This window comes from Myotis myotis, unplaced genomic scaffold (genome assembly GCF_014108235.1).
Source record: "Myotis myotis isolate mMyoMyo1 unplaced genomic scaffold, mMyoMyo1.p scaffold_m19_p_2, whole genome shotgun sequence".
Taxonomy (NCBI): Eukaryota; Metazoa; Chordata; class Mammalia; order Chiroptera; family Vespertilionidae; genus Myotis; species Myotis myotis.
The window spans coordinates 142,013,984-142,086,072 of record NW_023416324.1 but is presented as its reverse complement, the minus strand read 5'-3'; positions in this window follow the sequence as shown (position 1 = coordinate 142,086,072).

Here is a 72,089-nt window from a genome sequence, read left to right as displayed (position 1 = left end):
CTTCCCACGTTCACTGTAACATAACATGGCTCGTCTGACTCATAGAAACATAATCTTCCACTTTTCTCTGGTAAAACTCTCATCCCTTTGGTCCTCTCCTATTATTTCCTGACGCTGTTCTCCACTGATCACCTTGCACACGCTCTAGTCCCTTTCAGTGTTTTCCCGTGGAATGCATTACTTCCACTGCTGATCACATTGGAGATGATGCAGAAGTGTTTGAGTTGTTGCACTGAGCAGCCTGCTGTTGACTAATGGACAGAACCACTCAGCTCAAATCCTGGTTCTGTCTACATCCCCACCCCCTTGTGTGCTATTCAATAGTCCCTCCCTACCAGCACCAGTTAGCCCATCTTTACAAGAGATGGAGGATAAATTGTCCGAAGAAGAGGCCTTCCATGCTTTCCGGCCTTGAGTTAGGGCCACTGCCTTATGTCTGTGCTGTAAAGTTTCTTCTTTTAAACTCAACTTTGCAGATAAATTAAATAAAAATAATACAGATGTGGTCCATGTTTGTTATCTGTATATTTATCTGTCCATTAAACAAACAATAAGAGTCTTCTATGTGACATGTTCAGTGAACACACACAGCCCTCTCTTCATGAAAAGTGTAAAGTGGTTCCCATGAAAATATTAAGTGCACAGAAATATGCATTGTGTCAATATGTGTCATGGGTGACTGGCTTTGCAAAAGAAAAGGTTATTTTTAAATGGAACACAGACTGCTCTCTCCTTTCTACCTGGACATACAATTACGTTATATTTATCAATTTCCCTTGAAGGCAGGTCACACCATGAGATTACGCTCATACAATGAAAAAATAATGTAAATTACATGTGCCACTATCAGGCATCACCATACACACCTTCGATGTGCCCCTCCATGATCTTCCGTTTCCGTGCTGACTGGGACACAGGCATATTAAGGGCCCCAAGATAGGAAGCATTTTGTTGTAATTGATGGAATCCTAGGAAAGAAAGTTTCAAACATAAGAAAACTAGAATGTGTTTGAGGGCTGTGGGAGCATGTAGAGTGAGAGTACATCTATGTGTGATATTTCAGAATTCTGTGTGTAGTATGCTTCTACTGAGGTATTTACATGGTATAACTATGTGTGAGGTATGCTTTATTTGAGGTGTTTATGTGGTTTAATTATGAGGATATAGCATTGTATGTATGTTTGTGTGGAGTTGTGTGCATGTTCTGGGATATATTCTAAGAGTGTTTTTGATATTGGTAAAAGGGAATGGTAAAAGTTTTGGTGGCTGAAGTGGCTTCTGGATTATAAATATAACACATCAAAGTTCATTTCTTTTTTATTTTTTTTATATTTTATTGATTTTTTACAGAGAGGAAGGGAGAGAGATAGAGAGTTATAAACATCGATGAGAGAGAAACATCGATCAGCTGCCTCCTGCACATCTCCCACTGGGGATATGCCCGCAACCCAGGTACATGCCCTTGACCCGAATCGAACCTGGGACCTTTCAGTCCGCAGGCCGACGCTCTATCCACTGAGCCAAACCGGTCTCGGCAAATTTCATTTCTTTTAAGGCATATGAGTTGTCAAGTGTTTGGCCTAGAAAGATGGAATTAAATCAGAGTATCTGTGTGATTGCATGTAAATTATGTATAGATTTAGTGTGTTATTGGGTGACTGTGAAGGAATGAAGGTAAGAGTGTACCTAGGTAATGCTACTAGAAAATCAGAAGACAGGTGTGGAATGAAGGCCTGTGTAGTGAGAGAAAAGGTTAAGAGGAGAAATGGGGACTTACCTGGTATGAAGGAGTACAGATGTGTGAGTGTGTGAGTGTGTGAGGAGGATATCAGTTTGTGCTCAGCTGAGGGGCAGGTTCTGAGTAAACTTGCAAACACATATCAGCACTGTCCAGTACCTCAGCCACAGCGGTCCCAGTGCTGTTACGCTGGGAATGTGTGCTGAGCGGCCTTGCCCTGCCCTTGAAGGCACACTGCCTACTTGTCCCTCTGCAGAAGCCTGAGCACTAGTCTGTGTGCCCTGAATCCCTTTCCTGTTTTTGCTGGGAAAGTGAAATTAGAAGAGAGTGGGCTGAGCAGCTCAGCTGCATCTCCTGACCAAGCTCAGATCCCGCCTTTGTATATTCCTTACCGTCCTCATCATGGTGGGCCAGCTTGTACGGTGAAGACACACAGCTGAAATATTCAGAGGAGGATGTATTTTCTCCTGCTGCCTGACTACAGCCTGGGGCCTCCACAAATGACTGAGGCACAGCCTGTCGAATCTTGTAGTGTCCTGGACAATGGGATAAAAAAGAACATTGAGATGGGGCATTTTGGGGGGTCTGTGTCATTTCAAACCTAATGTCGGGTGGACATTATATGTCAGGCATTATCACTTCACATGACATTACTCTCACAGAATTTAAGGACACTTTCCCATTTAAAATTCTATTTATTCCAAACTACAAGTAAACACATTAAATGGTGAGTGTGGCAGATGTCAGTGGGAGTGGTTGTCTTGTATGTGATTTTTTTAGAGTTCTATATAAATTATCAAAAACTTAGAACCACGCTTGAATTCAGGAACTACAACACGGATATCAACTCTATTTTCTCATCAAAAATTGTACCTATTGGGGATATATGGTACAAGTTTTAAGAAGCATTCTGCATGCATATGTATCTATTCTTATTGATATCTAATTTGAGTTATAGAGATGTAAAAAGATACATTTTTATTGCTAATAAATTAAGTGCTAATTGTTATGCCACTGTTCCTTTTTCATTTTTAACAAAGCTCAATGCTCATTATTTAACTGTTTAAAATTATCATCATGTCTTATGAATGTGTCTGATAAATATATTATTTCCATTTTTAGCATATGATATGTGAGTGTAATATGCTTGGTATTTAAGTTCATAATTTGTTGTTTAAAACGGGGTTAAGATTGAATAATGTGTTATTGATTTGTTGCTTGCAAATCTCAATGTGGGATGAGTTTTGTGTGAATGAGGATAGTATGTATACTTTGTGTCTGTGTGTTAGTTCACCACATGTTTATATATATAGATTGCTTTTACTATCATTATAGATTTTTCTGCATGTTGAATATGTCATGTAGTTTAGGTATGGTATGTTATTACTGAGAATATTCTCTGTGAGATTGGTGGAATGAGTGTATTTGCAAAATGCGAGGAAATGATTTAAAGATGTGATACTGTGAAAATCAAGATGTATAAGATAAGAATACCTGGGCTTTGAAAAAGAGAGTGAGGAGAAGTGTGTGTAAATAAGCTGTGCACTAATATGAGATTGCATTAGAATGTAAAGTGTGAAAAATTGAGTTCTGAAGGGATTAAAACTGAATATGGAAACTCAGGCCTAGCAGTCTAACTCTTAAGGAATCACCAAACAGAAATGTGTCCATATTGAAAAAAACAACACATGTAATAGAACATCAGCTTTTTAAGTAATCCCAGACTCATAGGAACCAAAATGCTCAGAAAAGTATAATCAATAATGAAATTATATACATGCAGTGGTGTATAGAATGAGCAAACGAACATCACATGCAATGTGAATAAATCACACGAATATAATGATGAGAGAAAGTAATCAGACACAAAGTATATATTGTGCCCTTCTGTTTAATGAAATTTAAAAACAAATGCTTGTCTAGTGTGTTAGGAGTCAGAGAAATTATAACTCATTGTATGGTACAGACAATAAGAGGTCATGGAGAATGTAGATGCACATGGAAAACTATGAGGTAATGAATGAAGGGGAGAGTGGGTACAATGCAACTGATAAGGGATGACTGCGAGAGTAAAACATTGCCTGTGGAAATATACGGATGTGCTGTGATCTTCAACTGGGTGTCTCTGTGCTCTACCTTAAGTGCAGGTCCTGAGGATCCTACCACTTGTGTCTGTTTTAAGTTATCAGTGCTTCCCACGTTCACTATAACATAACATGGCTCGTCTGACTCATAGAAACATAATTTTCCACTTTTCTCTGATAAAACTCTCATCCCTTTGGTCCTCTCCTATTATTTCCTGACGCTGTTCTCCACTGATCACCTTGCACACGCTCTAGTCCCTTTCAGTGTTTTCCCGTGGAATGCATTACTTCCACTGCTGATCACATTGGAGATGATGCAGAAGTGTTTGAGTTTTTGTACTGAGCAGCCTGCTGTTGACTAATGGGCAGAACCACTCAGCTCAACTCTCGGTTCTGTCTACATCCCCACCCCCTTGTGTGCTATTCAATAGTCCCTCCCTACCAGCACCAGTTAGCCTGTCATTACAAGAGATGGAGGATATATTATCCGAAAAAAAGGCCTTCCATGATTTCTGTCCTTGTGTTAGGGCCACTGCCTTATGTCTGTGCTGCAAAGTTTCTTCTTTTAAACTCAACTTTGCAGATAAATTAAATAAAAATAATATACATGTGGTCCATGTTTGTTATCTGTGTATTTATCTGTAAATTAAACAAACAATAAGAGTCTGCTATGTGACATGTTCAGTGAACACATACAGCCCTCTCTTCATGAAAAGTGTAAAATGCTTCCCATGAAAACATTAAGTGCACAGAAATATGCATTGTGTCAATATGTGTCATGGGTGACTGGCTTTGCAAAAGAAAAGGTTATTTTTAAATGGAACACAGACTGCTCTCTCCTTTCTACCTGGACATACAATTACGTTATATTTATCAATTTCCCTTGAAGGCAGGTCACACCATGAGATTACGCTCATACAATGAAAAAATAATGTAAATTACATGTGCCACTATCAGGCATCACCATACACACCTTCGATGTGCCCCTCCATGATCTTCCGTTTCCGTGCTGACTGGGACACAGGCATATTAAGGGCCCCAAGATAGGAAGCATTTTGTTGTAATTGATGGAATCCTAGGAAAGAAAGTTTCAAACATAAGAAAACTAGAATGTGTTTGAGGGCTGTGGGACCATGTAGAGAGAGAGTACATCTATGTGTGATATTTCAGAATTCTGGTTGTGGTATGCTTCTACTGAGGTATTTACATGGTATAACTAAGTGTGAGGTATGCTTTATTTGAGGTATTTACGATGTTTAATTATGAGGTTATAGCATTGTATGTATGTTTGTGTGGAATGGTGTGGATGTTCTGGGATATATTCTATGAGTGTTTTTGATATTTGTAAAAGGGAATGGTAAAAGTTTTCGTGGCTGAAGTGGCTTATGGATTTTAAAGATAACAGACCAAAGTTAATTTCTTTTAAGGCATATGAGTTGTCATGTGTTTGGCCTAGAATGAGGGATTTAAATCAGAGTATCTGTGTGACTGCATGTAAATAATGTATAGATTTAGCGTGTAACTGGGTGACTGTGAAGGAATGAAGGTAAGAGTGTACCTAGGTAATGCTACTAGAAAATGGGATGACAGGTGAGGAATGAAGGCCTGTGTAGTGAGAGCAAAGGTTAAGAGGAGAAACGGGGACTTACCTGGTATGAAGGAGTACAGATGTGTGAGTGTGTGAGGAGGATGTCAGTTTGTGCTCAGCTGAGGGGCAGGTTCTGAGTAAACTTGCAAACACATATCAGCACTGTCCACTACCTCAGCCACAGCGGTCCCAGTGCTGTTACGCTGGGAATGTGTGCTGAGCGGCCTTGCCCTGTCCTTGAAGGCACACTGCCTACTTGTCCCTCTGCAGAAGCCTTAGTACTAGTCTGTGTGCCCTGAATCCCTTTCCTGTTTTTGCTGGGAAAGTGAAATTAGAAGAGACTGTGCTGAGCAGCTCAGCTGCATCTCCTGACCAAGCTCAGATCCCGCCTTTGTATATTCCTTACCATCCTCATCATGGTGGCCAAGCTTGTAAGGTGAAGACACACAGCTGAAATATTCAGAGGAGGATGTATTTTCTCCTGCTGCCTGACTACAGCCTGGGGCCTCCACAAATGATTGAGGCACAGCCTGTCGAATCTTGTAGTGTCCTGGACAATGGGATAAAAAAGAACATTGAGATGGGTCATTTTTGGGGGTCTGTGGCAATTGAAAAACTACTTGTTGAGTGAACATTACATGTCAGGCATTATTACCACGCATGATAATGGTTTTCATAAAAATTAAGATTTCTTTCCCATTTAAAATCCCATTTGCTCTAGTCTCTAAGTACATACTTATTAAAACTGTGTTTGGTGGATGTCAGTGGGATTGAGTATCTTGTATGTGATATTTCTGGTGATATGTATGGACCATCATATACTTAGAAGTATTCCTGAAACATACGCCCTTTCCACCATGCTCTTCTTTTTCCTAATGGACTGGTATGCTGATATCCTGGGGTTCTTTTTGAAAGCTGCATGTGAATGATAACAAAATTCATATCAGCTCAGGCCCAGGAATTCTCTCATGGAAGAGACATGCCCTAGTGGCCTGCATAAACTGTATATGCTAATTTGTCATATAAGCAAGTAGATCCTTTTGTTTATTAGTCACTGAAGACTAATCTACCCTAATGAAGTAGAAATACGTGTTTTTGAGAGGCAAAAAAAATACTGGACCTGGAACATAATTAGTGGGCAATTATGTCAGGTTAATATCTATTTTTCCCTGGATTATTTATTTTCTATATGTGTGTAATGTTCTTTATGAGTGTACATGTGAATAGGTTTTTATTGTATTTTTTCCACGTCTCATAGTTAACATTGATAACATCTATAATATGCACTATTGTTTTTTGAAAGTGAAATGAACACAGCCTTTTCCAAAGGTTCATTGGAGGATGCAGAAATCCCAAACAAGTTAGAAATATCAGTCCTCTTTAGGAATGTGAGCTACCACTGGAACTTTGGGGTTGGCTCCAATCTGTCTTCCTCCCAACAACTGAGCAAGTCTCTTCCTCATAGTAGTTGCTTGTTTACTTTCCATTTCAATAGTAACCAAGCTATTTCAGTTTTCCATTTTTCCATAAAGAGCCAAAATATCTCCTTAATTAAACTTGTTAAAAGGTGTGTGTGTGTGTGTGTGTCCCATTTTTTTCTTATCTTTCACGTAGGAGAACCACATTTACATCTTCATAGCCTAACAACACAATTCATCTTTACCCCTGGGTAAATAAATTCTTTCTGACATTATACTCTAATCTCTACACAACCAGTTTCAAGTGTTCAAAGTTCTTTCCCCTTCCCTCCCCTTCCCTCCTTTTTCTCCCTTACTCTTCTTCTCCTCTACCCTCCCCCACCTCTCTCTTTCTCTGGTTCTCACTCTTTCTCCCACTCTACATCCCTGCCTTCATCTCTCCTCCTTTCCCTTTCTTCCTATCCCTCTGTCACTCTCTCCCCACGTATCTCTCTCTTTCTTTACCTCTCTCCCTCCCTTCCTCATTACAACTAGGAAATCTCTCTCTTTAGAAAACAGTACCTGGTTATCCTATGCCACAAGGATGTGCTTAACACATACCTCTTGAAATCCTTGCAGTTTTGATGAAATACTCACTTTCCAGATGTTTCTTTGTTTCTTTATGCTTCATGGTTCAACTCTGTAAAGAGTCGCTCAAATCAGGCACCTTTCTCCCCCAAGCTCTACTCTCAGAATGTAAGTTGATGATGATAAAGAATTAAATTATAACAAGCCAAATTAATATAAACAAATTACAGTTAATAACAAGTCAATTGAGAGACCTTCTCCCTCAGCAAATCACTACTCTGACCAGTGCCTAGGACACCACCAGGACAGTTAGGATGCAAGTCATCGCTATGGCGTCAGCAGTGTTCCATGACCTGTGCATGACATCACTGCACTCCAGGCTCCAGCTAGTATTCACAGGACTGCAGGACTTCCACACCCATGGACCAGAGTGATTTCTTTTATCCAAAGGAAACTCTACCATGAACTTGAACTTCTTTTAATCATTTACTCCATATCAAAACCAGAGGATAGGCGAGTTGAATTCAGCAAAGGCAATTATTTTGTAGGGTAATCACATGAATAAATGTCTTCAATGGTGAGGCTAAGCAGTACATGAGAAAACTAGGCTTGGAACCATGCTTGTCTCACAAAAATAGTATTGCTATTTATATCCTATGGGCAGTACTATTTAACTCATGTACAAGCATAATTATATGTGAGGTTTTATTGGTCTATATGTGAGGATTTGAAAATATCTCATAATTCCTTACAATTCTAACATGTATCGAATATCCCCCACTATTAGGAATAATCTCATATATACTTACAACAAGCCATTGTGTCTTTTGCTACTCTTTTCCTTATCATTTCCCCAGAAGCTTGGGAAAAAAGGAAGCCTCTGGCTCTTGTCAAGAATCCTTTTCTTGTCAAGTCCAAAGGTCTCATTCACCAGGCCTCATTTAGGCCCCAGGCTATATCTTCTGGCAACAGCTCAGCACTATACAGGGTTTGAACTCTATATAGTTGCTCCATTCCACATCCCACCCACCAGAGAATATGCCTCCTCCATTCAGAGCAATATGTATTTATTTCCAAACTTAGCAGTTACATTAGAACCAGGATATTACTTAGCCTTCTTCAGTCTTCTTTACCTTCAGTAGGCCCTGCCTTTGGGGGTAAAGAACTCTTACCCCACTTAACCATGGGCAGTATTTTCCAGTGCTTGAAATCATACCAACACATTCTTAGTCTAATGCATAAAGTCAATTTTGTGTTCACAAATGCTCATAATAATGGTGTCAATATTTGTGGATCCCTAATGCTACTGCATTAGTTTCCACTATTTTGACCAGGATGGTGTTTTGCCTCACTAACTTTCAACTATGAATTTTGAAGCATGAAAAAGAGAAAGTTTTGCACCTAGGATACAAATCCATCTGTATTCCTGGTTTGTACCCCTGGCTGAGAATGAATCAAATGTCAAGAATTTACACTAGAAAAAATCACTTTGGTGGTCAGTATGTTATGTACACATCTGTGGCTAATCAATGCTATTGTCCTCAGCTCCATTAATTTTTAATACACTAAGATTAATCACTGAGTATTCCTCTATAATAAATAATCAATAAAATTAAGATAATTTTCAAAATAGGGGTCAAGCTTAATGAAGAAGGCATAAAAACGATGATTTTGACTTGAGTCTCAAGATTTACTGGGAAATGTGGGGAAATCATGAAATATTTGATTTACAGCAGACATGCTAAAAGCTTTGAATATTTGGAAAATACAATGTGAAGACAATTTAACCATTTAACATCTAAATATGGGTCAAATTCTGACCTCCCAAAAGACACTAGTCAAGAAATAACAAATGTTTGAGATAAATGTAAGCTTTTCAAAATAAGAGGTAATAGAATAAAAAAGATATTAATTTAACCCCCCCCAATAGTGAAAGATTAACTAGTTAAAATAGTTGTCAAACATTAAACTTAACTACTTTAATTTTACCCTCCTGAGACTGAACATCAAACCCACCATATTGAAACCAGCTTTATTTGAGACACAGAAATTTAGCATTTTAAAAATTACCAGATTAATGTATTCCTAAATACCAATGAGAGAAATGTACTAACAAGAAAATTAGTCACAAATAAAGCAGCACTGATTTTAAAACTAAATATATTATTCAAACTAAATTAGTCTGCAATGGGTTCATTCCTCTGCAAAGGAAGACATTTGTGAAATAGTAAGAACTTTAGTTTTACAGATATTTCAGTTTAAAAGAAATCAGATTGATTTGCATTGGTAACCTCCATTTTCAGGATATTAACCTGAAAACGATATGTACTAATGGCCCATATTTTAGTCACAGAAGTACAAAAAATTTCCTTAAAAAATTAAACTTGGTAAATATTTATAGACTCTTATCTAGGATTCAAAGGATGTAAAAATTCATATATATGTACATATAAAAATTAACTTGTGGTTTGTAATTTCATATGATAGAGGTTTATTTATTTAATTATTTTAAATATGTTTTATTGATTTAAGAGAGAGAGAGAGAGAGAGAGAGAGAGAGAGAGAGAGAGACATTTATTTGAGAGAGAAAAATCCATTGGCTGCCTCCTGCATTACCCCATTGGGAATCAAGCCTGCAACCAAGTCACTTGCCTTGGCTTTGAATTGAACAAACACATTTTGGGTTCATGGGAGGACATCCAACCGAGACATGTCCACCAGGGCATATGTAGATATTTATTTTTTTTTAAATCTATTAAACTTAATGGTACAACTAAAGGATAAAATGCCATTTTTCACCAGCATTGAAAAAAATGATTAAGCCCTGGCAGGTTTTTCTCAGTGGTTGGAGCATTGGCCCCTGGACCAAAGGGTCAGGTTCTAGACTAGGGCATGTACCTTGATTGCAGGCTCAATCCAGGGCCCCAGTAAGCATGTATGCCGGAGACAGCAAATCAATGTGCCTCTCTCAGATTGATGCTTCTCTCTTTCTCCCATTTCACTCTCTCTCTAAAAATAAAAAAATAAAATAAAATAAATGGAAAAAATATCATCAAGTGAGTATTTAAAAAGATAAACTGTTAAAAACATGTGAACATTTTGGGTTTTATTCAACATACAAGCTAAATATTTAGCTGCCACACATTCATTACTGCTGGCAGAAGATACAAGTTCTCTGAGACGGGGACAAAGGATGTTATTTCTTGTGTCCCAGAAGCCTGAAGGATCATGATATTCATGTTTGCTCAAATGCAGATATTACACTTGCTGGAGGTTTGCATTACAGCTGAGTCAGCCCCTGAATCCCAGGTCCTTTTGTTAGTCATACAGCAGTTCATTGGAGATGATAAGGTTCTTGGTACACACACAGTACACTCAGAGCTCACTGTGGGCCAAGCTCTCAATAAATGGTTTTCATCTATTATCTGATGAAATGTTAAAAATAAGATTAAAAATAAGAGCTATTGATATTTCCAGAGGAGATGATAGAACTTAGGCAAATGGGGCTTACCTACCTTAAGCCCACAAACAAGGAATCCTAGGTCCCTGGTTCTAGAGCTCATGGTGGTAATCACGCTGCTGAAGCCCCTTTTCCAGGATAAAGTTACTGCTAATCGGGGTACTCTGAGAGACAATTGGTCAAATTTCTTCTGAAGAGCCCTAACAATATAAATAATGATTACATGTGACCCCTCCAATTGGGATTACATGAGATTGACAAATTTGGCTCTTTTATTTAATTATAATGAGAATTATGTACAAAGATAGATTATACACATTGCAATGAAAGAATATGTAATATTTCCAAGACTTTTGTATGACAGTGGTTGGTTCTTGGACTAGCATCATCACCAGGCAAGTTGTTAGCAAATTTCAGGCAACACCACCCCCAAGGAATCACAAACTCTGAAAATGTGTACAAGCCAAGTGTTTTAACAAGCCCTCCTGCTGATTGTGATACATGCTCAAGTTTAAGAATGACTTCTGGGGAAGATTTTTGCTGGCTTCCAAATCAGGGAAACAAAAAGCAGTTTGAAACGGGGAGGGGATATATTATGAAAATGGCTTGAAACAATGTATAATGAGCAGTTGCTATAAGTTCTCTTCCAACTACTTAAAAAATATTCTGATACCTACACATTTTCCTTTACTGGAGATTTAAAGACTCTTCTCATTTTTTTTTTCTCTGAAGAATTTAAACCGCACGAAAGAAATTTTCTACAAATGTGAATTAAAAATGGTCTTTAAATTGAAACAAGCAATTTCTCACTTACCCCACAGTGAGGACCACTAGTCAACAAATCCTGCTAATAGTCACAGAGATTCTAAATGCCTTTTTATGCTTTACTCTACAGTTTTGCACAAGCCAAACTATAAATTAAAGTTAAATAATAAAGACATTCATTTTCAGACACGCAAAGCCTCAAGTAAACTCTTTCTCAGAAAACTCCAGGAGGTTTTACTCCAATAAAACAAGGGAGTAGACCACAGGAAGAGGAAGACCTGTAATCCATTGAGTAGACCTTCTAATAAGAGTAGAAAAAATATATTCCATAAGTATATTGGTGCAGAAGACTTAGCAAATAAATATTACAGATTATTTCTCTAAGAGGGACCACTATAGCTGAAAAGTCTCCAAGGAAAAAAGGGAACTGATAGGTTATCTAATGTAATTTGAAAGTGGCATTCAAATAATTTTTATATTACTGTTGAATAATTGGACATCAAACTAGAAATGGGGGTGGGAATGGTTCCAGACACCACCTTTCTTTTCACAGTCAGAAGTTTTCTGGGCATCTTTCTCAGTTCTGGTGCTCTGGGATGGCCATCCCAGACTGGGTTTAGACTTGGTTGTTCTCAGTGGGAACGGCCCACAGCTGAAATATCCCCCAGAACATCAGCTGCTGCCTAGGGATCCCAGCAAGCTCTTCTGCACCTCTGTCCTACCAGTCTCTATGAGGTCTCCACTTTCCATGCTTGGTTTCCAGGTTCTCTCCAGCTAGTCTTCAGTTGATTACTCAGCATAATTTTTTCTATATTTTAGTTGTAATTCCAGTTTTGTCCTGGGAAAGTGTCAATGTAGCTTCCACTTACTCCTCCACCATTTTGGAACTTGATGTTTGTCTGTTGACTATGATTATGATTTTATATTTCCAAAGAGAGTGTTTTGATTTCACAAAGTGGACTTTATGAATCTTTCATATGCTGTTCCTAGATTTATATCATACTTTGATTTCTGTGGTTAAAAGTCAAATTATCTATATTCTTTTTGGGCTACCATTTTTTTAATTCCTTTAATTTTTGTTAATTTTCTAAATTCTTTATTGTTGAAAAAATATTTGCCTGTTAAAGCAAGTGATGGTCTGGGGTATTGATCCAATTTTATTTTTTATTCTCCAAATACTTTTCTTTCAGTTTCCCTAATATCATTTACTTAAATGTTCATCATTTACTTAGTAATTGCTCAAGTCCCCACCATTGGTTTAACATTTTTATCATAGACTAAATTTTATATGCCTTTAGGTCTAATTCTAGGTTTTCCTTAGCCCATCGTAGCTTGCTTTCTTGATCTCTACATCTCCTTAAATGCTGTACGGCTGTCTTGAAGATAAAAGCTGCGTAGTAGACTTTAGTGCTTCATAGGATTATATTCCTTCTACTGTTGTTGTCCCCCCTGCCCCCCAGGGGAATCTTAGCTCTTCTTCCTGTTACTTTTCCATGTGTAGTTTAGAATCAACTTGTCCTTCACAGAACAAAAATTAAAATTTTTTTTTTGGTATTCAAATTGGATTGCCTTATATTTTATCTTACAATTTAGAGAACTGATATTTTTTATGATACTGTAGTCATTAGCATATAGTATTTTTCCACTAGTTAAATCTACTTTTGAGACTGTCTTAACATTATATACTGAAAGAATATATTTTTCTTGTCAGTCTTAGATTTAGACATTATTGTAAATGGACTTTTCCTATTATATCTTCTAGTGGGTATATTTTAGGTTTAGATGTGAAGGCAATTGATTATTATTTTTAAAGCTGTGATGATAGCAATACCACATGTTCAAAAATAGTTGAGATTTTATTTCATTCATTTTAAATCTTTAAAATGTTCATCCTGTACTACCAGATATTTTTCCTTAAAGAAATAATCAGGTACCTGGAAACATGTTGATTCTTTTGGTCTAGCCTTTAAACTTTGTTGGTGGGATCAAAGCTAGATTTATTCTAGGGTTCTATGGTTAAATTATTCCTTTCCCCCTATTTAGATAAGACAATTCTAGTATTTTCATCAATGTCCACTGGTTTATGAGGTTTTCCTCCTGGCTATTAGATACAGGCATTTTTCATGCAAAGTGACCATGGCAACAGAGAGGGGAGAACTTATTCATGAACTCAACAACATGGATTACTGCACTTCTCAACAAGGTTGATTGTTTTAGTACACTGCTAAATGCCCATCCTATGTAGAGTGGAGACTAGCAATGCTAAAATAATTTTATTTTGCAGTGGGGAAACTGTTCTTGTAACTGTTATCAGGTTGATTTTATTGGACCAGGCACTGTTTCCTCTAGTCTTTCCAGGGTTTCATATTTTCCCTAGTCTTGATTATTTGTCATATGTATTCCTTTATTAGTACTCAACTAAATATTTAAGTGCGACTCTCTCAGATCTCTAGGCAACACTCTGGGTAACTCTCTTATTTTTGCTATGCCTTACAAGTTCTTTGTTTATTGGATGTCTTGGGCTCCCAGCTCTGTCTCCACAACTTAGGAAATCCAGGAAGCTCTACCTGTGTGTTGCCCATGATATTTCCTCTATGTTGTAGGATGGAGCAGTAGTAGAACTTTAGGTTTTCTCTCTAGAATGACCGTTTTTCACTGCCTGGTGCATTGTGTGCTATTATTTCATATATTTTGTCTGTAAAAATAAAATTGCATCATTATTGATGACACATTTTGCATAGATACAATAATTTATTATTTAATTTAGACACACAAATTGTTATTCTCTGACAATTTTGAAAGATTCATCTACATATCTCTTCCTCTGATTAATTTGTTACTAATCCTTTAATCTTGTAATATTTAAATCCATGACCATATGGAAAAATTATTAGCCACTGTCCACAAATGGATACTATACATCTATTTGGCCCTTTATATATTCATACTAAGTGACGATAAAATATATTGCTTTAAATTCTTACTGGGAGGATATTCTTTACCATTATATTTATTTATTTATTTATTTATTTATTTATTTATTTATTTATTTATTTAAATATACTTTATTGATTTTTTACAGAGAGGAAGGGAGAGAGATAGAGAGTTACAAACATCGATGAGAGAGAAACACCGATCAGCTGCCTCCTGCACATCTCCTACTGGGGATGTGCCCGCAACCCAGGTACATGCCCTTGACCAGAATCGAACCTGGGACCCTTAAGCCCGCAGGCCGACGCTCTATCAAACTGGTCTCGGCATATCATTATATTTAAGGACCATATCTGAAAGTGACTGTATTATTCTGACAATCTATTTCTTACTGGTACCGGAAGATTGGGCAAATCCATCTATGTCAGGCAAAATGATAGCCACCAAAGAAATCCACATGCTAATACCTGGATACTTGGAACATTATATTACGTTACATGGCCAGGGAGGCTTAAAGTGGAAGATAGAATTATGTTTGCTAATCAGCTGACCTTGAAGTGAATAGATTATCTTAGATTGTCCAAGTTGGCTCAATGTAATAATAACCATCCTTTTAAGAGAAAAAGTGAGGCAGGAAAGTCAGACAGTTTGAAGACACTATGTTGTTCTTCTGGCTTTGAAGATGGAGCAAGGGGTTGTGAACAAAGGAATTTAGGAGATCTCCAGCACCTGGAAAAGGCAAAATGACACATTCTTGCCTAGTTCATCCAGAAGGAATGCAGCCCTGCTGAACACCTTGATTTCTAGGCCAGTGATAACCATTTGGGACTTTTGAACTCCAGATCTGGAAAATAACAAATTTGAGTTGCTTTATACCACTAAGCAAATGGAAGCTAATATGCTATTTTTCCCTTTGCTAACTGAGGAAATGTTTTAAGGATGTGACGATGTGAAAATCAAGATGTATAAGAAAAAGAATACCTGGACTTTGAGAAAGAGAGTGAGGAGAAGTGTGTGTAAATAAGCTGTGCACTAATATGAGATTGCATTAGAATGTAAAGTATGAAAAATTGAGTTTTGAAGGGATTAAACTGAATATGGGAACTCAGCCTTTTGAAGATGTAATTCCATTGTTTTCTGGCTTTCATTGTTTCCTTAGAAGTTAAATGTAGTATGTATTATTGCAATTTTGCCTCATTAATTGTTTTTAAGATCCTCCTCCCTTTACTTAATTTCCAGGTTTTGATTATTTCAGTAATATAACTACATTGTAGTATCTGTGATTTGTCTTGCTTGAGGTTCACTAAGCTTCTTAATCTGTAAATTGTATCTTTTTAAACAAATTTAGAAATACTGGTCTTTCATAATTTATTTCATTTAATTGGTCTTTTTTTTCTGTTCATTTCTCATTCTCTTCTTCTTGCAACTTCAAATTCCTGTGTGCTAGACCGATATTGCTTTATTGCTTATTGAGACTTTACATTTTTAAAATTTTGTGTTTTTCAGATTACACTCAAATTCAGTGATCCTTTTGTCTGTTATATTCCATAGCATTATGATCCTTTTCAACAAATATATTTATATGATATACTTTTAGTAGTAAATTTTCCATTTTTGTAGCTTTAATACTTGCTACGATTTCTCTTTTATTCATTTCATTAAGTATATTTATGTTATACCCCTGAACATATTTATAACAGCTACTTAATAATCTATATCTATTAATTATATCTTACACATATTGATGTTACTTTCCATGGACTCCTTTATTTATTTATTTATTAATATATTTTATTGATTTTTTTACAGAGAGGAAGGGAGAGGGATAGAGAGCCAGAAACGTAGATGAGCGAGAAACATCGATCAGCTGCCTCCTGCACATCCCCCACTAAAGATGTGCCTGCAACCAATGTATCAAACCTGGGACCCTTCAGTCCACAGGCCAACGCCCTATCTACTGAGCCAAACCGGCCAAGGCTGGACTCCTTTATTAAGAAGAAAAGTTTCCTTGTACATTTTCCTGCTTCTTCTAAAATCTAGCGATTTTTCATTAAATGCTGAAAATCATGCCTGCTAGTCTGAACATCTGTTACCCTGCTTTAAAGAGGCTTCTGCTATTTCCCTTTGTTTTTTCCTGGCAGGCAGCTTTTAACATTAGTGCAGGTTGACCCAATTGAGGCATGTTTTAAGCATCATTAGGGTAGGTATTGAGTTGCATGTACTCTATAACTAGGTTATCCCTACTCGTAAATCTCTTCTGGTGTGTCAACTGAGTCCCCATGGTATCTAATGAGGTTTCTATGCTCTAATTAGCAATCCTATGTTTCCTATGCAACTTCTAAAATCTCTGTTCTGATCAGAGTTTTCATGTACCTTTTTCTTCCAGGCTTCCAGGAATCTTGCTCTGTTTAACTTTGTTTTAAGTTTTAAAAGACACAGACTTAAGAGGAGTCAATAAACTTATAGAGCTTCTCTTCATAGCTTCCTTCTTCTTCATAATCGGTTCAGAACTTTTAGCTGCTTGAGAAGCTCTGATCTGTGATCTGTACTCTGCTTGGCTCTGCATCCCCAAGCTAGCATCCAGAATGTGATCTTGTGCAGAAACCTGGCACACTCATGTACCCCTTTTTGCTTTTCTCTTCTTTTGATAATCACAGTTCTGCAGAGTCTATTACCCAATGTTTGAAAACACTCATCTCACATATTTCCACCAGTTTCATAGATTTTTATATATCAAGGACTAGATAAGTACCAGTTAGTCACAGCCCAAGGGATTGAATTTTGAGATTAGGAGAAACAGCATCAAATGTAACAGGGTGAAAAAAGAGATATAGGTATGGGTGCATTTAGGCTTATCATTTTTTATTGTAAGGTAAAACAATCGTATCACATGGATTCCAGTTTCTTAATAAAGTGTGAAAACTATTACTAAAGAAAGATTGTGTTTATGTTATAGATGAGAAAATCACAGTGAGGGGAGTTGGAGAGGCAGGGAGCAAGTTTTCTTTTTAAAATAGGAAAACATTTGCTCATTAAAACTCCTCTAAACCTGTCCTAACATTTAATTTTGAATGTTGTCTTTGTTATTTTAAAGTGGTTGTCTGCCTTATTATATAATCTATAATAATAAAAGCATAATATGCTAATTAGACCAGACAGCCAAATGACCTTCTGTACATCCTTCCGGATGACCTTCCAGACTAAGCCGGGGCTGTGAGGGCCAAGCTCCTTGCATGAATTTCGGCATCGGGCCTCTAGTGATATATAAGAATAAAGGATTAAAGAAATCAACTTTAAGCTGAAGAGTAGAACGTGGAGATCTCAAAGTTGTTGAAAATTTTCTAAATATTTCCTGAATATAATACTAGCAACATATTAAATCAAAATCCATTATCAACATATTGATCTTTAGAATAAATTGATTAAATGGAATTATAGCCTTAGATGCACATTTCATGACAAATAAGTGTAAATAATATTAAACACAGATCATATGACTGACTCTTTGTCCTATGAACATGTAAAGAAATATACAGACATATAGACGCACATACACAATTTAAACCATGGAGGTAATAGACATCGAATTGAATTCAATAACAGAAATCTAATTCAGTGATTTATGACTCTTAGGAATTTTGGAGCCACTTGAAAATATCTTGGACTTCAGAATGACATCTATACAATAACAGTTTTAGTAGTACATAGATAATTTCTGTGACCTCTATTACTACAATAATAGATAACAGGTATTATTCCATATGCTCTTTATATGTATAGTGAAGAACAAATGAGATATAATATGTTATTTGAAAGCATGATGTGAATTTAGGGAAATCATAGAAAAGACAATCTTATAGTGAATAACAGAATGTAATAAAACAGAAACATGCCATTTGTTGTTATTTTCCCACTGCTTTTTACCAGAGAATAACAAAACTCTGACTCACAAACAGAATAATTTATTGGTGACAGTGCTAACCATCATTTTTTTCTTCCCACCGGGTGCTGTTTCCATTTAATAAAAATGAAATAAAAAATTAAATTTAACAAATAAGAAAAGCAGTAAGCAGGGTTCAAAGTTCCACCCTACTTTACAAAACCCATTTATCCCAGTGAAAAGAACATGTTTTCAGACTTATTCACTTATTTAAAAATCAATTGACTATGTCTAAGACACTATATTTGACTATGTGAGTTAGTAGACAAAATATCTAAAGTTTACTCTCATAAAACTTAACCATTGATTATTATAATAGAAAATTAAACTAAAAATAACGATAAAGTGATATACATGAGGATCAAGGTAAATGAAGTATTACTCTCAGTTTCCACCCTCCCAATATCTGGACTCTAATTTTGCATCAAAATCACTCCTCTCATGTTCTTCTTTGCATTCATTCCATTTTTCTTAAGGGCCTTTCTATTGCCATATGTCCCTTCTCTGCTGCATTATGTGTTACTTTTTCCTCCCACTACTAAATTTTTCTAACAGTATGCACATGTGATCTTAATCCACATTCCCCTCTGTTATATCTTTCCCCTTTCTTTCAAAGAAAATCTAATAGAATAATTGTCTGCAGGAATAAATCTAAGCAGGCTCACATCATTAGCACTCCTTAGTCCACTCAAATTGTCCTTCATTTCTGTAATCCCACTGAGTGTTCTCTTCTCAAGTTTGTCATTGTCTGCCACATTCTTCTTAATTTCTGTGACCACTTGGTAGCATTCAAATAAGTGAGCACTGGTCAATGTCCTTTAGGACCTTGTTCCTATCTTATCCTCCAGATCCATCTACTATCACCTTTTTGCTTAACCTCTATGATCCAGCAGCCCTAGCCTCTTTCAGATTCTCCAACATCCCATTATAGGACCTTTGCTTAGGCAGTTTCTTCTGTGTAGACTTCTCATTCTTCTAAAATTCACATAGCAGACTCCTTTTAGTTTTTCAGTTTAAAATGAAAGGTTACCTCATTTAGATCTTTTCTAACTGCTTAAAATAAAATAGCCATGCAGGCAGTTTATTTCTATCAATCATTTTTAATTTCAATTTTTTCATAGCTTGCATGATTCTTAAAGGTTAACTTACTTCACTTATATATATTATTTACATCCAACATTAGAATATAAACTTCATGAAATCAACAGCCTTGCATGTTTTATTCACTGCTATCATCAGTACTAAAACCATGAGACAGATAATCAATGATTAACTTGCGTGTTTTAAAATAGTAAGTTAATAAATGAACAGGAGAACAAATAGGAGATGTACCTAACTCAGACTGAGGGATCAGGGAAAGGTTTCCTTCTATAGATGATGCTTGAACTGAGCTGTGAGGGTTAGCAAATGTTTGTCAGTAAAGAAGAGGATGGATGGGCTTTCCAATTTATAAACATCCATGTTGAGAGAAAACCAGGACATGGTACAGATGACATGGATATGATTTCCCATTCCTTATCTATGTTAAGTAAGTTTGATACATTTATTAAGTGTATCTCTGTACATTAGTATTCTCATTTATAAGTTGAAAAAATAATGTATCATAACATTATTTTGTAGAATTAGATGATAAGAATAAACTTATTATATTAATGTAGTTTAGTACATAATAATTCCCATATTGCAGGTGCACAATGTTTCTACTCTCGCTTTCGATGTTTTTTAGTAATATATTAGTTTTCTATGCTAAGTAACAAATTACCACACATTTAGCATCTGGAGACATCATGCATCTATTATCTCAGAGGTTGGGTAAGTCAGGAATCTGGGCAAGGCCTAAATGGATCCACTACAAGGTTGGAGCAAAAATGTTGGCAAGGGCTTCATACTCATTAGAGACTCAACTGGTAATACATCTACTTCCAAGCTCACTGAGGTGGGTGACTATTTATTTTCTTGTGGCTATATGATGGCTTCTTGCAGGCCATCAGGCCTGTCTTGGTTTTTAGGGACTATCATATTTTTTTGCCATATACAGGTTCTGTCACAACTCTGCCTCTTCAAAAACAGAGAGAGATAAAGAGGGTGAGCCTCCCAAGATAAGATATTACATAATGTAATACTAGGATTTATGTCCCATCACTTTGGCCAAGTTTGGTTGATTAGAAGCAGTTCATAGATTCCACCCACACTAAAAGGGAAGCAATTATACAAGAATGGAAACACCGGGAGGAGAGGACTGTGAGGGCCCCCTTAAAATCTGTCCACTATAAACCATGACAATAACAATCCCAGATCCTCAAACTAAACTATGAGTAACTCCCACTTTTTATGCTTCTTCCTCCTTAGAAAACAAAATCTAAACCAGGAAGTTTCCCCAATTTTCAAATATTTTAAGCTTCTGCCAAAAGTATTGTTTCCCAAACTTGTTTTTTGGGACCCTTGGCACAAATCCTTTAACTAAAAACTGCAACCTATTAAATAAATGCTGCCTTTTCCCATTGCCACTGACCTTTTTCAACTCATGGCTGATACTTTTAAGACAAAGGGTTATAATGTGCACTTCGTGTTTTTTGTTTATGTTTTTTTTTTTTTTAATGAAATTACTACCTCTGCTCCAATATTTTTAAGCTTCATTTTACTTCATATTTAATGAAAAATTTCATTCTCTTGATGTTTTTCATAGTACAGTCTTCCAAAGTGCTTTAATGGATCAGGGGTTTTCTCTTTAAAAATTATCCCGCTCTTTATGTGTATCATAATAGTTGGCTGTTATCTGGTTTGAATCTCCTTTAGCCTGTCACACACACACACAACATGAGTCTTGGGGTTTAGTGACTAATTTGTCAGAGTGACAAGTTCTTCATTTTTACATGACCCCTTGGCCACCCACACTGGAGGATCATTGCCTCTACTTCATTACATGTAAAATTTTCTCTACCCAGCTCTATTTCCTCCCATCTTTCTACCAAGAATCTCTCTAGTCCTCCAGGAAGGTTTACTTACTTTTATTTTTTATTTCTTTTCATTTATTTACAAGTGACACTAGATGGTATTATAGAAAATAAGCATATCAAAGTCAGGGAGAAGAAAAGGAACCTGCAAGGTTTTCTATCAAATCTGCTTTACTTAATACGTAGACATTGGTGTGAAGAGAAACAGTGGCCTTGGGAAAGGGGCAGGAGGTCACACATGTACAGACAAGGTCTATAGAAATTGGACTACATAACTGTATAATCATGGCTGCTATTTCATAAAACATTGCCCTGGACCTCATCTGAATACTACCAATCAACCTCCTTTTTTTAAAGATAGTTTTTATTCATAAACTTTAAAAAATAAATCAATTAGCCCATTGTCAGAAAGAAAAAAAAACACAAAGGAAAAGCAGGGTGGCAGATTAGGGGAAAAAAATGACATGGAAAAGTTAGAAGAAAATATGTTTAACCCTTGAATGGGAATTAGTTGGGTCTCATTTGATATAAATGGATAGATTACTTAAGGTGTTTTAAGCTTTTTTGTCTTATGACCCCATTTGTATAAATAGGAGCTTTGAAGGAAAAGAAATGCATTCGAAGGCTAGGAAGAGAGACTACCTAAAATGACTTGTAGCTATATTCTTGGAATGTTTTTGTAAAGTCATATATATTGCATTTAACAATATTTTTTCAATCTTTAAACTTTTAGAACATAGGTCCTACATAGTAATTTAAGAATTTGGGATTCCCTGAGAACTTGCATTAATTCCTAACCAGGAGTGATGTAACCACTGAATGTTTAGTAGCATTAGCTTTATCACTTTATTTAGGACTAAGTTGATAGAATTATTTTCCTTTATAACATATTCAGTTTTTCTCTGTAAGGTTAACTTTCTCTGTAAGGACTATATTAATAATGTCATAAAGTCAGCATATTAGAAGACTATCTTCACAGGATTATGGAATTAATCAGTTAATATTTACTGACTATTCTTAGATACAAGGCAATATATGTGGAGATTGTGGGTAAGTGAAGATGAGAAATTGGTTCAAAGAATAGAGACACGAATGAAATTTGAATTAGACAAAATGTAATTTGCAGTACCTTCTGTCATCAGAAATGAATGGTGATGGAAGCAGGTCTGCCCCAGCACACTCTGAAATGTATGGGTTCTTGATTTCAGCAGGAAAGACCTCACATTTCGAGTCTAGATTATTACATTAATTAAAGCTGGGGACAGTGGAACAAAGAAAGGCTTAAACTAGAAGAGGCAAGATTATAGCAGCAGGAATGAGCCTAGGCATAGCTGCTTTGGCCCTTTGGAAACATGAGGAAAAGTCAAACCTAAGCAAGGCTACCTTGGCCCTTAGGAGGAAAGACAGTCACAGAGACAGAAGAAATGGGCCAGCGGGGCTGCATAGACTCAGAAAACAAGTTACAAAGGCAAAAGGAGGGCCCTTGGAGACAGGTTCAAGAGATTAGCACAGGAAAAGCTGCCACTACCCACTACTCCCCTGGTTGCAAACCTCCTGGGAACCTTTACAGCTCAGGAGAAAGAAAGCAAAGATACATGCCTGAGGAAAGAAGAGAGGGAAAGGTGCAGGTGTACTCAGGAAGAACATACGATGGATCCTTTGTCTTTAGGGTTTTCATCTGTTTTCTAAAAGTGGGGGTTTTAGGGGAGGTCTCAGAGGAGGATTCCTGTAGAATACTCATCAGCTTTCCAGGTGTGTCCTTTCATATGCTGATTCATCAAAATGAGAGTATAGTGTCAGGGTTATTATCTGGTCAGTTTTACCTTCAAAGAATGTCACCAAAGACAAAGATAGACTGTGACCCCAGTGCGTTTTCCCCCTGCACAAGTCTGGAATGTGCAAACCAGTGGTTCTCAACCTTGGCTGCACATTAGAATCACCTGGGAATCTTTTAAAAATCCTGATTTCTGGGCCTCATCCTCCAGAAATTCTGTTTCTTTGTTCCTGATGTTGTGGCCCCACCCCATAACAAAGAAACAAAATTTCTGGAGGATGAGGCCCAGAAATCAGGATTTTAAAAAGATTCCCAGGTGATTCTAATGTGCAGCCAAGGTTGAGAACCACTGGTGTAAACCATTTGCTCCTAAGCTTCCATGATTAGGGAAGATAAAAACTTGTGATTTATTATCTTGCTTTAAATTGCTCGTCCATTTAACTATCTGGACTTTGAGTTTTTCTCATTCTACTTGTCAAGGAATTTTTCTAGCTTCTTACAATCCTGCTTCACTTTTAATGAGTTCTGTACATGAAAATTGATTAATATCCAAGTCAAAATTGTTTTAAATTGTAGATGCTTTGTACGGAATGCTATTTTGAATATCATACGAAAATAAATAATAATATAGGTTAATTTTACACTGTAGTGAAAATGCGGGAGAGACTGTCTCCCACCTGGAGGGCACTAGAATGGAAGACATAGGTAGAAATATTTTTTTCACACACAAGTTACCAGCATAATTCTAATAAAAGAGCATGAACATTTATGTTTTAAATATATTACTTCCAGAAATATATTATGCAACCCCATTTATACATTTATTAATTATTTAGGCTAAGATTTTCTAAAAAATTATCTTTAATATTTTAAAATCTCTTTCTATTAAAAAATATTTTCTGGTTAATAGAACCAGTTTTATTCTAAATCAGTAATATTTAATTTTAATTTTTAGTAAATTGTTTCTATTACTTTTGTAAGCTGTTCCTTTTGTGTGTGTTATTTTGTATTCAGAAAGTTTGTATTTTAACAATTTTATATGTTTCTGGTATATTTAAGCCTACAAATACATACCTTAAAAGTAGTGACATTTTGTCTCTTAATTTTTTATAAGCATGGGTACTAATATTGATTGCACTTATGCTGCTTTATATTAATTGTTAGAAATTCAAATTTGATCTTTTCTCTATGCATCTTTGTTAAAAGTATTTTGTGTTCCTTGGTTAATTAAGATAATACCTTAAGAAAACTAAGAAGTTGTTTGAATATTTAGATCTTAAATATTACATTTTGTTTTTATATTCACTAATTTAAAACATCAATATGGTGTTGAATAATAATGGAGAAAGAAAATAGCTTATTTTGTTTCAAACTTTAAAGTAATTACATACCTCAAATATGTCACACTAGTTGATAGTTTCTGAAAGATATTTACATTAACCATTTAATTACCAATTGCTGTGAGCAGGCAGGGCATGATTTGATATCACCATTTTATAGATTTCGTGAACAAAAAGGGGGCTATATAATAAACCTGATAACTTCAAGGGGACTGCATGGCTGACCTTACAAACTCTATGACCCAAAGTAACCACACAGGATAGTCCGATAAAAAAATTTCCTATCTGGGTAGTCATATCCAAGGCCAATAGTTTCCTTAGCAAAGATCAACCTTTACCTTCAAAGAGCCCTGTCCATTGTTCTAATGTGCTTGGGATAACATATCTTTGAAATGTCAGAGTACTTTTCTTTTCTAGGTCCTTCAATGGTACAACCACTGGCACCAGAGCACAAGACCACTATAGTATGAGACCAAGAAACTCCTCATTTGTTATTTTGTGACCCACACACCATCTGTATGTGCTGTAAGTGTTATGTGTTAACTATACAGCAACCAACAATGTAAAGAAAGCATATATATCTATCTCTATTTTGCTTTTTATCCAATCCTCACTTTGGTTTCTCCCACCTCCTTAATCTACCACCAACATGATATAGTAGTCAGTCAGCAGACATGAACAGAGTAGAAATAGTAGGCCAGGTAAAGAAGGTCACTGGGGCAGAGAGGTCCTGGGTGCCTAGGAACAGGCAAAAAGGGGAGGAAAAGTATTGTGGGGTGGGACCTCACCCCCAGAGTGACATTTTCTCCCCTAGCACATAACTGGTCATGCCCTACCCTTTAGATCCCCTAACCTTTAATATTGCTGGTCACATGGTTCTGACCCTCCCCTGACCTTTCCTCCCCTGGCATGTTGCTAGTCATGTGACAGACCCCTTTTAGAGGAAGAAGGGGGGGGGGATGAAGAATAGTCTCATAGGACTCCCATACAAGCCCTTGCACAACTTAAGCATTAAGCCCCGAGGACAATGTGGTTCTGACCCATTTCAAATAATCTTAAGAACAGCACCTCAGGTCTATTGACAGTTAGACAGAGTCTTGGTCAAGTTATAAATAACACCTGGGCCTCAGTTGTGCTTTAGCTCCAGGCCCATAAAAGCAGCAAGGCCAGGAGGGATGACCCAATGAGTGACATCAGCACCAGCTTCAATGACTAAGGAAATCCCTACCCTGAGGCTGAACAGTAAGTAGAGACCATGGTCCTGAAAGAGCACGCCTAAAAAGCTGATGATATTCTATTGAGATCCTCCCCTGAGACTTCCAGATAAAAATTCTCAAGACAAAGGACTCATCATGCATGCTCTTTCTTTGGAGCATACCCAAGCCTTTCTTCCTCTCTGTCCCCCAAGCACTTTTCTTTGCTTTCTTTCTCCTAAGCTCCCTTTTCTTTTGCCTCTGTAATTTGTTTCCTGAGTCCACACAGCCCAGATGGCTCACTTTTCCTATGGCTCACTTCTATCCCTGTGACTTTCTAAAATGACTTTCACTTCTATTTGAGTTCCTTGGCTCAGAATGATTTTCTCAGCCAAACTCAAGGACCAAGTTCTAACATCTGGTGCAGTTCACTATTAACAAAGAGATTTGATGTAGCCTTGTTTTACGCCTTCTCCATTGATTCTAAATGTATAAAATAAGCTGCAACACTGTCATTCTCTGGAGCATTTTCTCAATCTATTTGACAACTTCCTTCTGAGCATGTTCTTGAATATTGGCTCAATTAATTTCCTATAAAGCTTTCTATAGGTTGGACTCCTTCCATCAGCAATATGAAAACTGAGATTCATATTGCAACCAAAATGTGGGGTTTGAGTCTGAGTTTGTTGTCTTATGAAATTGAAGAATGAAGTTGTGGACAAAGACGGTTATCAGAACCAAAGTTAATGAGAGAAGCCACTCCTGGAAAAGGTGCAGCTGGCATTCCAGGATCAGGCCAGTGTCCAGAGCTTCCTTTTCATGTTACTGTCAAGTGTTAAAGTTTATTAGTGCTGTGCTAGGAAAAGAGAGCAAAAATGGTGAGGAAAATAAGACATTTTGGGGGGGGAGACCAGCAGTCTGACTCTGTATATAGTTAATTAGTATGTTTAATGCACAGTCCTGTTATCCTATAGTCTAGTCACTGCCCCTTCCTTAATTATCTGGTCTTGCAAGACCTGTTTACCTAAATACTCCCATTTTACAGAAGCCATAAACCATGAACAATACACAACTCCTGGGGGCATGGTGGTTATTAGTGCTGGTGCCCGGCCAGGCCTTTAGGTATGGTCTCATTGCCCCATCCCAACACACCGGGTTTTTTGCAAAGCCTGAGAAAGGTCTGGAAGTCTGATCCTTATTTGAGAGACAAAGGAATCAAAGGGTATAAAAAGAAAGCTTCCTCCATATTGGTTTGCTCAGGATTTGGAAACAGGCTCCCCTGAGTCATGGCACCAGTACATCTGAAAATAAATGGTTTTTTCCTGTATCTCCGAGTACTCCTGTGTGTGTATTTTCCAGTCACCTGGTAAATTCTGTAACAAGAGGAAGTGTATATATTTAATTTAGGGAGTGGATACATCCTTGCCAGCTCCTGATTGATATTTTCAAAGAATTCTGTCTTAGCAACATCCTTGAGATTGATTTAGACATCTTATTGCCTTGTGATTTGTTGGTTACTTGCAATTTGCTTGTCTTAGCAACAATGCATTCATTTTAAAGTTTGTCTCTCATGCATGCCCTTCTTTCCTTGCCCAGCTGGGTTGTCCTAGTCACTCCATCTAGCTAGGTGCCCTGCTTCTATTTCCTACTCCTCATGGTCCCTATTCCTGTCTACCTAGCTTCCTTCTGTCTCCTCAAAACCAGGTAACTAACATGCTTGAGACATGTAGGTAAAGAATATCAAAAAAGTTGGGTTGAAAACACTGGTCATCTCATTTCTTCAGAAGTAATTTTCTCAAAACATGTTGAAAAATTGGTGGCTTTGATATAGGCAAAATTTCTGAATCAGATTTCAATTATTTGTATTCCTTTTGATTTCAGCACCTTTTTTTTAGTGCCTTGTACTTCTGGTTTATACATGTTTGGGATAAAAATTTTTCTATATCTTTCTAAGTTCTTCTGGGTGGTCTAATAATCAAATTGACATGGATAGGATTAGCAGAAGAAAATAAAGTTTATAACAAGTATACCTCCTATATACATAGAGGAGACCCAGGAAAATTGAGTAACTCACCAAAATAGCAGAAGACATCACCTTAAATACCACCTTCAGCCAAAGACAAAAGAAAATGTTGAGGGTGATGTGTCAGTTATAGAAGGTTGCAAGGAAAAGCAAAGTAAACAAGAGTAAAATTGCTATGCAGATTTAAGTTCTTGCCTTCCTCACTGATTAGTTTTTTAGAGATTTAAATAGTCTCCTCTTACTTAAACATTCAGAGAGACACCCTTACACGTGTAGATTTCCTGTATAAATGTAAAATATCCCTTACAAAGAATATCTTCTATTTGTTTTTCCAAAATCTGCTGTTTCTTGAAAATTACCATCTAAAAATAATCCTTATTCCAATGAGGGATATTTTGGGCAAAATTTGCTTTCTTACACAGGATAGTAAGAAATGTTTTTGCTAAGTGTTTAGAATCCGTTGACTCTTACAGTCTGACCAGTTGGTTAAAATGCTCTATAGAGTTGTCACATATGTAGAAAATATCTTCATGACTTACAAGGGTCTAGTACTATAAAATGATTATTTTAAGTGATGCCTTTTTTTTTTGCCAATTGTGAGCATAGCTAGAAATGAAGGAACAGATATGCAATGTGTGCTGCAAAGGTAAAGCACATGAGACAGGAGACCCTTACATTGTGTCGGAGAAACATTTCAGATCTGGCGGTATTCACTAGAATGCCTAGAGTTTTAAAGTAGCTTGTGCAGAAAACACAGGTTTCACAGAGCATCCCACTTTGGAAGAAAAATGATCATTTACCATTTAGCAAAATTTCCATTTCTGGAAACTCATTCTCTGTAATGTCCTTTAAACAGAGATGTCCTCTGGAGCCACTGCGATTGATGAAAAGAAAGCTGTACCATTCCACTCTAAGCTTTTTAAAAGAATTTGCATTTTTCAAATTTTCTCCCTCTGCATTGCCTATAGCAGTTCACCAAGAGGATGGTAGCTAATATTTATCGCACTTCGGTTGCTTTATATTTGCTGGAAAATCTAATCAGATCTCCTTTTGCACTATATTAAAAAAAAGTTTGTGTCTTGTTTCATTATGATGGGATCATAAATAACTCAGTGTTACTTCAAATATTTTGACTTTCTAATATTTATGTTTGATGTTCTCAAGGTTTATTTTTGATGTGATTTTAGTATCCAATTTCGATCCTTTAACATTTCACTCTTCTACACCTCAAATTATTCTTATTTATTTTATATAAAAATGTGTTTGCTCACAGAGATCTCCTCTTAAAAATCAGGATTTTAGTTTAATTACTCTAAGTTAGTGTTAGTCAACCTCAGCACTACTGACATTTTGAGCTGGGAAATGATTTGTTATAGGGAGCTGTTCTGTGCATTTGTTTAGCAATGTCCTTGGCCTATATTAACTAGATAGTTGTAGCACACCCCAACACCCCCACTTGTGACAACCAAAAATGTCTGTAGACATTGACAAGTGTCTCTTTCCTAAAACAGTGGCTCTCAACCAAGGGCAATTTTGTCCTACAGGGAACATTTCTAACTCATGGAGGAATGGGTGATACTAGCATCTAGTGGGGAGTGGTTCGGAATGCTGCTACACATCATACAATGCACAGAGCAGACCCTTCATACAACAAAGAATAATTCTGGCCAACATGTCAATAGCCCTGAGGTTGAGAAATCCAGTTTCTGAATCTGTTGTAGGTCTTCATAATTTTGAAATTCTGTCCTCAGCTTTCTATCTCAATCTATGTCTGTGAAATTCAGGTACACAGTCACATCATGTTCTGCAACTGATGCTCTTCCATCAAGTTCTGTAGTTTCAGTCACATGCTTTTGTATTTATGATTAAATTCAGACATGGATAAACTTTCAGATTTAGTTGCTTCTAAACTTAACATTATTGTATCTGCAACAGAGACAGGGATATTCCCTCTCACCTTGCATTGCTTCAAACTGCACCTGGCTTTTCTTTGTCCTCAGTGAAACGGGAATTTTAGGGGAACACAGGCAGGTTTAGGGAATTTTTAGAATTGGGGTCCATGGAAAAATAAACAGGGCTACAGACAGGGACAAGGCACATTTTCATAACACGAAGCCAGGTACAGGTACATTTCCATGAGACAAGGAAGCAGCAACAGGTATATTTCCATAAGACAAGGGAACTAGAAGTAGCCAAAAAAGGCCTATCTTTACAAAATAAAAAAGAAGGAAAAAAACCCAGAAGGAATAGGAGGACACTGAGGGAGGAGGGCCTCAGGAGTCACTATAGTAACCAATTCGAAAGGGAATATTGACCAATCAGAGAAGGTGTCAAGACACAGGAACTACAGCCTTTATAAACCATGGAAACAGGAAGTTGGTGAGACTCTTTCCCCTGTGCCACATGGGAGTCTGTATTTATTCTTCAATAAATTTCCACCTTTGCTATACCACCTTCTGTCCATGGATTCATTCTTCAACTCCAGCAGACAAAGTATCCGGGTTCCAGTCCAAAACTTCTGTATCAATCAATACAGAAATTTAAATAGATTTTCACAAATTTGCAGAGCAAAATGGAATATTATAGGGTCATTCCCCTAAGCTTCTATACACCATAGAAGCTATCCTTCATGAATTTCTCCAGGAAATGTAAATTTGGAATGTTGTTCCATAGCAGATTCTCTCCCAGTGAACCTTGCAATATCTGATGCAGGACAGCAAGTCAGCAACACATTTTTATTAAGAAATTTAATGAGCTGTGAAGCACCATTTTTCATTCAAAGTAGATACTAACTGTGCCTGTAAAGAAAGACACAGCAGTTTTCTGGACCATCACAGCTTTGTATTGTTGAATCCTCCCTTACCTGTGGAACCTTGGGGCGTGTGCTGTTTTTGATCAGATTTAACAATCCCCTTCTGTTTAGTATTTTAATAACTAAACGCACCCTGGGCTTCCCTCAGCTGGTACCGGACAATTTTTCATCAGTGTATACTCCCTCTTTCTTTTCTGCCCACCCAGCAGGTAATGGATATTAGAAATAAGCTGAAAATGCTCTCCATTATATCCCAGAAGAGCAGCTATCTTCCCATCAACACCACCAGTTGGGGTAGTGCCTGTAGTGTGATCTGCTATTCTTGTTGCCTTCTGAGAATTTATGGTCCATGGAGTCATCAAAACCTCCTCAGCCAGCTCTCAACTTATGGCTTTGCATCAAATAATCCTTCTAATACTGTCAAATGAAGGGAACACATTATTTTCCCCTGATAATTCACAACTTTCTCTCAGGCTCTGGTTTTTAAAAAAATAACTTACCCTATGCTGATCAGAGAGCCACTGTCAATTTCGTCAGGATCCTTTTTTTTTTTCTAGATATATTTATATTTCTCTGTCAAGCTTACCTTCCTATCTCACCTCTCTCTATTATATATCTTACTCTAATATTATATGCCAACTATTTTTAGAGAGTAGCTTTTTCACCTGCCATTTAAATGCTGTTGACAAAGTCCTTTATTAAGTTATAAGAAATAGTCTTCTGTGATCAATGACTCTTTTCAGGCAAATTCTTCTCTTATTCTCTTTCCCTTATTTTTCTTACTCTTACAACTTGTTATTTAATAACTCTCAGTTAATTGGGTTTCTCAGTTACACAGCCAAATCATATTCTACAATTGATGGTCTTCCATCACATTTTGTAGTTTCATTTATACACCTTTTGTATTTGCAATTAAATGCACACATAAATAAGCTTTCAGATTTAGTTTGTTGGTTTTCAAACACTTCTCTGATTCCAGATATAGCTAGCTGTGGATTCAACTTGTTGTCTCTGCTCATCTCTACTCCTGAATATGGCAGTGAGTTAAATCTGCTCCAAGTTCTAGCCCATGTGTAGTTTGGTCAATGGAACCAATTTTTGTCTTTTAATTTAGAGAGTGAGGCAAATTACTATAAATGGAGACTGAAATATTTGCAATAGCATTTTGCAATACTTAGTCCTTTTTACAAAATAATAAGAATTAAAAAAATTATCTATAAAGAGCTGGCAACTTATTTGATTTAGAAGATATGATGAAAGATGTGACTAGATTAGTTATTCTTAGATATTTCACCATAAGCTTTTGCAATATGATAAAACAATTTTTTTTCAAAAAGGAGTACCTTAAATTTCAAAGGGTTCATTGACAGTAAAGACTTTCCATGGACACAAAGTTAAGAAACTCTTTGCTGAAAATTTTAAATATCAAACACAGGGTAGAGGTTTTCTATGGAGACTCTAGGCCAGAAATCATTCAAAGAGCACCAATAGAATATATTGGTGACAACTAGCAGGAATAGATAATAACAAAATAAAAAATAATGAACAAAAATGTGCTCCCAAGTTTTTCATTGCAATATGCTCCTATTAATATACTCCAAAATTTAAAGAAAGTATAACCAAGACCTAGGCATGAAATGAAAAACAAATTTTCAAGTGCAGTATTAAAAAGCACAACTCTGAGATTAGAATCCAAAATTAAATTGATGTACAGTGATAATCCTATCTAATAAAGATGGAATATGCAAATTGACCAAAACTTCATGACAAAGATGGTGTACAGTGATGTACAGTGATAATCCTATCTAATAAAGATGGAATATGCAAATTGACCAAAACTTCACAGACAATAAGGAGGGGATACGCAAATTAATGTGACAAGGAGAGAGGTGGAAAGGTGGCTCCGGGCCAGAGCAAAGGCAAAAAGGCAGCTCTGGGCCTGAGTGAAGGTAGTGCCAGCAGCCAGGGGAAGGAAGGCCTATTCTTGGAGGAATCTTCGTGCATCAGGCCTCTAGTAATAGAATAAATATCAAAACTAAATTCAAATGATTAGAAGCTTTTATCCATCCATTCAAATGAAGGGACCCTGGAATAGAAACAATGTTTTTTATACTATCTTGGATAATTGTCAAGCATTAGGAAAAAGTATAAAGAGAGAGCAAGAGAATTAGAACAAATACAAGCTTGAGAGAGAGAAAGTGAAGAGAATGCATGTTACATTTACTTTTAATTTTTAATTATTTAATGTTAATTCTCCCCCATTTATTTTTTTATGATCCCCCATTTTGCTGGTAAATTTTTCTAATGACATAAATAAATCAAGATAATGGAGACTTTATTTTCTACTGCCCATAATTCCCGCTTAAGTGATTGTCCCTTGACAAAGATGAAGCAACATCATTCCTGAAAGTCACACAGTACCCAAACATATCTGGTTCTTGAAATCTGTTATAACAGTAATTCCTTTCAACATAATTTGTAAGATGGTTGTTTCAACTTGATGGCCCTTATTTTGCTACAAAACCACCTCAAAATTTTTTAAAAATATTTCTTTCTTACTAGGATTTATGTTTTTTGTGTATGAAGTAAATGTAAAACTCATAAAATGTCCTTGCCCTGACCACTGTTGCTCAGTTGATTGGAGCATTGCCCCATACACCAAAAGGTAGCACATTCAGTACCCGGTCAGGGCACATACTCAAGTTGTGGTTCAATCCCCAGTGTGGGTACATATGGGAAGCAACAAATTGATGTTTCCTCACATTGATGCCTCTCTCTCTCTCTCTCTCTCTCTCTCTCTCTCTCTCTCTCTCTCTCTCTCTCAAAAAAAAATCTTTTAAATACATTAGTTAGTGTTGCTTACTGCTATCATTGCTATTGCTCAGTGTTTATATAAAATATCTCAGTATTTTCAACTTTTGACAAATAGGAAAATATCTGTCAATATAATACAATATTTTCCTAAGTGAGAAACTCTTATTTTAAGTGTTTCAATTGAAAGAAGCAGGTATATTATCAGAATTTAGCATAGCCATACTTGTCAAGAGTTGAAGGAATGGGGGGGGGGTACCTAAGAAATAAGTATTGTCACAATTTTCCAAAATCTATCTGAATCCTGATATACATTTTCTGATTCACCAAATTGTTACTATGGCAACTTCAGAGTAATACTCAGAGGAAGGAGTCATGGGTATAGCATAGACTTTGCTGTTTAGGTTTCTGTACATAGAATCAGTTGATCTACAAAACTGATCAAGACAAAGCCAACTGTGCACAAATCTCTCCTTTGCCAAGTTCTGTTGCTAAGGAGAAAGGGAGTTCTATATGTGTAACTGATATGTCCAATAATTTTGAATAATACTATTAGAGGAATTTGGGAAATGAAAATATTTTTTATTCAATTAATAGTTTATATTAAAAAGTATTAACTCAACAAATAGATATTAAATGTTTACTTTTGGATTAAATACAAATCAATTTCAGTATGTATTTTTTACTTTGGCAAAATAGAAAAATATAGGAAGTTAAGAAATGGAAATATAGTTTTACCAAGGAGTTTGAAGTTTTATGGGATCAGATCTTAAGTCCCATAGTTTGTAATTTTATTATGAGGCTTGGGTGTGGCATGTGGGATATTAAGGCCATACAGGTCTCAGGACTTTTACTCAAACTTCTGCTGGTTCTCAGGGCTAGTAGGGTACTGACAAATTATCAATGGCATTGTGTTGGAGGTGGGTACTGCCTTTATGTAGGATATGCCATAAAGAAACTGAGAAGTGAACAAGGTTTGTGTCTAATACATTAAGTAATATATGAAAATTAAGATGTTGGTGTTGGATATAGGTAAAATAAATATAAATGGAACAAAAAAAATAAACATTTGAAAATCCAGAAAAAGAGACCTCTGATTCCAAACTTAATTGCCACTGTATTAGACAAGCCATTACAGTTGGGCTACAATAAACCGAAAAAAAAATATACAAAATATTGGTTTTAGTCATTGGAAAAGAGGTGACATGAAATGTGAAAAACCTTTATGCTAAAAACTACAAATCATCCTAAGAGATATGATAGAGAATCCAAGGCAATTGAGATGCATATTATATTTATGGAATGAGAAACTCAGAATTGTTTAAGGTGCCATTCTGTATAAATTGTCCTTTAAGTTTAATACAATTCCAATCAAAGTCTTAGCATACTTCTCCTTTGTAAAAATTAACAACCAAATTTAAATAAATGCAAAGTTAAATTTAAATAAAGAGTTAAGTCAGTCTTATAAAAAGGGAGCTTATTGAATAATAACACTACCTTATTTAAAATGCTACTATAAAGCTATGCTAATCAAGAATTGTGGTATTGCCAGGGTGTGATGGCTCAGCGGTTGAGCGTCGACCTATGAACCAGGAAGTCACAGTTGGATTGCAGGTCAGGGCATATGCCTGGGTTGAGGGTTCAATCCCCAATCCTGCAGGAGGCAGCCAATCAATGATTTTCTCTCATATTTGATGTTTCTTTCTCTCTCTCAAAAAAATCTATCTTTCTTCGCCTTTCCTTTCCTCTCTGAAATCAATAAAAATATATTTTTTAAAATGTGGTATTGAGCCCTAACTGGTTTGGCTCAGTGGATAGAGTGTCAGCCTGCAGACTGAAGGGTCCCAGGTTCAATTCTGGTCAAGGGCATGTATCTTGGTTGTGGGTACATCCCCAGTAGGGGGTGGTGCAGGAGGCAGCTGATGGATGTTTCTCTCTCATCGATGTTTCTGGCTCTCTGTCCCTCTCCTTTACTCTCTGTAAAAAAAAGAATCAATAAAATATATAAAAAAATAAAATAAAATGTGGTATTGATCTAAGAATAGACAAAACAATCAATAGAGTAGACTAGAGAACCAAAATTACACCCATATTTACATGGTGAATTGGTTTCCAAAAAATTGCCGATGCAATTCTATGTGAAAAAAGAAATTCAATTAAAAATAGTGAGAGCAAAACTGATTACCCATATAGAGAAAAATTGAACCTCAGTCCATATCTTACATATACACAACAAATAATTTGAAATATATAATAGCCTTAAGCATAAAAGCTAAAATATAATGCTTCTAGAACAGTGGTTCTCAACCTTGGCTGCACATTAGAATCACCTGGGGTTCTTTTTAAAATCCTGATTTCTGGGCCTCATCCTCTGGAAGTTCTGTTTCTTTGTTACTAATGTTGTGGCCACACCCCAAAACAAAGAAACAGAATTTCCGGAGGATGAGGCCCAGAAATCAGGATTTTAAAAAGAGCCCCAGGTGATTCTAATGTGCAGCCAAGGTTGAGAACCACTGTTCTAGAAGAAATTAAGGTGAAGTATTTTGTAACTTAGGATAGGTAATGCTTTATTAATCAGGCTGCACAAAACACTAAATATTAAACAAAAAGATAAATCTGACTTCTATGTTAAAATTCATTTTTTTTAAGAGAGAGGAAGGGAGAGAGAGATAAAAACATCAACTATGAGAGAGAATCATTGATTAGCTGACTCCTGCATGCCCCCTGGTGGGGATCAAGCCTGCAACCCCAGACATGTGCCCTGACCAAGAATCAAACTGTGACCTCCTGGTTCATAGGTTGACACTCAACAATTGAGCCATACCGGTTGGGCTAAATTAAACAATTTTAAATGCTACCTTTCTAGTGACATTTCTAAGAAAATGTGTAGACAAGCCACAGCTTTGAAAAGAACATTATTAATGTTCTTTTAATAATTCTAATAACTTACATGCAGACTACATGAAGTATTCCTTAATGCAGCGGTTCTCAACCTGTGGGTCTGGGGGTCGAACAACCCTTTCACAGGGGTTGCCTAAGACCATCGGAAAAACACATATGCAATTACATATTGTTTTTGTGATTAATCACTATGCTTTAATTATGTTCAATTTGTAACAATGAAATCGGGGGTCACTACAACATGAGGAACTGTATTAAAGGGCCATGGCATTAGGAAGGTTGATAACTACTGCCTTAAAGTATTTGATTAACAAAAACAATAAAAATGTGTGAAAGACTTCAGAAAGAGAGATCTCTTACAAAAATTGTGCACAAATGATCAATAAGCCTATGAGAAAAATCTCACCTCATTATTTATTTTAGAAATGTAAATTAAAAATTATAATACAAGCAAAGTAGGTCCAAAGACATGGATGCATGGGACAGACTGACAGATCTCAGAGAGACAGGGGAGAGGTGGTGGAAAGAGATTAACCAAAGAATATATATATATATATATATATATATATATATAGCCCATGGACACTGACAATATTTCAGTGAAAGATGAGGTGGGATGGAGGGATTTGCTGGAGGTAGACAAAGGGGGAAAATGGAGGACATCTATATTGCTGTCAACAATAAAAATAAATTTAAAAAAATTATAACATTACATATATCTTAGAATGGATAAAAATAAAAGACCAGTTTGGGCAAGGATTTGAAGCAACCAAAACTCTCATATGTTGCAGGAGGGAATGTAAAATGATACCATTTTGGAAATCCTTTGATAGTTTCTTACAAACTAGCAATTCTACTTTCTAGGTATTTATTAAGGATAAATGGATATATATGACCCAAAATACTGTGGACATAAATAATTCTAGTAACTTGTTTACAGTAGACTCAAATTGGAAGCAAGTCATTCTTCTTGCCTAACATGAGAATGGACAAAACAAGTGTAGTACACTCCTCTAAAGTAATTCTATTCACCAATATATGTGAATGCTAATATATTCAATAGTATGAATAGGTTTCAAAAATGTGCTGAAAGAAGCTGGATCCAATAGGATATGTATTGCATTTCATATTTATAAAATTCTAGATCAAGTAAATCAAATCTTGGCAAAATAAATCAATTTTCAAAGGCAAACTAAAAGAAATCGTTCATTTAAGAAATATTTATTGCATGCCAGCTGGATGCTAGATGCTCTAATTGAGTTATAGCAAAACTCTTTCCCATTGTTTATCTTACATTAAACAATGGGAAGAAAAATTAAAATAAAACAGAACACAGAATATATCAAAACAATGTGTGCCAAGCGGTATATATAGAGAAAAGAATAGGAGAGCAGGTTGAGAAGCCATCTTTGAGAACAATAACTTTGAGGGAAGAAAGGAAGATAAAAAAACTATATTTATAAGGAAGAATGATATTTTAGGCTAAGGGAAAAACAAGTGCCATCCTCTGAAGCAGAATAATAGCAAGATTTTTAGAGGATTAGTCATAAAACTAGTATGGATGGAGTAGACTGAACAGAGAAAATTCTAAACAAAATTAGAGTGATTAGGCCAGGGGAAGTGGAGCAATCCTATAGGATATATTGTATATCACAAAATCTCAGGAGACTTAACTACACTTGAAAAGTACTGAAGGTTTTGCAGCAGAGATATGACATAATATAATCTACTGGGTTTTTTTTGTTTTTGTTTTTGTTTTTGTTTTTTTGTTTTTTTGTTTTTTTAGATTGGTTTGCTTATTTTGAGAATTGACTTTAGGACCCCAAAGGCAGAATCAGATAAATTGGTTGGGAGATTATGCCACCACTTCAGGTAGAAGTGGAATATTGAATTAGACAGATTGTGTATATCTTTTGACAGTAAAGCCAAGAATATTTATAAGCAGATTAGATATGCACTGAAATAAAAAGGCAAAAATTCAAGATTACATCCAAGTTTTTTGTTGTTGTTGTTATTGCTGTTGTTTGATTGTTTTGGCCTGAATTATTTTTGGATAGAATAACAATTTACTGAGATGGCCAAAATTGTGGGTGTAATAAAATCAGATTTGGGTTTTGGTTATGTTAAGCATGAGATTTCTATTGGGTATCGTATTGAGTTTCAGTAGATATTTCAATACATAAGTCTGAAGTTCAAATAAATGCCAGGGCTTAAAATAAAAAAATGAGATTTACTGATATGAAGGTGGTATTTACCATGAAACTTGACATCTAAAGAACTGCGTACAGATGGCACAAAGAAGAGGCCTTAGGACAGAATCTAGGTACACTCCCACATTTGTATGTTGGAGAAACAACCAGAAAAGGAGAATGAATGGAGAGGACACTAAGTTAAGGAGGAAACATAAAAGAGTATAATGCCCACAGAGTCAAATGAAAAACACCTATCAAAGAAGAAGAAGTAATTGATGGTGTCAAAAGATGATGATAGTAAGATGAATGCTGGGAATCGTCCGTGGCTCAGATTATTGGTAAGCTTGAAACAGTAACTTCAGTGAAGTGAGTTTATGTGGACCCTCCCTTGGAGGGAGTTCAATAGAAAACAGGAAGAATAAAATTAGAGACAGCAAGTATAGACAGGTCGTTTGACTTTTTGTGGCTTTATCCCTTTAAAAAGTAGCACCTGGAGGAGGATAATTATAGAGTAAAGAGAGGCTGTTCCTTTTGGTAGGAGAATTTATATTGTGCCTGTGTCTGAAGAAAGGGTAAGTGGGGGTCTTATACCTCAGGGTCTTCTGTGCTGGGTGCATACATCACAGAAGGCTGCAGCTCTGTTACATCTGCAACTACTCTCCCCAGGTTCCTCTAAAGTGCCTTTCCCTGGCACAGATTTCCCGTGGTTTCCAGCTCTGGAAAGCTTCACTATTCATTGATGGTTTCTTTCAGCATTGTTCATACTTTTAAAATAGTCCATTAAAAAATTCTAAATTTACACAATTTTGAATGTACTACTCTGTTTTATAGGATTTTGATTAATTAAATAAGTGTTATAGCCTGTATTTTTTCCTTAACACTATATTATCTGTATTTGAACATGTGTATAAAAAGCACAATTTTCTAAGTTACTTCTAATAGGTACAATAAATTCAAGTACAGTTATTAGCTACATTTATAAGAAACAGAGAAAATGTACCTAATGCTATCAGTAAATCAATGAACAGAGTTTTCACAAGGAAATTCTTTCAAAATTTGCAAGGAACAAATAACTTCTATGTTACTTAAATTTTTTAAGGAAGAGAAAATAAAAAATAGGCATCTCTGAGATATTTTGTTTTATGGAATTAGCATAACCTTAATTTAAAAAATGTTAAATAAATGAAAAAGACAGATAAGTTTTCATTTATGAATATAGATATTAAAATTAAAAATAAATATTTTAGCAAATGTTCTTATTCTAGTTAGATTCTTTTAATTTTTTTCAATTACAGCTTAGACTCAATATTATTTTTCATTAGTTTCAGGTGTATAGCATAGTGGTTAGGCAACCATATACTTTACAAAGTATTCCCCCTGATATTTCTTGTACCCAACTGGCACCATGCATAGTTATTACAATATTATTGCCTATAGTCCCTATGCTGTACTTTACATCTCCATGACTATTTTGTAACTACCAATCTGTACTTCTCAATCCTTTCACCTTTTTCACTCAGTCCTCCAATGCCAGGGTCTTTTCTGCCTCTACAAAGGTTCAGGAATCTGGAGGAGGTCTGTGCATAAATTAATGAAGAGACTAGTGAAGAAATATGAATTTAGAAGGCACTTTGGGGTGCCAGATGGAAGCTTAGTTCTAGTGACTAAATTCCCCAAATCTCCGGACCCCTGGCTTTTTATTCCCACATTTTTTGCCATTTAGCACAGCAGATATACATATCAAAGGTCAGGTTTGGTAAACAGTAGAAGATTATCAGGTTAGGGGAAATGCCCTCAGCTGTCTGGCAGCAGGCAATAATATATGCAGATCTTCAGCCTCCTGAAACCCCAAGGTTCATCAGCCTTCTGATGAACTTCTTGCATAATTATAACCTGCTGGAATTTGCTTCCAGAACTCCAATCCCCTTCCCTTTTGGCAACTATCAGTCTGTTCTCTGTATCTATGAGTCTGTTTCTGTTTTGTTTGTTCATTTACATTGTTCCTTAATTTTCACAATAAGTGAAAGCATATGGTAATTGTCTTTGTCTGGCTGACTTGTTTCACTTAGCATGATACTTTCTAGACCCATTCATACTGTCTCAAAAGGTAAGATTTCATTCTTTTTTTTTATGGCTGATTATGTATGTACCATTTTTATCCACTCGTGCATTGCTTCCATAATTAGGCTAATGTAAATAACATTGCAATGAACTAGGGGTGCATATATTTTTTGAATTAGCGTCTTGGATTTCTTTGGATATATACCCAGAAGTGATCATTGTGTCAGAAGGCAGTTCCATTTTTAATTTTTTTGAGGAACCTCCATATTGCTTTATAGTGCCAGCACCAATCTGCATTCCCACCAACAGTGCACAAGGGTTCCCTTTTCTTCACATCCATTCCAACACTTACTTAATAATTTCTTGATGATAGCCATTCTGACAGGTGTAAGGTGATATCTCATTGTGTTTTAATTTGCATTTCTCTGACTATTAGTGACTTTGACCAGCTTTTCAAGTGTCTAATGGCCATCTGCATGTCTTCTTTGACTTTCTCTTATTACTTTATTTTTTTTCTCTTATTACTTTTAAGATTTCCTCTTTGTCTTTAACCTTTGCCATTTAAATTATGATGTGTCCTGATGTGAGTCTATTTGGGTTAATATTGCTTGGGACTCTCTGTGCTTCCTGGACTTGTGTGTTTTTGTATTATTTTTCATCAAGTTAGGGAAGTTTTAGTCATTATATTTTCAAATAAGTCTTTATCTCTTTCTGTCTCTTACCCCTTTTTCTGGTATCCCTATAACGTAGATGTTGTTACTCTTTATGTTTCACTTGTGAACCTATGTTTTCCCAAGGTTCCTTAAACTATACTTATTTTTATTTATTTATTCATTTATTTTTTCTGCGCTGATTGGGTGTTTTCTGATACCTTGACTTCTAAATCACTGTTTAATTCTCTACTTTATCTAACTTACTGGGTTTTTTTTAGTGTATCCTTTTTCTCAGATATTATAGTCTTCATTTCTGACTTTTTAAAATTGTTTCTATGTTGTTGCTTTTTCATTATATTTGAAATCCTCATTAAGTTCGTTAAGCATCCTTATAACCATTTATTATTTTTTGGAGTGACTTTTTTAATATATATTTTTCTATTGATTTCAAAGAGGAAAGTAGAGGGAGAGATAGAAACATCAATGATAAAAGAGAATCATTTATCAGCTGCCTCCTGCACACCCCCTTCTGGGGATTGAGCTTAAAACTTAGGCATATGCCTTTGACTGGAATTGAACCTGGGACCTCTTAGTCCATAGGCCAATGCTCTATCCACTGAGCCAAACTGGCTAGGGCTATATCCATTTTTTGAACTCTATATCTGATAGATGTGTGCCTCCATTTTATTTAGTTCTTTTTCTGGATAATTCTACTGTTCTTTCATTTGGAGGTTTTTTCTTTTGTATCCCCATTTTGGCTACTTCTCTGTGTTTGTTTCTATGTATTGGTAGATTTGCTATGTCTCCCAGTCTTGATAGAGTGGCCTTAAGTAATAGGTGTCCTGTGGAACCCAGTGGCTAAGTCTCCTTGATTACCTGAACTGGGTACTTAAGAAATGTCTTTTGTGTGGTTTATGTGAACGCTACTCTTATAATTGAGCCTTGATTGCTGATTGCCTATCCATGCATGAGGTTAACCTTTTGGCTGGCTGTGAGAACCTACCCCTATTACAGTGTACTAGCTGTGGTGTGGGTGATGAACACATGATGAGGAATTTGCCTGTCAGGATCTTTCTTTGGATGTTTCACTTGTGAAGCTAATTGAATCCTACTCTTATGTTTGAAGCTTGCCACTGGATTTTTTTGTTCTTGGTGACTCTTGGGAGAGACTTTGGTGAAGGTCAAAGTCAGACACTACCTGTGACTGGTCCTGGGCAACCATTTTGGAGCTACAAAGCAATCCACAGTTTGTAGCTGTCTCTGTGGGCCTGGGTATGCATATGAAGGGCCAAGCTACACACTAAAGCTGGCTTCCACTAGAAATGAGCCCAAGGGCAGTTCAGCAAAAGGCCCAAGATCCTTCAAAATATGCCTCTACCTGCCGGGTGTCCATTAGATTCATTCACTGAAAAACATCTGGCAGTGTGCAAGTTGAGTTAGGTTCTTAGTGATTGACCATATAGGATTGAGTGGTGTTTATAAGATTGATACAAATTCAAACTCAGTGTCAATGCTCGGTCTGAGGCCACTCAGCAAAGTCCCAGGGTACACCAACACTAGCTCCTACCCACAGACCTTTATTTTGGGGCAGAGTCTTAGAGAATCATTAGGGAGAGACTAGCAGAGTTCATTAGGCCCAAACTGATGAAAATTTGTCCACTTAAAGGAAGGGCTTTGCACTGGTTGTCAGTGCAAGGAAAAAAAATGGCCCCCTTCCTAAAGCTGCACAACCCAGCATATTCCTGATTCTACTTGGACATCCTGGAGAGCTCAGGCTCCAGGATGAGGTGGAGCTAGTGGATCTCCCATGAAAGTGTGGTTCCCATGAGGTTCAAAGGAAAGTGAGGGGATAGCTCCCACCCCAAATCCACACAGCCCCGTTACTGGCCTCCACCTGAGTCTACTAGGACTTCTACACCCCAGCCCAGGCAGCTGATTCCTCAGCAGGGTGTAATTTTCACAGAGTGAGGTGAGAGGGAGTCCAGAGGGTTGAGCTATTGCATTCCCCCAGGCTGATGCCTCATAGAGGGGAGTGTTCCACCTAAGAAAGTTGGCATCTGCAGTGTGGTATAGGGGCTCAGTACAAGGACCCTAGTGGCTGTCACTTCAGCTCTCTCCCTGGATCCACAAAACCCAGTCTCTCTGCACACGTCTTTAGTCCACTGGCCCTCCCTCTGCAGAAGTCCAGGGTGAGTGGCTACTAAAGAAATATTGTGGTCTGGCTTTTTAAGATAGCACCTGAGTTCCAACAGGCTCTTGTCGCTCCCTGGCAGACATAATCCCTATTGATTTTCACAACCAGATGTTATATAGGCTCCTCTTCTTAGATTTGGTGCACCTCAGTGGGAAGCCCAGCATGGGGTTGAGACCCCAAACTCCTCCGGGGTAATCTTTGCAGCTGAGATATCCCTCCAGATTCTTAGTCACCACATGGGTGTGGGACCAGTCATTTTTGCATCTCCGCTCTTCCTACCAGTTTGGATGTGGGTTATTCTATACAGCATTGCTCATAAGACTTCTGTTCAACTGGTCTTCATTTGGATTATTCGGGTGATTGTTCTATATTTTAGTTGTAATTACAATTTGGTCCTGGGAGGAGGTGAGTGAAACATCTTCCTGCTTTGCTGCAACCTTGGATGACTGTCCTTCTGGGTTTGTGGTGGACAGGCATTGCTTTGATTAAGAAAATGCCATACCCATTGGCAGATTCTTTTTTTTTTTTCACAAGGAACAAATATATATTGCTATTTTAAGAGTAAAGTGTTATTGCTAATGATTGATACACAAACTTGAAGTAGACTCCTGCAAGAAACTCAAACAACTATAGGAACAAGTTAGACTCCCATACTTTTATATGCATCATAGGATTTCTCTATTGTAATATCTTATCTCTGCATATCTATTCCTCTCTTTCCTTGTTACAGAATAGCACTGCTCGCCCTAACCGGTTTGGCTCAGTGGATAGAGCATCGGCCTGCAGACTCAAGGGGCCCGGGTTTGATTGTGGTCAAGGGCATGTACCTTGGTTGCAGGCACATCCCCAGTAGGGAGTGTGCAAGAGGCAGTTGATCAATGTTTCTCTCTCATTGATGTTTCTAACTCTCTATCCTTCTCCCTTCCTCTCTGTAAAAAATCAATAAAATATATTTTTTAAAAAAGAATAGCACTGCTCTTTTCTCATATGTACTTTTTATAATGCCTCATGACGTCCACTTGACAGTATTAGTTTATGTAATTTTAGCTTTCCATGTTACCTCAGAGATTTAAGTAGACTTCATAGCATTTTTCTGTTTTGGAATCTATTGCTAATCAGCTAATTACTTCATATCCTTCGCATTTCAAACACCTGAAAAGGCACTTCACTGGCTCAATAATATGCTTTTATGCCATTCCCTTTCATAGATTACTGGATAGTTAATATATATTGCTGCTTCTTGAAAAAGTTTTAATTTTAGCATGAAACTTAAAATTATTCATTCATCAACAGATGTTTATGGATTTCTCTATCATGTACCAGGAATTGCACTAAGTGGTAGGATTATAGATAATAAGAAGTATTTCCTTCCCTTATTAATCTTATATTCCATGAAGTGAGATAAACAGTAAACATGTACATAAATGTGCTATATAATCTCATGTAAATATTATGAAAAAAAGCAGTAAAAGAGTAATATAAATATGATAGACTAATTCATATGTAAAATGGAATTGTTCTGGAAAGTAAAACTTGGAACTGTAATTGAAAACTATTTGACAAAATAATGAAGTACAATATTAGCAATATTGGCACAAATTGAAGAACAAAACATGAGTCTAGGTGTTGGAGAGATCTGATAAATAAAATCCATTTTCTCTATCCAAATTCTCAGTAACTGAAACTCAGAGAGTCAAGTATGACTTGTTGAATAGTTTATTCTTCATGTAAGTTCTTAATAGTAATAGTGAGCTATAGACTGAGACCATTTCTTCCCTTCCCTTTCACAGACAGGCTCCCTATGCAATATCAGAATATTGCCTATAAAATTCATGTATAGAGAAACAGAGCAGAATATGGAAGTTTTCATTGAAGCCTATTCACCAAAAAGACAAAACAGAAAAAAGGAATAAACAATATAAGCCACTTTCTCTTTGCAAATCAAGTTTAGTCATAGCTCTTTCCCAAGTAAATAAGGAATAAGGTGATATAAATTTGTCAGGAAATTATAGAGAAAATGGCTCTTCTTTACATCAGAAATGAGAAGGAAACACTCCCAGCTTAATAGTTCCAAGTTTTTTGACTGATAAAATTTGAGAGCTTAAGTATTAAAGCTATTGCTAATCCAGAATTGGAGGAGAGACCATATCAGCCACTCATTGTTTGAGGATTCTCCCAAGATTACTGATGAATAGTGTCAATTTTCCCCAAAAAAGTTTATGAAAAGGGTAAAAAAAAAAACACCTATGTTAATTAAAATTTCTCAAGGCTCAAAAGTCACTATTTTATTTCTGGTCCAAAATTCTCTAGCCATGTTATCCAATATAACTCTTCAGAGGGCCTACATTGTGATCAGATAACAACATAAAATTATATAAGAACAAAATGTTGCTGGATATTTTTCAAATTTGTATATAAATCCTTAATTTTATTAATTTCCAAAGAACTTAAAATTCAGTTATTATTTTTCTTGCAAATTAATATCTATAGGAACTTAATCCCCAAATAATGTTTTCATGCAGTAAAATAAAATTGTTACATTAACCTCTTCTCCAATTTTTTATTCCTCTTTCATCTACCATTCAATCTGAGCAAACCAGAAAAGTTCTGAAAGTTGGTGGGTGGTTTCTTAGGCAGCTATAGTCTTGGTGTCCCACTAATTGGGTACATTCCTTATTTAAAAGATATAGAATATCGTTCCAGTCACTGGCACATCTTCCTATAAATTTAGAAAACATGCCAAAATCATAGGAACTAGTACAGTTAAACTGCATATTTTTTTTTTTTCAGAACCCAAACTCAGTCCTGCCAATGACCATAGTGCAAACTCAATAGAATCTAAGGCAATGGGCATAGAGGGAACATTTGGGTTTCAGCTTTGCCAATGTACTAGTAAATTTATGCCAAGTCTCAGAACTCATGGTTTGTTGATATAAGTTAGATTAGAAAATACATCACATAAAGAGGTTAATTATGCCACTGTGTTTAGGATATCTGGGGGAAATGCCGTTATGCAAATGTTTCATCTCTTGGAATACCATTTGAGATATTATTGCCTTCTGCAAAAATTCAGAAATTTGCAATGGCAATAGCCTCAATCACCAGGTCTTATTTGACAGGTCTGTGTTTCCCATTAAGCTTATTAAAACTCTTATTTAACAGTTTCTCTTGACATTCCACATTTCTGGCAAGACAACCCTACATGGGAGTAGTCTCTGCTAGTAGCAGGGTCTCTACAATCTCTTGTGAGCAGGCCTCTCCATCCTGTGGTAAATAGAATCTTAAGCCTATGAATCCTCTTCTCCTAGGCAAGTTCCTTCAACTCTATGTTGTTTTTCACTGGAAATTTATGCACAGTGGTTTTCTGAGCTAAAGCCACTATTGGTGCATCTGCCACACACCTCTTATCAGACTGTCTTGCCATTGGAATAATGCAGAACATTGATAGTATTTGTTTATACTACATATTTTTCTTCATGAAAATTTTTTCTATCCTATATAATAAAAGGCTAATAATCAAATAGACCAAACGGCAGAACAAGTGGAACAACTGGAACAACCGAACAACGGGTTGCTATGATGTGTGCTGACCACCAGGGGGCATGTGTGGAACATGGTGGGCATTGGCCATGGGGGGATGGTGGAACAGGTGAGAGGGGGCACCAGACCAAGGCGGGGTGTGGTTGCTGTCATCGGGGTGAGCCTCTGGTGGTTACTGAAAATTCTTTGCTTCCACACGCCTCAGTCCCACCCAGCGCTCACACCTGCTGCAAGCACCGGAGCTGCTGCTCACACCGCTGCCAATGCTTGGTCCCAATCACGCGGTGCCATCAGTGGGTGTGGGCAGCGGCTGCCGGCCCTGATCGCCCCTGAAGGCTTTTGCACATCCCCCTGCTCCTGAGAGGCGATCGGGATAGTGGCTGCCTCACACACCCACTGACAGTGCCAGCCACGCTAGTACCTGCTGCTGGCACTGACCCCAATTGCTTTGCTCTGTCAGCGGGTGCAAGCGGGGCTGGCACTGTCAGTGTGTGGGAGCAGTGGTGGCAAGAGTGGGGCTGCCAGCAGACAGGGAACCGGGGCCCATGGTGGGAGGGTCTGGGTGGGGGTGTGGAGGATGGGCCTAGACCTGCCCCTGTGCCTACAGCAGCCTCATGGCCCACAGTTCCTTTCAAGGTGCATGAATTTGTGTACTGGGCCCCTAGTAGTAGAATATGTGTCTAGTGTTCTTATTTTACTATTAGAAGGCTCACTTGAAATGAAACAGTTTAATCATCTGTAGTTTGACTCTTCTCTCTCCTACCCAATGTAATAGTAATGCTTTCTATTGGAATAAAAACATCTTTTAATTTACATATGCCTTCTGTCTCAGATATTTTTCTAACATATTCTTTTAGGTTTTGAATTGTGGGCTCTCTTATAATTCAAAAAAAATTATAATCAATGACCTCTGTATCTAGTAAAATAATCTGCTATTCAAATAATTATGAATGCATTTATTATACAAATATATTGCTTGGTTCTACCTGGAAGGTTTTTTTCCCATGGAGCATTCTCTCAATAGACTAACTGTAGCTTAGTTTTGGTCCATATCTGGCTCCTTCTTTTTTTTTTTTTTTTTAATATATATTATTGATTTTTTACAGAGAGGAGGGAGAGAAAGATAGAGAGTTAGAAACATCGATGAGAGAGAAACATCGATCAGCTGCCTCCTGCACATCTCCCACTGGGGATGTGCCCGCAACTCAGGTACATGCCCTTGAACGGAATTGAACCTGGGACCTTTCAGCCCGCAAGCCGACGCTCTATCCACTGAGCCAAACCGGTTTCAGCCTGGCTCCTTCTTAACGTATTTTATCTTTTGTTTTCTCTTAGAGTTTTAATTTGAAGGAAAAAAAAAAAAACAGAAATAGGTTACCTCAAAATATATATTTTTGGCTTAAGTTTTTTGAACTAAAGGCAATTAAGAAACACTGAATGCAAGAAAAGCTCTCTATACTCTTCCCTTTTCTATCTCAAGGCAGGATATAAATTCTTCTTTTCCTAGAGACAGATTCTGGTAAGTCCAAAGATGGCACCAGAGAAATATGCAAACAAATCTTACTTAATTAGTTCCTTCTCATATATTAACCCTCTCAAGTTTTTATCCTGGGAAACCTGAACAGCTTTCCTTTGTTCTGTCATTTCTCTACAATGATGTTGTTCTTTGATGAAGATGCTATATAAGCCAGAGTTCTAAGCTACTACTTTGAGTTAATTTTCACTTTTGGTTTCTCCTGCACGATGTTAATAAACTGTTTTTTATCTTGTTCATCTTTTTGTTGAGATTCCCAACTAAAAACACAAGATGAGTAAAGTATTGCCTCCCCTATAAATTTATTGTTTCTCCTATTTATTTATTGTATCTTCTCAAAACTCTTATGAGATCAGGCCTAACCCTATGGGATCGGGCCTAAACCGGCAGAAGGACATCCCTCTCATAATACAGAACTGCTGGCTCCCAATCACTCACCTGCCTGCCTGCCTGATTGCCCCTAACCACTCCTGCCTGCCAGCCTGATCACCCCCTTAACCACTCCCCTGCCAGCCTGATCGATGCCTAACTATTCCCCTGCCAGCCTTCTCACTCCCAACTGCCTTCCTCTGCTGGCCTAGTTGCCCCTAACTGCCCTCTCCTGCTACCCTTATAGCCCACAACTATCCTCCCCTGCTGGCCATCTTGTGGCAGCCATTTTCTGATGACATGGGGTGGCCATCTTGTGACCACATGGGGGCGGTCATCTTGTGCAAGGGTGTGATGGTCAATTTGCATATTACCTCTTTATTATATAGGGTAGGATTCACAATGTCAAAAATTGTTTCACCATGAAATTTATTCAGTAATTATTTAAATACAGGGTTTCTCCCCAAAAATGTACACACACACATTAACAGCTGATAGCTCACTTTTGAAATGTATTTTAATAAACACTGCCTTTATAATTACTCAAAGTGTGTTTATACATTGTTTTGGGACACCCTATATTTTTACTATCTCCTTTATCTATTGCACTCAAAACTGCCCAAATTTTATGTAAACACTTGTGTAACTGTGTTTGCTTTTATTTTGCATCTTCTATTTGTAGCTTTAAGAACCATTTACTCAATTATTTTCATGGTCCATTTCAATTTACTCTCTGAAATCTAATTCTTTCCTTTGATTAGATATTTTAGGGCCCTGGTCACTGTTTCTGATATAGCAATGACTTAAATATATTTTTTTACATAAGCAGAGGCATTTCTTTAGCCCTTTTATATCAATTTTATATCAATTTACTCTGGTTTTTAAGATTTTTGTCTCTAACTTTTTAAGCTGACACTTAATAGCTCATGCTTTTTTCTAAGAAAACTTCTTTCTCCTCTAGCTTAATCAGAAATTTCTCCTTCATTTTGTTCATTATTTCACTGCTCCTGTTTTGATAATAAGTAAATTTTTTAAATTTCTGGTTTATCTTTAATTTCATGAGCATGCCTAATCCCCATGACAATCTTAAGGTTACACTTCTAAAAATTCAACACAACTAAAAATTACCCAATATACTCATAACATGCAAATTCAAGTTCATGGATTGGAGTACAAGAAATGTATTGAGGTATAAGATACATTATGTTTGATGCCAATTCTATTTACTGGTCAGTAGACCACACTTTTAGTAGCAAGGGTTAGAAAATCCTTAAGGTTTTTAGTAGTCACTAAATTGTCCATCTTCATCAATCTAAGGTGATAAATTCTTTTTACAAAGGGCTCCTATTTATGTGTGTGTGTGTGTGTGTGTGTGTGTGTGTGTGTGTGTGTGTGTGTATTAATAAAATATATTCCACACTTCTCTGGGTAAAGTCATAATTTTCATAAATCTAAAGCCATATTTACAGATAGTATAATGAACAAATACAGTCAATTTAAATCAACCATGCGAAGCCAAGTGTAGTCAGTCACTTCAGAGTTTTCCTTTTAGTGCCTAAAGGCTATTTAAAGCTAGAACTGCATTAGAGCTCTGTAGCATCAATAAGAGTCCAGCTTCCCTGCAGATTATAAGCAGCTTTGATGTGGTTCCCTTGACAGAAGCTAAAGATTTTTCATCTTGCCCAGCCTCATTTGTAAATCAGACCAAGAATTCTGTGTAGCAGAAGTCAACCTACGCAAATTACAACCTAGAGTTCTGTCATTTATCAGGGTTACAGAAAAAGTTCTCTTTTCTTGTAACCCCACACCATTCCTAAGTCTTTGAGTTCCATGGTTTCTTTAGAGAACTTTTTGAGGACTACTTCTTGCAGAAAACCAGGGGGCTTTTGTTAAACTGTGGCTTTCCCATCAAAACAATTTTTAAGTGTTTTTCTTGTAAAAATAGATACAAAAATGTCAGCAGCAATGAGCATATCAAAATAGCAAATGACCTGAGACTTAATTTTTTTTTTCTCGAGGACTGGGAGGGGTATGAGCTTTCACCTTACCTGCAAGCTAACAAATTAACCTGCCACAGCTTATGGAAGCCAGCAGAGAAAATGAGTTTCCTGGTCAGAGGCAGAGGGCTTTATTACTTACGGCACCTGCAGTATTAGCTTCATGTTTGCATCACTTCCTCTCCCACGGAACAATGAGAAATGACTGTGGTGGGAGCTGTACAGTGTAGGTGAGGAAATCCAAGCTTAGAATTTCTTCAATCTTTTAAAAAGACTAGTAGAAAACATGCTCCATCTTTTCTCCAGAGGGAAACATTGTCTTTAGTATCCCAAAAAGCAAATAAATCTGCCCTCTCTCCTGAAGGGAGAAACTATCTTTTATTCCAAGGATATTTGCTATATAAACATCTTTGAACAGATTGTGTGGAACAAACATTGTTGTAATATGTGCAGAAATGCAACTGATCCATGAAGAATTGTCCATCAGCATTGCCCAGGTCTCAGTCACACAAAGGTAAAACCAGCCCTGCTACAAGAAAGAGGACATTCCAAGTCATCAAATTCATGAATTTGCTTGATGCTCATTATTTAAAAAACTGTCAGTATTGCCCAGCCAGTGTGGCTCAGTGGTTGAGTGTCAATCCATGAAGCAGGAGGTCATGGTTCAATTCCTGGTCAGGGCACATGCCTATGTTTCAGGCTCAATCCCCAGTAGGAGGTGTGCAGGAGGCATCTGGTCCATCATTCTCTCTCATTATTGATGGTTTCTATCTCTCTCTCCCTCTCCTTTCCTCTCTGAAATAAATAACAACATATTAACAAAACAACAACAGAAACTACCTGGGGAAACTGCTCAACGTAGCCATGCCAAAAGTTTCAAACTCTGTTTAAAAGTCACTGCCCCAAATTCCATAACTTGTAGTTTCATCATTTCCTGTTAAAAAAAAAATAAACATGATTAAATTGGACTTTCTATTACAAACTGTAACACATTTGCCATCTCCAGTCTGTTCTTTTAAAACTGATGACACAGAGAAGTAGAAGAGAATTCTAAGTCCAGAGACAAGCTGGTACCCAAGAGGGGGGAAAGGAAGGTACTGAGCTGCAGCGCCCCGATCTTCCTCCCAAACTCACCCATGTGGCTAGTTCATTCCTTTTTTCCTGAGGTGGAATGAGGTATTTTGAGAAAAGACAAGAAGTTTAGGGACATATTTTTCTTGTGGCAACCAAAATTAGAGAATGAATAGCAATGTAGATAAAAGATATTTGCCTTCATATTTTAATTTATAATTTGTTTCTCTGAATGTCTCTGCAAATGTATGTGCCTATCAGCATAAAGAAAAATGTCGTTTCTCCTCAATATTGCCAATGTCTGGAATAGGTAGTAACAAACAATGTTTTATAAGTAGACAAAGTAAACTTAGATTATTTACGGTTATAATTATATTGATTACCTATGATGATTGTTACATAATAAAAGCATTTATGACCTGATATAACAACAAGGTCAAAATCAGGGCAATTCTAGCATTGGTTCAATAGCCACATGACCACAGGATCTCTCAGAGTATCTAGGCAGCTTTCTTGGGTGCATTGCTTTTTGGCTTTTTGTATCATTTATTTACATTCTTAGCTTTTCTGAGGTACTTTTGCTGTTATTTCTCTTACCTACTACGTTGGGAACAATAATTGCCATCCATGCTGTGAAATTTATAAAATTTATTTTATGGCCAAATGTGTATACTCACTTTTTATAAATGGCCCAGATGTACTTGAGAATAGAATGTATTTATACAATTTTATCTTACATTAGTCACTTAATTTTTTTAATCTTATATTACTCCTATAATCTTTCTTCTTGGGCTAGTCATAATTGAGAGAAATCTATTTCAACTTCCTAAGATTATACAGATTGGTGTTACATATTTTGAGACCAATGTATGGGGTGCTTCAAGTTCAACATTGTTCATTACTGATGAGATTCATGTTTTTTACATGATATCAATATGTCCCATTTTTTTCGCTTGCTATTTACTTGGTAATATATTTTTCATAATTTTATACTGTCTTGTGTACTTTTTAATTTTAGAATAAAGAGAAAAATATTGGCTATTCTACCACAATGTCCTCTCAAATTTGACTTTAAAAAAATATTAATGGATATTGAGAAAACTATTGCCAAGAATGAAAATGGATGACTTTGGAAGAGAGCTGAGACTGACATCTAAGATAAGGAAACTACCAGATCTAACATTATATGATTATATGCTATTTTTGTTGTTATTGTTTAGCAGAGTCCTATTTTTTCTACTATAAGTAGAGAAATACACACACACACAAACACACACACACACAGGGGTTGGGAAAAGTAGGTTTATGGTTGTTTATATGAAACATAATCCAATAATAAATAATACAAGAATAACTTGTGTTTCACATACTCACAACTGTAAACCTACTTTTGCCCACCCCTGCATACATATATGAACACTTCTCTTAGGTTGTATGTCTATTGTTCTTAAGCTTTCCCTTAATATATATAGCTTCTGATATAAAATTTTCTTCTCCAAAACATAATTTATTGTGTCTACAAATACTTACTTTCATCTAAAAATTCAATAAACTTGGCTTATGAATGGCTTATGAATCAGACAGAATTATCTTAGCATTTATTTATTTTGATACAAAGTTTGGTTTTTTATAACATTTTATTTTATTATTCACAGTGAATAATAAGGCTGGAGCCCTTTAAAATAATATCTAAACTTGAGTGATTTTACTGTGGCTAACATTGGGTGCTCACAATGATTAAATTATGCTAGATTGAGTAAAATACATGATAAACACATTCGCATTTAGTTAAATCAAATTATTTTCTCCACAAGTTTATCCATGTTATTTCAGTTATTTAACAAGGGCAGATCCTTGATAAAGAAAAGAATTAAGCTTGCTCTTATTCAAAATAACAAAGAGAAAAAGATACAAATATGAAGAAAACCAACAGCTAGAAATGGAGGACCATGACCAAATTTCATCTAGCATTCCAAAACTACAAATTTTTGTAAAATCTTTTTGAAAAGAAGTGGTTCACAGTTATACATCTTCAATTAAAAGTATAATGGCCAAAATCTCACCCTTTGTTTTTATGATTTTAAGTTCAATAGTTTATTAATTACTCCTCTTTACAGAAGGTATAATTAGCAATAGAGCAAAACTTACCATTATACTGTCAAGAATAATATTACTTATGGTTGAGATTTTTAAGATTATCTTAAATTTTAAATGTATTATTGTTTTTAACCAGAACAATGAAGTTAACAGTTACCTGTAATGATCCTAAATGTTAACTTTTTTCTTTCGTTCCCTGTCCAAATATTCTAGTTATAACTGAGATTTACCTTGTTGTACCCCCAAAATGCTTCTCTGATGAAGCTCACCATTGTAAGCATCTAAATTAACCATTGCTTGCATAGAAAGCCTAAATGATTTAAATTTCAAAACTAATTATCCTACATTTAAAAATGAATAGAGGAAGGCTAGTCAATATAAATTAACATACATTTTTAATAACACATGATTATTTTCTGGTTATAATTTAATAGTGATTGTTTATAAATGTGTAAGGTGTTATTTGCTTTTTTATGATGATCCTTCCAAATAATCTTTGGTAGAGAGTCTGAAATATTAAAAATACTCTAACTGATGCATGTATTATATACATAATATTATTATTATGCATATTCCAATTCTATTAATTTGGACAGATAGTAAATTTAATGTGATAATTCTATCCAATACCCAGAAAAGTATTGCTAGTAAGTTTTGTTGTATATCATTTGATGTCTAGATTAAATATAAAATAATCACTTAAGTGGTATTTTTTTTTGGTTCTATCCAAATGAAAGTATTTTATTTATAAACTAGAGGCCTGTTGCATGAAAAGATTCGTGCAATAGGCCTTCCCTTCCCCTGTCTGCCAGCACCGGTTTTCCTCAGGCACCCGGGACCCAGACCTTGGCTCTGGCCGGAGCCGCCTTCAGTCTTTGCTCTGCCGCTTTGCGTCTACATATGCAAATTAACAGCCAACAAAGATGATGGTTAATTTGCATATCTTGCTGATTAGCCCATGGGAGGCGTAGCGAAGGTACGGTCAATTACCATGTTTTTCTATTATTAGATAGGGTAGGAACATTTTTTGAGAAGTTTGTTTCTTGTAATTTTTTTTTGTGTGTGTTTATACATCTTATCATGAAAATTCCTCCAAGAGCACCTATCTATGAATTCAAAATAAAGCTAAATTTTCTCATAAGGTGAATTTAGACCCAATCTATTTGTTTGTTGCTAACTCATCAGTCCCTCAAATCTCTTCAAAATAAATTCTTGTCATGTAAGAGCCAAATGCTATTCTTAATTCATGAAATGCATTTATTCCCTCACTCTCACTCCTTCTATCTCCTTATGAAGTTAAATTTCATTTAGTATATGGAAATCTGTTTAGGCATATCCTTTTCTAGAAGGCATTGCTCAGGTATTTCCTAATCATAGTATCACACATTCAATTAGTCCAAAATGAACCAATGCCATCTTCCTTCCTCAACCTCAGATATTTCTGTTCCAGGCAAATGAATACCAATAGCTGTTGTCTTCATCTATCTAATGTTCAAATCAAAGTAAGGAAGATGGAGGTGTCATCTACTATTAACCTATCTGATCCATTTCCAAAATATATCTTAGACTTACTTCTTTCTTTCATTTTATTAGCAACATATAATTCCAATGTTATTTGGGATTTCTTAAAAAAACTTTCTGGTTGATCTCTCTTCCCTCCTATCATGGGCTGTATTTTGTTTCCCCAAAATTCATATGTGGAAACTCTAGCACCCAAAATGACTGTATTTGGAGTTAGGGACATTAAGAAGGTATTTAAAGTTAAACAAGGTCATAAGGGCAGAGTCTTAATCCAGTAGAACTAGTGTTCTTATAAGAAACAGAAGGACAGCAAGAGTGCACATGCACAGAGAAAGAGGACATGATAGGACAAAGGGAGAAGGTCTCTGTCTGCAAGCCAAGGAGAGAGGCCTCAAAAGAGAACAAGCCTGCATCAGGGGTTTCGGAACCCTTTGATTTGGATCCCCAATTTCCAGAGCTAGGAGAAAAAGAAATATTTTTTTTGTAAGCCACCCAGTATTTTGTTACGGCAGCTCAGGAAGGAATAATACCCTCATTCCATCTCTCTGATACAGCCTCTGCATAGCAATTAACATTTATGTTTATGTATTTTATATAAAGCATGTAAAATTATATGTATTTTACAATAAACTAATATATAATTCTATATAAGCATTTAAATATACATACAAATATATGGATATGTAACCATATGTGTGCCTATATATGTGTGAGTGCCTGTGTGTGTGAGTGAGTGTGTGTGTGTGTGTGTGTGTGTGTGTGTACAATTTTGATCAAACTATGCAATGGCTTTCCAATGCTTTAGGATGAAATTGTTTTTGGGATTGATAATAGAGACAATAAGGTTTCCCCACTATTGCTGTAGCCAAAATGAATTTTACCATAGAAATAATGAATATCAAATCTTAGCTATTGTAAATTGTGCTGCTATGAACATAGGGATGCATATATATCCTTCGTGATTGGTGTTTCTGGTTTCTTGGGATATATTCTTAGAAGTGGGATCACTGGGTCAAATGGAAGTTCCATTTTTAGTTTTTTTGAGGAAACTCCATACTGTTCTTCACAGTGGCTGCACCAGTTTGCATTCCTACCAGCAATGAATGAGGGTTCTTTTTTCTCTGCATCCTTGCCAGAATTTGTCATTTGTTGATTTGCTGATGATAGCCATTCTGACAGGTGTGAGATGATACGTCATTGTCATTAAGATTTGGAATCAGCCTAAGTGCCCATCAGCAGACGAATGGATTAATAAACTTTGGCACATCTACACAATGAAATACTATGCTGCTGTAAAAAGGAAGGAACTCCTGCCATTTGCAACAGCATGGATGGAGCTGGAGAGCATTATGCTAAGTGAAATAAGTCAGTCAGAGAAAGATAAATATCACATGCTCTCATTCATTTGTGGATTATAATGAACAATGTAAACTGATGAACAAAAACAGATGTAGAGACAGAGAAGCATCAATCAGATGCTCAAAACTCAGAGTGAAGGTAGGGGAGGGTGGGGGAGAGGGGGAGAGATCAACCAAAGGACTTGTATGCATGCATATAAGCATAAGCGATGGATGTGGACAACAGGGGGTGAGGGTGAGGGCAGGATTGGGGGGATGAGGGGACATTGGGAGGATAAGGACACATTTATAATATCTTAATCAATAAAGGAAAAAAATAAAGAAAAGAAATAATGAATATCAATATTAATTTATAGGTAACAACCACATCTTAGTGTAACCCAGGCTGTCCCTCAATGGTCCATCCAAAGTCTGCTTCTCCACCTTATGACATAAAATGACTTTGGCAACTTTTTTAAGGCTATGGAACAGATCTTCAGAAGATATATTTGGGATTGGTACACAGAAGACCATGTAAATGAAATGCTCATTTACTAAAGACTTAGTGTCTTTGAATACAGGGATGATGTTCTGGGTAGAACAGCAGCCATCAAATCCCAGTCTGCCGGAATTATTATGTACTTTCTTTTAATATTAGTTGTACATACACTGTGGTCACGATGCTGAAGTTGTCTTTTATATTCTTGTCCAAAGGATACATTTGGTTGTTAGTATGAGAAACATTGCTGACAATTTTCAAAGTGATGACATGCTTTCATAATTCACTCCCATCACAAACATGGAAATACTAGCAAAATGGAAATAGATGACACTTTTATTCCACACTGTAAGTTAAATCCACCAATGGACTCCACAACATATTTTGTGCTGTGCCACTCCATTCAGGCAAGTGGAATCTCATTTCTGGAAAAGAGGGATGGGCTTCCCACTGATCACAGGCTTCCTAGTCTCAGTCAGGGTGGTACTGAGCATACCATAAGAGTAAATCATGTAGCTGAGTACAATAAAGGAAGTGGTAATGTTTAGATTAGCCTCTGTGCTGGTATTGAAAATAGCCCTAATGACCAGCTGCCCAAAACTGCCAATTATTTTTGCTCCAGTCTTCATCATACATCAAGAATCTTGGCATTGCATAAGAAGGTATAACTATTTAATGAATTGTCAAAGGACTGTGTGTTTACTTAACAGACTTCCTTTCTCATTAGAGACATTTCATGAGCTTAGAGACTAGGTCTTTCATAGAAGAGGTATTTGCTAATAAATTATTACACAAATTCAAATATACACAACTAAGTTCAATCTTACCATAGTGGTGTGTGAACCAGTCATATGTAACAGGTAGTATGTGCCAAGTCACTCAAAAAGAGTAACTTTATAGAGAAATTCTTTTACTTTTATTTAAACAATTCAACATATATCACCTAAAAACTGCATATATCACAATTAAAATCTACATGATTTTTATTACTAATGATTCTGAACATAGACCCCTTATATCAAACATCTGTTTTGGGTATATATATATATAGATTACATCACATGGCTAAGAAACAATAGGGGAAAAAAAAACATGTTTTCTTATATTTCCCAATAAACTGAAACTATAGGTTTGTCTTTGCTTTGTCTGATATTATAATTTTCAGGCAAGAAATATTCTAAAAACAAATGTTAAACTTATCCAATAAGAATGTAAAACATCATTACAAAGAAATCATGAGGTTAAAATGCCACACAGAAGAGTGCAGAGGACCAGGTAGAGAGATAAGCTTAATGGGTGTGGGGTAGGGGTTCTTTCTCATTTAATAGAGCTGCTTTCCCCTGCTAATGAAGTCCGCATATGAAGTACACTGGAAAAAAAATGATCTGCATGAATGTTAAATAATCCTGTAGGAGTTATGTTGCATTCTCCAAAAGAAAATGATAGGTTACTGCAATTAACTTTAGACTTGTTTTTCATTTAAGAACAGAATAAGAAGAGAACTTTCTTAAAAATGAAAGTAGTGGCCCATAGTTCATTTCTTTAAAAAATATTTAATCTATTATAGTTAAAGGAGCAGCCTCTTTTGGAAAAAAAATAGCCAATAATTTTTAGGGTATAATATTTTACTATTGTGCACATGTAATCTAAAAGCTTTCAGTCTTAAGCAAGAATAAAACAGTGCCTCATTCATTTTGCTTAAAAACAAAAATTATCTGTACCATGTACAGTTAACTTATTACCACTAACTGGAACTCAATATCTGCTTTTCTATTTATACCAACAAAGCCATTATAAAAAGAGGGATGTGATTTTATGATAATGGCAGGCTTTAAGAAATGATTTCAAAGAGGTCTATGAAACATAATCTTTTCTAGTAATATTATATCATTAAAAGAAGTCCTAAATGTGAAAATTAGAATGATCATAATTTAAAAAAATGGGGTATTTTCTTGATTTACATAACAATTAATAGTGAAAATTATTTTATGGAGAATAATGAATATTTCTTTGAGGTTCTGGAGTCCGTGCACAACAATAAATTCTGTATATATAAGCTTATACATGTTGAAAATAGTCGTACTGTGTTTCTTTGCAGATTGAATATTGTATATGTACTTACATGACCATATAACTTAGTGTTAAAGGGGAAGTCCACTTTGGAAAATTTCTGGCAGTCATAGTTATTCAAATAGCACTCATACTTCTTAACCAAAGAAGTCTTTTCCTGGTCTTATTTATATGTTTTTCACCTAAATATCCAAACATCTCAATCTTTCCCATCTTTATACAAGTAAGGCCACCATATCTCATTTTACTAAGGCTGCCTCATACCTGACTTCTTGACCCAGGTTTATGATTCATAAACCTGGGATTGCAATGTCCACACTAATGCAAATCTAAGCATGTGTGCATCAAGTCGCCCTTTTGCCTTAGGGTCAAATCCAAATGCCTTAACATCATTTACTTGGCCTGGCCTCTGATAACCTCTGCAGTCTATTTCCTGACTGTGTCCTTTTACATCACTCACCGCAGTTATTTAGAGCTCCTTGTATTTTCCAAATGCCCCCATGTGTCTGATCAACAGTTCAGGCACTCTGTGCTTGTTAGAATTTTCTTCTGCTAACTCCTTTCCTGAGTTTTGTTCAGACTTCAGCTATCGATTTGAGCATCCCTTCCTGTCGGAAGACACATCAAAGCCTTGGTGGGGTGTTCAGTCTATGTTCCCTTACAGCACGATCATATGCATTTGTTACAAGTCTGAGTCCTCCACGGTGAGCATACTTCTTAAAAGCAGTTATTAGCCTGGTCGGTGTGGCTCTGTGGTTGAGCGTCAAACTATGGACCAGAAGGTCACAGCTCAATTCCTGGTCAGGCTCCATCCCCAGTGGGAGCTGGGCAGGAGGCAGTACATCGATGATGTGGTCTCATCATTAATGTTTCTATCTCACTTCCTCTTTCTGAAATCAATAAAAACTTTTTTTCAAATGCAGTCATTAGTCCTTTTTTTCTTTCCTCTTTCTACTACTCAGAGAAGTGCTGGTAATACAAAAGTTTAGTGAACAGTTGTTGTTTAATGAGTTCTGAAAGCCTTTCATGGGTTAAGTTACATGTCAATGTTAGTATTTAATTATAGATGTTTATAAAAATATAGGTTTTAGATTATGTTTAAGCATGTTTCTACATAGTATTTTGAAAATGCCATATTGAGAAACTTGTACTTTTTAGTTCTACATCTATACTAATAAAAGTGTAATATGTTAATTAGACCAGATAGACTGGATGTCCTTCTGGACAAAGCCATGGTGATGGGGGCCGAGGCAGAGGTGGTTAGGGGTGATCAGGCTGGCATGGGAGAGCAGTTAGGGGGGATCAGGCTGGCATGGTATGGGAGAGCAGTTAGGGCAAACAGGCCAGCAGGCAGAGAGGTTAGGGATGATCAGGCAGGCAGGCAGAGGTAGTTAGGGGTGATCATGCAGGCAGGGGAGCAGTTAGGGGCATTAGGCAGGCAGGCAGAGTGGTTAGGGGAGATTAGACAGGCAGGCAAGTTAGCGGTTAGGACCCAGTGGTCCCGGATTGCAAGAGGGATGTCCGACTACCGGTTTAGGCCCGAACCCACAGGACACCCCCCAAGGGGTCCCGGATTGGAGAAAGTGCAGGCAGGGCTGAGGGACCCTCCCCTCTACCTGCACGAATTTCCTGCACTGGACCTCTAGTATTCACATATTTCTCAAGTAATCTAAGTTGATTATTTGGCTATACAATCAAATGATAATAATGGAAACATTGGCACTCAACTACTTGAGTGATTAATATCTTCATTGAAAAGTTCTGTAAATGTCAAAAAAGAAAAAGAAGGAAATAGAAACCCTATTTCATGTTGTTAGTTTAAGCTTCTTGAAAATACATAAAATGAAAAGACAAACTAGTGAAAATAAGTAGAAAATATAAGTTGACTTTTGAAAGCATTAATTTATTTAACTTCTTTCAATCTAGAATAAGAGAAAGCCATATGATATTCATATGATATCCATGCTATGAATACAAAATGTAATTAATACAAAATATTTCAAAAACAGAGAGACATATCTACCTAAAATATTTCACTGCTACTAAAATTACTTTTGATATACCTTGTAAATACATAAAACTGTGGACTATTTAAATATAATTGAAGTACTATAGATAGACAAATTTTTTAGGTGTTATGAATTTTGATAATTATAAAATATGTGGAGTTAACATAAATAAATTAGGAAAAATAGGACAATAAAATCAATGTTGTTAGTTTCCTTAGCTAATAAGACAACTGAAAGTAAAAATGCATCATAGAACACAATTTGAGTTCATTTACAATGTCTAAACCGAAAAATTAAATGGAAAGACTAAAACTGTTAATAGATTCTAAACTATGTGTACTAATAGATGCAAATAAGAGACTTTTAATTAGAGAATTTCACTTGTTAATCCTAAATAAGTATGTAGTGTTTTATCAATGAATTAGCATATCTGGAAAAAAGCTTTTTCTTGCTCTGGTCGGTATGGCCCATTTAGTTAGGCATCATCCCATGTACGGAAAGGTTGCTGGTTTGATTCCTGGTCAGGGCACATGCCTATGTTGTGGGTTTCATCTCCAGTAGGGGGTGTTCAGGAGGCAGCTAATCAATGTTTCTCTCTCATTGATTTTTTTTTCTCTGTCTCCCATCCTCTCTCTCTAAAAATCAGTAAACCATTATTAAAAAACAAACAAACATTTTCTTGGATCTGAAGCTATAATAGTAGGTATAATTACTAGAAATACAAAATTACAGGTAAGTTAGTGACACAATTAGAAAGAACTCAATGTTATATGTAAATACTATTATTTTTAATAATTTTTAATAAAAATAGTATTTTATTTATAAAAACATAATAATAATATATATATAACATTAAATACATATTATGTAGATATTATAAAGTGAAGGTACTATATTACCTTTGGATTCACTTTATTTTATTACTACTTCCAATTATCAGCAAGTACTCTCAAGATTGGTCTTTTTCAAACCATTACTACTATCCATTTTTGTTATTCCCAAACAATCCCTTATTTTTAAAGCAATCCTTTAAGTTTACTACCTTGGTCTTAGAGGATTTTATTAATTTGTCCTCAAAGACAAGGTAAGTAAAAGCAAAAATAAATGAATGGGACTATCTAACTAAAAAGCTTCTACACAGCAAAAGCAATGAGAGAGAGAGAGAGAGAGAGAGAGAGAGAGAGAGAGAGAGAGAGAGAGAGAGAGAAACCAAATGGTAGAAGATATTTGCAAACATAACCTCTGTGGTTAATACCCAAATTCATATAAAATATATAAAGAACTCATATATCTCAAAAATGAAAAAACAAAAATCCAATCAAAATTAGGCAGAAGACCTTAACAGGCACTTCTCCCAAGAAGACATGCAAATTGCCAACAGATATATTCAAAGATGCTCAACACCACTAGCTGTTAGAGAAATGCAAATCAAAACTGCAATTAAATACCACCACACAGCTATTAGAATGGCTATTATTACATGACTAGAGGCCAGGTGCACAAAATTCATGCACTTTTGGGGAGAAGTTCCTCAGCCCTGCCTGTGCCCTCTCACAGTCTGGGACCCCTTGGGGGATGTCCGCCTGCTGGCTATGCCTCTCACAGTCCAGGAGCCCTCACTCCTTACCACCCACCTGTTTGCTGCCCCTTACTGCTTGGCCTGCTGCTCCTTAGCACTGCCACAGAAGTAGGAGAGGCTCCCACCACTGCTCCTGCGCTCACTAACCATGAGCCCAGCTTCTGGCTGAGTGGTGCCCCCCCCCTGTGGGAGTGCACTATCCACCAGGGGCAGCTCCTGCATTTAACATCTGCCCCCTGGGGGTCAGTGTGTATCATAGTGACTGGTCGTTCTGGTCATTCCACTGTAATGGTTGCTTAGGCTTTTACTATATAGACTAGAGGCACAGTGCATAAAATTTGTGTATGGGGGCAGGGGTCCCTCAGCCTGACCTGAACCCTCTCCAATCTGGGTCCCCTCGGGGGATGTCCTAAACTGGCAGTCAGAGATCCCTCTCACAATCTGGGATGACTGGTTCCTAACTGCTTGCCTGTCTGCCTGCCTGATTTCCCTTAACCCCTCTGCTTGCCTGTTTGATCACCCTTAACTGCCTCTGCCTGGCAGCCTGATCACACCCTAACTGCTCCCCTGCTGGCTTGATCACTCCTAACCAAATCTGCTTCAGCCTCTGCCACCACAACTTTGTCCAGAAGGCTGTCTAGAATGATGTCCAGAAGGTCATTCAGTCTAATTAGCATAGTATGCTTTTATTAGTATAGATGAGTAATAGCAAGTGTTGGAGAGGTTGTGGTGAAAAGTGAACCCTCAATTCACTGCTCCAATGAACTGAATGCTCCAATCAGAAGACATCGAATGGATAAGAAAACATGAACCATATATATATGCTATCTACAAGAGACTCACCTTAGAACAAGGGACTCATATAGACTGAAAATGAAGGGATGGAAAAATATCTTCCAGGCAAATGGAAATGAAAAAAAAAAGCTGGATTAGCAATACTTATATCTGACAAACTATACCTCAAAGCTAAGGCCATAACAAGAGATAAGGAAGGCCACTTCATAATACTAAAGGGATTGATACAACAATAGGATATAACCCTGGTAAACATGTATGCACCCAATGCAGGAGCACCCAAATACATCAAACAAACAAACAAACAAACAAAAACTCCTCGAAGATATCAAGGGAGAGAACGACAACAATACAACCAAAGTAGGGGACTTTAATACCCCATTGACATCACTGGATAAATCTTCTAGACAAAAAATCAGCAAAGAAAGCATTCCTAAATGACTCATTAGATAAGATGGGCTAACTTGACACTTCAGAACATTTCACCCCAAAACCACAAAATATACGTTCTTCTCAAATACACATGGGACATTTTCAAAGATAGACCACATATTGAGTCACAGGCTAAGTCTCTCTAAAATCCAAGAAGATTGAAATCCTACCAAGCATCGTCTCAGATCACAATGGCATAATATTAGAAATAAACTACAATTAAAAAATCCAAAAAATTCAAACACTTGGAAGCTGAATAGCATGCTATTAAACAATGATTGGGTTACCAAAGAGATCAAAGAAGAAATTAAAAACATCATGGAAATGAATGACAATGAAAACACAACAATCCAAAATCTATGGGACACAAGGAATGCAGTCCTGAGAGGGAAGTTTATAGCTCAACAGGCTTACCTTAAAAAAACAAGAAAAAATGGCAATATATCATCTAACTCTATAGCTTAAAGAATTAGAAAGAGAGCAACAAGAAAAGCTCAGAGTGAGCAGAAGGAGATAATACAGATCAGAGCAGAAATAAACAACATAGAGAGAAAAAAATACAAAAGATCAATGAAACCAACAGCTGGTTCTTTGAAAGGATAAAAAAGATTGATGAAACTCAAACCAGTCTCACCAAGAAGCAAAGAGAGAGGACCCAAATAAACAAAATCAGAAATGAAAGAGGCGAAATAACAACAGATGCCACAGAAATATAAAGGATTGTAAAAAATACTATGGACAATTATTTTCCTAAAACTAGACAACCTAGAGGAAATGGACATGTTCCTAGAAAAATACAACCTTCCAAAACTCAATCAGGAAGAATCTAAAAATCTCAATAGGTCGATAACTAAGGAGGAAATTGAAGCAGTCATCAAAAAGCTTCCAGCAAACAAAAGCCCGGGGCCAGATGGCTTCACAGGGGAGTTTTACCAAACATTCAAAGAAGAACTAAGACTTATCCTCCTCAGACTATTCCAAAAAATTCATGAGGAAGGAACACTTCTAAGCTCATTCTATGAACTCAGCATTACCCTAATCTCAAAACCAGATAAAGACAACAAAAATAAAGAGAATTATAGGCCAATATCTCTCATGAACATAGATGCAGAAATCCTCAACAAATTCCAGCAAATCAGATCCAGTATTACATCAGAAAGATCATACACCATGAGCAAGTAGGATTTATCCCAGGGATGCAAAAATGGTACAATGTCCACAAATCAATAAACCTAATACATCACATAAACAAACTGAGAGATAAAAATCACATAGCCATATCAATTGATGCAAAAAAGGCATTTGACAAAATCCAACACCATTTCTTGATAAAAAACCTCAGCAAAGTGGGAATAGAGGGAACAAACCTCAACATAATAAAAACCTTATACGAAAAACGAACAACCAACATTATACTCAATGAGCAAAAACCCAAACCATTTTACCTAAGAACAGGAATGAGAGAGGGATGCCCACTTTCACCACTCTTGTTTAGCATAGTACTAGAAGTGCTGGACATAACAATTAGAAAAAGAGAAAAAATGAAAGGTATCCAAATTGGAAAAGCAGACATAAAACTGTCATAATTCGCAGATAACATGATACTGTACATAGAAAACCCTAAAGACTCCATCAAAAAATTATTAGACTTAATAAATGAATTTGGCAATGTAACAGGATACACAATTAACACCAAGAAATCTATGGCATTTTTATATACCAATGGTGAACTTACAGAAAGAGAGATGAAAAAAACAATCCCATTTACCATTGCACCAAAAAAATGAAGATACCTAGGAATAAACTTAATTAAGGAGATAAAATACCTGTACTCAGAAAACTACTGGAAACTAAAGAAAAGAGGTAGAAGAAGACATAAACAGATGGAAGAACATACCGTGTTCATGGATTGGTGGAATCAACATCATTAAAATGTCCATACTACCCAAAGCAATCTACAGATTCAATGTAATCCCCATTAAAATACCAATGGCATATTTCACACACCTAGAATGAACTCTCCAAAAATTCATCTGGAATAAAAAAAGATGCCAAATAGCTGCAGCAGTCCTGAGAAAGAAGAACAAAGTAGGAGGGATGTCAATACCAGACATCAAGCTGTATTATAAAGCCACTGTTCTCAAAACTCCCTGGTGCTGGCACAAGAACAGATATATAGATCAATGGATCAGAATAGAGAACTCAGAAATTGACCCAAACCACTATGCTCAATTAATATTTGACAAAGGAAGCAAGAACATACAATGGCAGTCAAGACAGTCTCTTCAATAAATGGTGTTGGAAAAATTGGACAGATGCATGCAAAAAATTAAAATGAAACTAGACCACCAAATTACACCATACATAAAAATAAACTCAAAATGGATAAAGGACTTAAACGCAAGATGGGAAACCATAAAAATCTCAGAAATAGGCTGAAGCAATATCTTCATCAATACAGTTCCTAGGGCAATGGAAACTAAAGAGAAAATAAACAAATGGGACTACATCAAAATAAAAAGCTTCTGCACAGCAAAAGAAACCATCAACAAAACAAGAAAGTCCACTGCATGGGAGAACATATTTGCCAATGTTATCTCTAATAAAGGTTTAATCACAAAAATTTACAGGGAACTTATACAACTTAACAAAAGGAAGATAAGCAACCCAATGAAAAAATGGGCAAAGGACCTAAATAGATACTTTTTGAAAGAGGACATGAGGAAGACCAAGAGACACATGAAAACATGCTCAAAGTCACTAATTATCTGAGAGATGCAAATCAAAACGACTATAAGGTACTACCTCACACCTGTCAGAATGGCTATCATCAACAGATGAACAAATGACAAGTTTTTGCAAGGTTTGGGAGAAAAAGGAACCCTTGTGCCCTGCTGGTGGGAATGCAGACTGGTGTAGCCACTGTGGAGAACAGTATTGTGTTTCCTCAAAAAACTAAAAATGGAACTCCCAGTGATCCTAGTTCTAGGAATATATCCCAAGAAACTAGAAACACCAAGCAGAAAGGATTGCACCCCTATGTTCATAGCAGCATAATTTACAATAGCTAAGATTTGGAAACAGCCAAAGTGCCCATTAGCAGATGAGTGGATTAAAAAACTGTGGTACATCTACACAATGGAATACTACACTGCTGTAAAAAGGAAGTAAATCCTACCATTTACAACAGCATGGATGGTTCTGGAGTGCATTACGCTAAGCAAAATAAGCCAGTCATAGAAAGATAAATATCACATGATCTCACTCATTTATGGAATACTAGAGGCCCAGTGCACAAAACTTGTGCACAGGTAGGGTTTCTAGGCCTGGCCAGCGATCAGGGCTGAACTGTGGGGCGACCGGTGGGGTGATCGAGAGGTTCCCTGCTGTCACCTGCCTTGGCTGGCCTGGGGCCTGTGGGCTGTGGGCAGCTCCTATGTTGAGCATCTGCCCCCTGTTGGTCAGTGCACATCATAGCGACCTGTCCTTCTGCTGATCAGTTGATTTGCATATTAGGCTTTTATTATATAGGATAATGAATGACATAAACTGATAAACAAAAACAGATCCAGAGACAGAGAAGCACCAATCAGATGCTCAAACCTCAGAGGGAATGTGGGGGAGGGTGGGGCTAAGGGGCAGAGATCAACCAAAGGACTTGTATGCATGCATATAAGCATAACCAATGAACGGAGACACCTGGGGTGAAGGCATGAGTTGGGGGGATTAAAGGGGGGGGAGGACACTTACGTAATTCTTTAATAAATAAATAAAGAAAAAAATCCATAGTAATAAAGTTGTATTATGCTAATTAGACCAAACAGCCCAACAACCTTCCAGATGTCATTCCCAATGTCCTTCTGGAGGAAGCCGCAGCAGTGGGGGCTGAGGCAGAGGCGGTTAGGGGCGATCATGCAGGAAGTCAAGTAGTTAGGGCCAATCAGGCAGGCAGGCAAGTGGTTAGGGGTCATCAGGCAGGCAGTCGAGTGGTTAGGGGCAATCAGGCAGGCAGGCGAGCAGTTAGGGGTGATCAGGCACTCAGGCAGATTGGTTTGGGGCAATCAGGCAGGCAGGTGAGTGGTTTGGAGTGAGCAGTTAGGAGTCAGCGGTCCCGGATTGCGCAAAGGTTCAAGCCAAGCTGAGGGAACCCACACCCATGCACAAATTTCATGCAATGGGCCTCTAGTAAATAAATAAAAAAACAAGCACATATGCACAAAAAAATGTAAATAGCAATAGATCTTATCTAAAAGTATAGCTATAACCAATAAAATATATATTTTTATTCTTAAAATTATAAATAGCAATAGCGCTTACCTAAAAGTATAGCTATAGTGAATTGAAAAACAGTCATAAAAGGGTTATACCTCAAGTATTTAGTGACCTGTAAATATCAGTTATTATTATGTGGGATTTAATTTTCTTCTACTTTTAGTTGAGAGCCATAAGAACCCAGAAAAGTAGAATATCCCCTCCGCCCTTCCCTGACAGTTGGAATAGTCAGCAGGATCCTCACTGACTGAATGCTACTGGGACTGCTGCAGATGAAGAGATCCTATTGCCTATGACAAAAGCCACAGAAAGTAAAAATTCTTACCTGTCAGCCTCCCAGATCTCTGGGATCTAGTGGAAGCTAAAATGGTGAGAGTCCTTTTCTCTCTTTCTTAAACCTTTAGAAAAACAAAAGCATGACACAGAGTTACTCAAAATCAACTCTGACTTCCTCCTATTTCTTTCAGACATAAACAGATATTGTAAATATCCGAACATTAGAATAAAAGCATTGTCCTGCACTTCAAAAACAGAATAAATTTAAATAGTAATTGCTTTAAGACTTTGTATAGTAGATTAATATACTCCAAAATTAGTAGGAGAAAACTTGTATTTTTTTCCTGTACCTCTAAGATGTAAGTCTCACCTTGTCCTTAAAATGTAAATATTCAATGAGGTAATTAAAGGTATGCTGAGACTAATAAAAAAGAAAAGGAAAAGGCCCTTTAAAAAATACTATTAAAAGGTTCTCTTGACCAAAGTGTAATCTTAACTCATTCCATCTGCCAGAGACATACTTATTTAAAAACTAGTGAGTTTTATGATCTACTTGATTCATGGCTAATGTTGTGCCCAGATTTCAAAGTTCCCAAGACCCCCAGGGAGCCAGTCAGTCCGATGCAAAAGCAAAGAGTCATTTATTCCAAACCTAGGTTTGGCTCCCCGGCCACACTCACCGATGCAACGGTAAGCTCCAGTGGCCGAGAGAGAGAGACCTGATGGGACTGGGAGTTTTAAAGGGGGGTGGAGTGAGGGCAGGAGAGGGGACTGTGGGCCCAGCTGATTGGCCAGGCGCGAGTCGGTACAGAATGTGGTCATAGTGATGGCGTGCACTTCCCTTGATTATTATTGGTTAGTCCAGAGAAATCCTGGGTGTGGCTGGCAGCGGTTTCTTCCCGTGAGGAAGCACATGGCACCGTCCCAAAATGGAGGACCCAAGGCAAGATGGAGGGCGCAGTCCTTGCCCGGCTCCTGCTGCTGCCGCTCAAACTCACCACAAGGCAGGATGCCCCCTCCCCCCGCACAGCACCCGCAGCTGGCCTGTGGGAAGACTGGGAATCCAGTGCGTCTGGGCGGCACAGGCCCATCAAACAGGGTGCGGTCGGTGGAGTGGCCCAGCTCTGGAGGAGCGGTATCCGCTCAGAGCAGGCCCGGCCATGGGGCCGGTGCACTGCAGCATGGCGGCCTCCCCGAGCTAGGGCACGCACCCCACTCCGCTGCCACTGCTGCTGCACTGGGCCCGGTCCGGGGGGCAGCGGGCGGGTGGCAGCCCATGCCGGGCTCCCGCCGTGGGCCGGGGAGCCAATTCCCCCCCCCATGGGGCCTGGCTGCCGGCCCACGCAGGCCCCGGTCCCCCCGACCGGGCCCCGAGGGCCGCATGGACCCCCGGCCCCAGCGTGGGCAAGTGGGGAGCCGACCACAGGGGAAGGGAGGAAAGAGCCAGGCGGTGAGGCCTTCCGCTCCCATGACCTCCCCTGTGGTCGGTCGCCGCCCGGCCCCACCCCTCGGCCGGCCGCCAGCCACCACGCAGCCGGTCCGGACACTCGGACCCGCTCCGGGGAGGCCAGGCCCTACAGCGGGCGCGGAGGGATTTCAGAGCCCAGCGGCCAGACTCCTCCTCCCGCACCGCCCGGAGAGGCGGGCGGCGTGCCTTTCAGCTAACATTTTAAAATGAAAGCTAAGACATCTTTGTTTTGTCTATATGTTTTATATGTGGATGTTATAGATATGGTATATTTCTACTTTTGGATGTTATTACTAAAATTAATTTATAAAAGACCTCTGTTTAACTGGCTTCAAAGTAAGTGCTTATAAGTTGAGTATTTTAAGTTCATGAATTCTAAGATAATTCCAGTCAATTAAAAATACTTTGAGTTTGTTGGGTTAAATAAATAGGCCTGCTTCAGAGTTCTCAATTTTAATATACCTTGGATAAACAACTTTTATTCTGCCTTGATTTATTAGTCAAATAACTTCATGGTATTTTTGTTATAAAATTTTTCAGCCAAAAAAATATTTAAGATGATAACTGGTGTTATCAAAAGTCTAATAAAGTTTCTATAGGTTATCTAAACATGATTGTTTGGAACAAATAAATTAAATAGGCATAGGTGAAATAAAAGGGTTTAGGTAAATTTTTCAGTAATGTTTGTTGTATGATAGTTTCCCAAACCCCTTTATTAACTTCTACTTATGGAATTTTGCTAAATTCAGTAATTATGGAAATTCAGTAAATGTCTGTAATATTTCCAAGTGAAATAAAATACTGATACATTAATTGCCATTTGAGTCTAAATTTACCTGTTTTTGACCTCTTGTTATGGAGTAACTAAAGACATTTTGGTCTGTAAATAAAAATGTCTTGTGCCACACTGAAAAAAAATAGTATGCAGAAGCACATATTCCTAGAAATTATAAAATATATTAATACATTTGCCAGTAAAAAATGTGTAACAGACAATTCACAATTATAGACACACCTCATTTTATTACACCTCAATCTATTGCACTTCCCAGGTATTGCATTTTTTATAAATTTAAGGCAAGACAGCAAACAGAGTATGCCTACTTTTATTGTGATACTCACTTTAATTGCTGTAGTCTAGAACTGAACTCACAATGTCTGTGAGGTATGCCTGAATGTAGTTTTCATTAGAAATCAAGGTTTCTAAATGTTGAATATTTTAATTAGTATATGTAATTAAAACTACTAGAAATAATAAAGGGAACTACTTTGAATGCAAAAAAGTAGGATGTGTTTTTTCAGTAAAAAAATGGAAATATATTTGTACAAGTAAAATGATGTTATTTTAAAGAGAGGCAAACTGTAAAAGTGGAAATATGGGACAAAATTTAAATTAAAAAAAATTCTAAAAGGTTTGTACAAAAGGGATCTTTGGAAAGAAAATTTAATGTAGTCAAGTTGGCTAAGATTGAAATGAATTTAATTTAATAAATACATGTAAATATTTAAAGCGATCTGGTACAAAATTAGAATTTTGTTTTTCTGTCTGTTAAAAGAACACATTTGCCTTAGACTATTGGTTTACTCTTGATAGATTGTGAAGTGTTTTCTTTGCCTTTGGGGTATGCTGTCTAGAAAGCAGAGATTTTGTTCTAACAAATTAAAGTTCTTTGCTTCAGGATGTCTTAGTCAGGCCTTAATGCTGTCTTAATCAGGTCTTTGATTTCTTAAGAAAACTAAATCTTCTCAATATTAAAAGGGCTAAATTTTGCTAACAGCTGTTTAATCTTCTGTATTTGCCTTTGAAATCTATTATTGTTACTT